Consider the following 71313-nt stretch of genomic DNA (forward strand, 5'->3'; position numbering starts at 1 on the left):
CCTGTCTAGGATCACTCTGTTATGTTCCTGATTAGGATCACTCTGTCATGTTCCTGTTTAGGATCACTCTGTTATGTTCCTAATTAGGATAACTCTGTTATGTTCCTGTTTAGGATCACTCTATTATGTTCCTAATTAGGATCACTCTGTTATGTTCCTGCTTAGGATCACTCTGTTATGTTCCTAATTAGGACAACTCTGTTATGTTTCTGCGTAGGATCACTCTGTCATGTACCTGATTCGGATCACTCTGTTATGTTACTGATTAGGATCAGTCCGTTATGTTCCTGTTTAGGATCACTCTGTTATGTTCCTGCTTAGGATCACTCTGTCATGTTCCTGATTAGGATCACTCTATTATCTTCCTGTTTAGGATCACTCTTATATTCCTGTTTAGCATCACTCTGTCATGTTCCTGATTAGCCTCTTTCTCTTCAGTTTAGATCACTTCTATCCTGTTTCATCACTCTGTCATGTTCCTGATTATATCACTCTGTTATGTTCCTGTTTCCTCTGTCATGTTCCTGCTTAATCCCCTCTGTCTCTCTCTCTCTGTCTGCTTCTCTGTCTGTTTCTCTGTCTGCTTCTCTGTCTCTCTCTCTCTGTCTGCTTCTCTGTCTGTTTCTCTGTCTCTGTCTGTTTCTCTGTCAGGTTCCTCTGGGGTTAGCTGGCTCCTTTTCTTGGTATTTCTGTCCGCATCTCTCTTTATTCTAATATTGTATTATTATTTTCATTATTTGATGAATCTGTGCTCCACCTTCCTCTCTAAACTCTCCTCCCTCCAGGTATGAGGTCCAGTTTGCCCCCCAGCCCCCCCTTGCATCGTGCCAGTTCCTGTCCAGTGTTGAGCTGGCCTTGCAGCACCAGGCGTCAGAGACCAACACGCGTGTTCTGCGCCAGGCGGAGCGCGTCAAGGCCGAGGGCGCCACGGTACATGCGTGTGAAGAACAGCTTCAGGAGATAGAGCGTTGCATCAATGTGTTCCTCCTGGAGAATCCAGAGCAGGGCTCTCTCAGCCTGGCCACCATCATCTCATCAGCCCTCTGCGCCCTCACCAGGTCTGTCTATCTGTCTGTGTGCTGGGGATAGACCTGTATATGTGTGTATAACGAGAGTAACCTGATGGTTGAGGGAGCAACTAGTATTCCTGACGTCTTGTGACAGGGTGAGAGTGTGTGGTGGGGGGGATAGAGGGGTGTATGTGTGTCTGGTCCCCCCCCTCTCTAAACCTAACGTTCTCTCTCTGGTCCAGGCGTAACCTGGTGATGGAAGGAGCGGCGGCAGCGGCGGGGGGGCAGCTGGTAGAGTTGACGTCTCGTGACGGGGCCTGGTTCCTGGAGGAGCTGTGTTCTATGAGCGGTAACATCACCTCATTGGTTCAGCTGCTGGGGCAGTGTCAGCTCCTCCCACACGATCTGGACCTGCCCTCGCCGCAGGAGACCGCCCAGACCGTCTACCTGGCCAATGCCGTCTACACCTGTCTACAGGTACGGGTGGAAGGGGGGTGGAAGCCTGTGTGTGGTGGGGGATAGAGGTGTGTAGTGGGGGATAGAGAGGTGGGTGGTGGGGGATAGAGAGGTGTGTGGTGGGGGATAGAGAGGTGTGTGGTGGGGGATAGAGAGGTGTGTGGTGGGGGATAGAGAGGTGTGTGGTGGGGGATAGAGAGGTGTGTGGTGGGGGATGGAGAGGTGTGTGTGGTGGGGGATAGAGAGGTGTGTGGTGGGGGATAGAGAGGTGTGTGGTGGGGGATAGAGAGGTGTGTAGTGGGGGATAGAGAGGTGTGTAGTGGGGGATAGAGAGGTGTGTAGTGGGGGATAGAGAGGTGTGTAGTGGGGGATAGAGAGGTGTGTAGTGGGGGATAGAGAGGTGTGTAGTGGGGGATAGAGAGGTGTGTGGTGGGGGATAGAGAGGTGTGTGGTGGGGGATAGAGAGGTGTGTGGTGGGGGATAGAGAGGTGTGTGTGGTGGGGGATAGAGAGGTGTGTGTGGTGGGGGATAGAGAGGTGTGTGGTGGGGGATAGAGAGGTGGGTGGTGGGGATAGAGAGGTGGGTGGTGGGGGATAGAGAGGTGTGTGGTGGGGGATAGAGAGGTGTGTGTGGTGGGGGATAGAGAGGTGTGTGTGGTGGGGGATAGAGAGGTGTGTGGTGGGGGATAGAGAGGTGTGTAGTGGGGGATAGAGAGGTGTGTAGTGGGGGATAGAGAGGTGTGTAGTGGGGGATAGAGAGGTGTGTAGTGGGGGATAGAGAGGTGTGTAGTGGGGGATAGAGAGGTGTGTAGTGGGGGATAGAGAGGTGTGTAGTGGGGGATAGAGAGGTGTGTGGTGGGGATAGAGAGGTGTGTGGTGGGGGATAGAGAGGTGTGTGGTGGGGGATAGAGAGGTGTGTGGTGGGGGATAGAGAGGTGTGTGGTGGGGGATAGAGAGGTGTGTGGTGGGGGATAGAGAGGTGTGTGGTGGGGGATAGAGAGGTGTGTGGTGGGGGATAGAGGGGTGTGTGTGTGGGTGGGGGATAGAGGGGTGTGTGTGGTGGGGGATAGAGGGGTGTGTGTGGTGGGGATAGAGGGGTGTGTGTGGTGGGGGATAGAGGGGTGTGTGTGGTGGGGGATAGAGAGGTGTGTGGTGGGGGATAGAGAGGTGGGTGGTGGGGGATAGAGAGGTGTGTGGTGGGGGATAGAGAGGTGTGTGGTGGGGGATAGAGAGGTGTGTGTGGTGGGGGATAGAGAGGTGTGTGGTGGGGGATAGAGAGGTGTGTAGTGGGGGATAGAGAGGTGTGTAGTGGGGGATAGAGAGGTGTGTAGTGGGGGATAGAGAGGTGTGTAGTGGGGGATAGAGAGGTGTGTAGTGGGGGATAGAGAGGTGTGTAGTGGGGGATAGAGAGGTGTGTGGTGGGGGATAGAGAGGTGTGTGGTGGGGGATAGAGAGGTGTGTGGTGGGGGATAGAGAGGTGTGTGGTGGGGGATAGAGAGGTGTGTGGTGGGGGATAGAGAGGTGTGTGGTGGGGGATAGAGAGGTGTGTGGTGGGGGGATAGAGAGGTGTGTGTGTGGTGGGGGATAGAGGGGTGTGTGTGGTGGGGGATAGAGGGGTGTGTGTGGTGGGGGATAGAGGGGTGTGTGTGGTGGGGGATAGAGAGGTGTGTGGTGGGGGATAGAGAGGTGTGTGGTGGGGGATAGAGAGGTGTGTGTGTGGTGGGGGATAGAGGGGTGTGTGTGGTGGGGATAGAGGGGTGTGTGTGGTGGGGGATAGAGGGGTGTGTGTGGTGGGGGATAGAGGGGTGTGTGTGGTGGGGGATAGAGGGGTGTGTGTGGTGGGGGATAGAGGGGTGTGTGTGGTGGGGGATAGAGGGGTGTGTGTGGTGGGGGATGGAGAGGTGTGTAGTGGGGGATAGAGAGGTGTGTGTGGTGGGGGATAGAGGGGTGTGTGTGGTGGGGGATAGAGGGGTGTGTGTGGTGGGGGATAGAGGGGTGTGTGTGGTGGGGGATAGAGGGGTGTGTGTGGTGGGGGATAGAGGGGTGTGTGTGGTGGGGGATAGAGGGGTGTGTGTGGTGGGGGATAGAGGGGTGTGTGTGGTGGGGGATGGAGAGGTGTGTGGTGGGGGATAGAGAGGTGTGTAGTGGGGGATAGAGAGGTGTGTAGTGGGGGATAGAGAGGTGTGTAGTGGGGGATAGAGAGGTGTGTAGTGGGGGATAGAGGTGTGTGTGGTGGGGGATAGAGGTGTGTGTGGTGGGGGATAGAGGTGTGTGGTGGGGGATAGAGAGGTGTGTGGTGGGGGATAGAGGGGTGTGTGTGTGGTGGGGGGTAGAGGTGTGTGGTGGGGGATAGAGGTGTGTGTGGTGGGGGATAGAGGGGTGTGTGGTGGGGGATAGAGGGGTGTGTGTGTGGTGGGGGATAGAGGGGTGTGTGTGTGGTGGGGGATAGAGAGGTGTGTGTGTGGTGGGGGATAGAGAGGTGTGTGTGGTGGGGGATAGAGAGGTGTGTGTGGTGGGGGATAGAGAGGTGGGTGGTGGGGGATAGAGAGGTGGGTGGTGATTTCTGCTATATCATCAAAATAAATCAATCACAGCACGTCTTTGGACTCATTCAGCAGTTTTTACCTGATTTAAGTACAATACCATTGGAAATTAATGTTGAAAGTTCCATTTTATAGTCCTGAAACTTAAGTTAAATGATGCTGTCACTGCTTCCTGTTGACAAGACATATTGATAAATAGCCCAATGTCAAAACACTGTTTTAAAGTGCAGAACCAGTTTGTGATATGTTGAAAACCTAAACATAAATGAAATGTACTATCTCTACATACAGGACCAATGGTAATCATATTACCTGGATTATTTTAAACGAGCACCTTATAAACTGCACACGCACTTTTGACAAGTGGCAATAAATCACTCATCGATTTAGAGGGGATATGTACTGTTGATACACCACAACTCAGAAACCACATGGAAACTGGAGATAGTGTTACATCACTGGTTAGAGGACAACCTGCAGAACATGGCTGATATCTCTCTCTCTCCCCCCACCACCACCACTAATGTATCAGAATGTCGTTGCCCACCTTTACTTGTCCATTTGTCTTTATGGCTGATCTCTCTCTCCTCCCTCCCTCCAGGAGTTGAACACTAACTTCCGTCAGATCATCTTCCCGGAGGCTCTGCGCTGCATGTTGAAGGGAGAGGCGACCCTAGAGACCATGCTGTCTGAGCTGGACCTCTTAGTGGAGCAGTGTGCAGACGGGGTCTCCCTGCAGGGGCTGGCCGACGCCCTGCACACACACCTCCGCAGCGCCGCCATGGGCCTGGAGCACGAGGCAGACACACACTGTCTCCACATCACCAGGTTAGGACAGGGGAACACACTGTCTCCACATCACCAGGTTAGGACAGGGAACACACTGTCTCCACATCACCAGGTTAGGACAGGGGAACACACACTGTCTCCACATCACCAGGTTAGGACAGGGGAACACACACTGTCTCCACATCACCAGGTTAGGACAGGGGAACACACACTGTCTCCACATCACCAGGTTAGGACAGGGGAACACACACTGTCTCCACATCACCAGGTTAGGACAGGGAACACACACTGTCTCCACATCACCAGGGGAACACACTGTCTCCACATCACCAGGGGAACACACTGTCTCCACATCACCAGGTTAGGACAGGGAACACACACTGTCTCCACATCACCAGGTTAGGACAGGGGAACACACACTGTCTCCACATCACCAGGTTAGGACAGGGGGAACACACACTGTCTCCACATCACCAGGTTAGGACAGGGAACACACACTGTCTCCACATCACCAGGTTAGGACAGGGAACACACACTGTCTCCACATCACCAGGTTAGGACAGGGGAACACACACTGTCTCCACATCACCAGGTTAGGACAGGGGAACACACACTGTCTCCACATCACCAGGTTAGGACAGGGGAACACACACTGTCTCCACATCACCAGGTTAGGACAGGGAACACACACTGTCTCCACATCACCAGGGGAACACACTGTCTCCACATCACCAGGTTAGGACAGGGAACACACACTGTCTCCACATCACCAGGTTAGGACAGGGAACACACACTGTCTCCACATCACCAGGTTAGGACAGGGGAACACACTGTCTCCACATCACCAGGTTAGGACAGGGGAACACACACTGTCTCCACATCACCAGGTTAGGACAGAGGGGAACACACTGTCTCCACATCACCAGGTTAGGACAGGGAACACACTGTCTCCACATCACCAGGTTAGGACAGGGAACACACTGTCTCCACATCACCAGGTTAGGACAGGGAACACACACTGTCTCCACATCACCAGGTTAGGACAGGGAACACACTGTCTCCACATCACCAGGTTAGGACAGGGAACACACTGTCTCCACATCACCAGGTTAGGACAGGAACACACTGTCTCCACATCACCAGGTTAGGACAGGGGGGAACACACTGTCTCCACATCACCAGGTTAGGACAGGGGGACACACTGTCTCCACATCACCAGGTTAGGACAGGGGGGAACACACTGTCTCCACATCACCAGGTTAGGACAGGGGAACACTGTCTCCACATCACCAGGTTAGGACAGGGGGGAACACTGTCTCCACATCACCAGGTTAGGACGGGGAACACACTGTCTCCACATCACCAGGTTAGGACAGGGGGGAACACACTGTCTCCACATCACCAGGTTAGGACAGGGGGGAACACAGGTAGTAGGGTTAGTGGTAACTGGTTATGTTATATGTGATGTTATTGTAGGATGTTGCGGGCCCAGTACTCTCAGCTGATGCAGCCTCCAGGGGGCGGTGTGGACTCAGCAGGACAGGACTCTCCTAAGATGTCTGCCGGTCAGATGCTGCTGGTGGCCTTCGATGGCATGTTTGCTCAGCTCGAGACCGCCTTCGGGCAGCTCACAGAGAAGGTAACACGCACTTCCTCAATCTCTTTCCTCTGTCTCACCCTCTCTTCCTCAATCTCTTTCCTCTGTCTCACCCTCTCTTCCTCAATCTCTTTCCCCTGTCTCACCCTCTCTCTTCCTCAATCTCTTTCCTCTCTGTCTCACCCTCTTTCTTGCTCTTACTCTTACGCTCAATCTCTTTCATCTTAAACTCTCATCTTTGTGTCTCTGGTCCCATCTTGTTATTCCTCTTCACTCCACATTCCATGTGTTTGTCATGTCTATATGTCACTTAACTCTCGTCTTTCCTCTCTTCTCACTCCCCTGTCTTCCACTTCTATTATCTGTTATTTACTCTCCCTCCCCTCCCCTCCCCTCCCCTCCCCTCCCCTCCCCTCCCCTCCCCTCCCCTCTCTCCCCTCCCCTCCCCTCCCCTCTCTGCCCTCCCCTCCCCTCCCTCCCCTCCCCTCCCCTCCCCTCCCCTCTCTCCCCTCCCCTCTCTCTCCTCCCCTCTCTCTCCTCCCCTCTCTCTCCTCCCCTCTCTCCCCTCCCTCTCCTCCCCTCTCTCCCCTCCCTCTTCTCCCCTCCCCTCCCCTCCCCTCCCCTCCCCTCCCCTCCCCTCCCCTCCCCTCCCCTCTCTCTCCTCCCCTCTCTCCCCTCTCTCCCCTCTCTCCCCTCCCTCTCCTCCCCTCCCTCTCCTCCCCTCCCTCTCCTCCCCTCCCTCTCCTCCCCTCCCTCTCCTCCCCTCTCTCCCCTCCCTCTCTCCTCCCTCTCCTCCCCTCTCCTCCCCTCCCTCTCCTCCCCTCCCTCCCCTCTCTCTCCTCCCTCCCCTCTCTCCTCCCCTCTCTCCTCCCCTCTCTCCTCCCCTCTCTCCCCTCTCTCCCCTCCCTCTCCTCCCCTCTCCTCCCCTCTCTCCCCTCCCTCTCCTCCCCTCTCTCCCTCCCTCTCCTCCCCTCTCCCCTCCCCCCTCCCTCTCCTCTCCTCTCCCCTCCCCTCCCCTCTCCTCCCCTCCCCTCTCCTCTCCTCTCCTCCCTCTCCTCCCCTCCCCTCTCCTCTCCTCTCCTCCCCTCCCTCTCCTCCCCTCTCTTCTCTCTCCTCCCCTCTCTTCTTTTTCCTCCCCTCCCCTCTCTTCTTTCTCCTCCCCTCCCCTCTCTCTCTCCTCCCCTCTCTCTCCTCCCCTCCCCTCTCTCCTCCTCTCCCCTCCCTCTCCCCTCCCCTCTCCCCTCCCCTCTCCCCTCCCCTCCCCTCCCCTCCCCTCCCCTCCCCTCCCCTCCCCTCTCCTCCCCTCTCCTCCCCTCCCCTCTCCTCCCCTCTCTTCTCTCTCCTCCCTCTCTCTCTCTCCTCCCCTCTCTCTCTCCTCCCCTCCCTCTCTCCTCCTCCCTCTCCCCTCCCTCTCCCCTCCCCTCTCTCTTCCCTCTCTTCCCCCTCTCTCTCCTCCCCTCTCTCTCCTCTCTCTTCTCCTCCCCCCTCTCTCTCTCCCCCCCCCCCCTCTCTCTTCCCCCCCCCCTCTCTCTCCCCTCTCTCTCTAGATGATTTCTATGGAGGTGCCACCGGCGTGGCGGAAGGTAGATGTGATGCGTGAGGCGCGGGCTGCCCAGGTGCATTTCTTCCACAGCGGTCCTCACAGACATGTTCTGGAAGAGATCTTCTTCCTCAAGAGGCTCCAGACCATCAGGGAGTTCTTCAGGCTCTGTGGATCCTTCGCTCAGACACTCTCTGGTGAGAACACTGATGGGTTTCTAGTCTCTGTGTCTCTCTCTGTGTGTCTCTCTCTCTCTCTCTGAGTTCAATTTCAATTTAAGGGCTTTATTGGCATGGGAAACATATCCATACAGTTACATATCAGGATATTATTTTTGACAATATATGCTACAGTTTTGACTATCGCAATATTATGTTTTGCTGTAGTTGGCTGTACCTGCACCAGAACTCCATTATGTTTCCTTCATAGCTTGTTCTCCATCTTTTTAAATAGAGCCTATTGGTTTTCAGCACTTCTGTGTCCCATGACTGATCAAAACCTGTTTTCTCATGGCTCTCTCTTGTCCCTCTGCAGCAGATACATACTGAGCAGTATGTTTGGAACATCGAATCGCAATAAAATCACTATCGGATAGCAATCCATATAGAATCGTGAAAATCGCAACACATATCGTATCACAAAAATGTATGCACGCATGACTAAGTCGCTTTGGATAAAAGCGTCTGCTAAATGGCATATTATTATTATTATTATTATGATAATATCGTATCGTGAGGTCCCTGACAATTCACTGCCCTATGAAATGGTATCTCAAACATTGTATACAGTGAGTTTGACCCTCTCCTTCTCCCCCCTCCCTCCCCAGGTACGTGCCCCCCAGCGGCTGAGGACCCGCCTCCCTCCAACGGCCCTGTAGCGTTAGGGGTTCCGGCGGGTGTAGGTCTACCGGGGAAGTTCCGGGGGTCGTCGGGCGCGGCGGTGGTAGTGAGCGAAGAGCAGATGACCCGGCCCATCAAGGCGTTCACAGCAGAGTTTGTCCGTCAGATGCTGATGGGTCTTCCCACCCAGACCCTCGGTCTGGCTCTCTGTAGCACCCTGTCTGCCCTGGGTCTGGACCTTACGGCACAGGTGGAGGCCAAGGACTTTGGAGCCGACGGCAAGGTAGGAAGGAGGCCGTGTGCTGTTGCCTATATACTTGATTGATCAAATGTTATATTGTCTTCATACATGTTTGTTCTGTCCTGATTTTTAAACTAAAATGTGAAATTGTTAATTGTCCAGGTGTCGTTAGATGAGTTGTGTAAGCAGACGGTGGTGCAGGGTCTGGGTGCAGGCCGCCTGTCTCAGCTGCTACTGAACAGAGGTACGGTGCTGGCGTCATCCTACGACACGGCCTGGAAGAAACTGGACCTACTCAGACGCTTGGAGGCCAGCCTCGACGCTGCCAAGGTCTCCCTGCAACGCACCCAGCTACACATCACCATGTTCCAGGTGAGAGGAGTGTGTGTGTTAACCCTGTCCTATCTCCTGTGTATTCCAGTGGCAGCATGAGGACGTGATAGGTCCTAGGACCCAGCGCGTTGTATGTGGGGATAATCCACTCCCAGAAATAAAAATCATGAAACTCCTGTCAATTTGGTAAAAGCCTATGTTCTATCAGTGGGTAAAATAACAGATTTTCCCATTATTTAACTTCTAAGTGTTCCGTCTGAGAAATCAGGAAATTGTGTAGGAACGTGTCATAGCTACACTATATATACAAAAGTATGTGGACACCCCTTCAACCCGTTGCTGGCAGGTGTATAAACCGAGCACACAGCCATGCAATCTCCATAGACAAACATTGGCAGTAGAACGGCCCGTACTGAAGAGCTCAGTGATTTTCAACGTGGCACCGTCATAGTATGCCACCTTTCCAACAAGTCAGTTCATCTAATTTCTGCCCTGCTAGAGCTGCCCCGGTCAACAGTAAGTGCTGTTATTGTGAAGTGGAAACGTCTAGGAGCAACAACAGCTCAGCCACAAAGTGGTAGGCCACACAAGCTCACAGAACGGGACCGCCGAGTGCTGAAGCGCGTAAAAATCGTCTGTCCTCGGTTGCAACACTCACTGCCGAGTTCCAAACTGCCTCTGGAAGCAACGTCAGCACAATAACTGTTAGTCGGGAGCTTCATGAAATGGGTTTCCATGGCCGAGGAGCCACACACAAGCTAAAGAACACCATGCGCAATGCCAAGTGTCGGCTGGAGTGGTTGGAAGCTCGCCGCCATTGGACTCTGGAGCAGTGGAAACGTGTTCTCTGGGGTGATGAATCACGCTTCACCATCTGGAAATCCGACGGACGAATCTGGGTTTGGCGGATGCCAGGGGAATGCTACCTGCCCCAATGCATAGTGCCAACTGTAAAGTTTGGTGGAGGAGGAATAATGGTCTGGGGCTGTTTTTCATGGTTCGGGCTAGGCCCCTTTAATTCCAGTGAAGGGAAATCTTAACACTACAGCATACAATGACATTCTAGACGATTCTGTTCTTCCAACTTTGTGGCAACAGTTTGGGGAAGGCCTTTTCCGGTTTCAGCATGACAATGCCCCTGTGCACAAAGCGAGGTCCATACAGAAATGGTTTGTCGAGATCAGTGTGGAAGAACTTGACTGGCCTGCACAGAGCTCTGACCTCAACCCCATCGAACACCTTTGGGATGAATTGGAACGCCGACTGCGAGCCAGGCCTAATCGCCCAACATCAGTGCCTGACCTCACTAATGCTCTTGTGGCTGAATGGAAGCAAGTCCCCGCAGCAATGTTTCATCATCTAGTGGAAAGCCTTCCCAGAAGAGTGGAGGCTGTTTATAGCAGCAAAGGGGGGGACCAACTCCATATGAATGCCCGTGATTTTGGAATGAGATGTTTTGGTCGTGTAGTGTACATGGTCACTGGAGATGGGGATAACACTATCACATTTCATAACGCTTTTAAAACCATTACCTTCACACCAGATTGCTATATCAGCCTATAGATAGAATGGGCATGCTGGTCTAGAACACATTCCTCTGTTTATATCCTCATGACGAAGTAGCTATTTATTTGTGTGTCTGTGAGAAAGGGCCCTTGCTGCCATGGCAACATACTCTGCACTCACTCTGGGTAGCAGAGTTGCACATTTGTTTTTACAGCTAGCTAGCTACTTCACATGCTGATATTGACTCTGGTATTATCATTGTGTGGAGCTGTGTTTGCTAGCTAGCCAGCCCAGAGAGAGCATTGCATTGTGGGTTTCGTAGTTGACTTAAGCTTCGACAGATTTCCGCAACGATTTTCACTTGCTACCAACCTTGTTATAACGACAAAATTAAATATTCGTTAACAAAAAATATTTTCACACATTAGTGTTATTTAACACTGTTTAACATGGTTAGTGGTTTGGGGTGGATTTATCCCTGTAACCCTGTCCTACCTCTGTGTATTCCAGTGGCAGCATGAGGACGTGATAGGTCCTAGGACCCAGCCAATGAGTGTGAGCCCTCCGCCTCGCGCCATCATCCTCAGTAGTATGAAGAAGAAGCTTTACAAACTCAGCCAGGACGAGGCGGCCATTGCTGCTCTACAGGTCAGTACACAGTCATGGTGGTTTGATTACTCATCACCAATCTGTTAACCTTGATAGCTAACTAGACCATTACTCTTAACTACTCCAGTATAAATAAAATGCTCTCTTTCTCTGTCTAGTCCTTTTAATGAATGTGTAGCTGTTTCTTTAATGAATCTCTCCTCTCCCCGCCTGCAGGAGAAGCTGGCATCACTAGAGGGCAGTATAGAGCAGCGTCTGAAGTGGGCCGGCGGGGCCAACCCTGCCCTGGCCCCGGTTCTCCAGGACTTTGATCAGACCATCGCAGAGCGCCGCGCCCTAGTGGCCCGGGAGAGCCAGCGCACCAGCCAGGTACACCACCCCCACACCGTGCTGCGTTTACGTCCCCCAATGGCACCCTATTCTCTGTATAGTCAGGGTTTTCTGGAAGTACATGGAGTAGCCCACCAAATAGATTAAATAGCCAACAAGGGAATTATGGGCAGGATTTTTTTTTGCTCACCGAGCTCTATTTTGTTGGCTTCTTGTACATTCTAATGCCTGGATTACTGAAAATGGATGAATTCAGTGTGTTTAGTTGTTTTGGATATCGTCTAGGCCTATATGATCAGGACTATCTTCTAAGTAGTAACTTTTTTAACATTAAACCTGTCTTGAGATTAAAGTCATATTTACAGTTTTACTGCAAGATATGAATTGCCACAATGATCATCAAATGATGTATTTTATTGGCTATGCTGCTGTGGACACTTAGGGTAAGGAAACCAATGTGCCTTTTTGTAATTTGGTTGAACTATCCCTTTAACAGTTTGGCCTGTCAATCATTTACTGTGGCTGGGATTGTCAGGGGATGGGGCAGGATGTTTGAGTCACAGAGTTGGTAGAGTTTCAGACCTGTCAATCAAACCACTGTGGGTGGGACTTTGAGGGAAGGCGGTAGATTAGTAATCTAGTCAGAAAAACTAGTCGACTCTTTCAATTTAGTCCGTATATAGCCTTGTGTTCTGTCAAGTAAACTTAGATTCCCTATTGAGAAACAATATACACTGAACAAAAATATCAATGCAACATGTAAAGTGATGGTCCCATGTTTCATGAGCTGAAGTAAAAGATCTCAGACATTTTCCATACGCACAAAAAGCTTATTTCTCATATTTTGTGCACAAATTAGTTTACATCCCTGTTGGTAAACGTTTATCCTTTGCCAAAATATTCCATCCACCTGACAGGTGTGGCATATCAAGAAGCTGATTAAACAGCATGATCATTACACAGGTGCACCTTGTGCTGGGGACAATAAAGGCCACTCTAAAATGTGCAGTTTTGTCTCACAACACAATGCCACATGTCTCAAGTTTTGAGGGAGCAGTGCAATTGGCATACTGACTGCAGGAATGTCCACCAGAGCTATTGCCAGATAATTGAATTTTCATTTCTCTACTACAACGTCGTTTCAGAGAATTTGGCAGTATGTCCAACCGGCCTCACAACCGCAGACCACGTGTATGGCGGCGTGGGGCAAGCGGTTTGCTGATGTCAACGTTGAGACCAGAGTGCCCAATGGTGGCGGTTGGGTTATGGTATGTGCAGGCATAAGCTACGGACAACAAACACAATTGCATTTTATCAATGGCAATTTGAATGCACAGAGAGACCGTGACGAGAGTGAGGCCCATTGTCGTGCCATTCATCTGGCGCCATCACCTCATGTTTCAGCATGATAATGCACGGCCCCATGTCGCAAGGATCTGTACAAAATTCCTGGAAGCTGAAAATGTCCCAGTTCTTCCATGGCCTGCATACTCACCAGACGTGTCACCCATTTGAGCAGAATTGCAGGAAAAATACATTTAAAATGCAAAAGATTCAGGGGGAGGACCCCCCCAGACCCCCCGCCATATCATGCACTCTTACTTTTATGCAGAGTCAGGCCCCATGACTAGACCTACAGGTATGACTGAAGAATGAAGAGGGTGTTAAGCATGGGCTTTGCTTCATGAAGCAGGTGTTAAACATGGGCTTTGCTTCATGAAGCAGGTGTTAAACATGGGCTTTGCTTCACAGAAAGCAGCAGTTGACTACTCTCTTGTCAACACTTTAATCAAATCAGTAGGCCAATATCAATATCCTTAATATTACCATATACAGTGGGGGGAAAAAAGTATTTAGTCAGCCACCATTTGTGCAAGTTCTCCCACTTAAAAAGATGAGAGGCCTGTAATTTTCATCATAGGTACACGTCAATTATGACAGACAAAATGAGAAGAAAAAAATCCAGAAAATCACATTGTAGGATTTTTAATGTATTTATTTGCAAATTATGGTGGAAAATAAGTATTTGGTCAATAACAAAAGTTTCTCAATACTTTGTTATATACCCTTTGTTGGCAATGACACAGGTCAAACGTTTTCTGTAAGTCTTCAAGGTTTTCACACACTGTTGCTGGTATTTTGGCCCATTCCTCCATGCAGATCTCCTCTAGAGCAGTGATGTTTTGGGGCTGTCGCTGGGCAACACAGACTTTCAACTCCCTCAAAAGATTGTCTATGGGGTTGAGATCTGGAGACTGGCTAGGCCACTCCAGGACCTTGAAATGCTTCTTACGAAGCCACTCCTTCGTTGCCCGGGCGGTGTGTTTGGGATCATTGTCATGCTGAAAGACCCAGCCACGTTTCATCTTCAATGCCCTTGCTGATGGAAGGAGGTTTCCACTCAAAATCTCACGATACATGGCCCCATTCATTCTTTCCTTTACACGGATCAGTCGTCCTGGTCCCTTAGCAGAAAAACAGCCCCAAAGCATGATGTTTCCACCCCCATGCTTCACAGTAGGTATGGTGTCACTGCAGGATTTGAGTCCCTGGCGGCGTAGTGTGTTACTGATGGTAGGCTTTGTTACTTTGGTCCCAGCTCTCTGCAGGTCATTCACTAGGTCCCCCCGTGTGGTTCTGGGATTTCTGCTCACCGTTCTTGTGATCATTTTGACCCCACGGGGTGAGATCTTGCGTGGAGCCCCAGATCGAGGGAGATTATCAGTGGTCTTGTATGTCTTCCATTTCCTAATAATTGCTCCCACAGTTGATTTCTTCAAACCAAGCTGCTTACCTATTGCAGATTCAGTCTTCCCAGCCTGGTGCAGGTCTACAATTTTGTTTCTGGTGTCCTTTGACAGCTCTTTGGTCTTGGCCATAGTGGAGTTTGGAGTGTGACTGTTTGAGGTTGTGGACAGGTGTCTTTTATACTGATAACAAGTTCAAACCGGTGCCTTTAATACAGGTAACGAGTGGAGGACAGAGGAGCCTCTTAAAGAAGTTACAGGTCTGTGAGAGACAGAAATCTTGTTGTTTGTAGGTGACCAAATACTTATTTTCCACCATAATTTGCAAATAAATGCATAAAAAATCCTACAATGTGATTTTCTGGATTTTTTTTTTCTCAATTTGTCTGTCATAGTTGACGTGTACGTATGAGAAAATTACAGGCCTCTCATCTTTTTAAGTGGGAGAACTTGCACAATTGGTGGTTGACTAAATACTTTTTTCCCCCACTGTAAGTATCATGACATTAGCTTTTTCTAACCTTCAGTGTGTTTTCTTTGATCATATCTTGGACCACAATAAGGCTCTACTATCTATTGTTTCTGCAGTGATGATTCAACGTCTTCATCGAGTGTTTTCATAATATTATCTGCAGAGAATCGCCAAGAAGCAGTAGTAACCTACCAGTATGCAAATTAGGGAGCCAAATGAACGGCTCTCTCACCGATTCGGTTCTGTTCACCTAAAATATCAGTTCAAAATGAGCCGTTCAAAAATAACCGTTTGTTTGAACAACCCATCACTAGGCTTCACTGGCAAGTCTCGACATGGGCTTCGAATCCTAGTTAAATACAAACAAGATATTTAGTTTACGTGTCCCGACGCGATACCATGGACATATAACTACATATGATTTATGAATAGCAAAGGGATATAGGAGATTTGAATTATTCAGTCAGTTTGGCACCTTTTTATGAACTAGTCAACGCTTGCTGTTTGGTCGTCAATCAAAGCACAGTAAATAGCCTGTTACCCGACACCCTGGTTGTGTAGGCTTTATGAAACACTCAAAATGAATGTGCCACGATGAAATAAAGCCTGTGTGTCCATGAATGCTGACGATTCAACCATATACATGTCAGCCACCACAGCTGATGAAGTCACTGAAACCCTTAACAAGGAGTTGCAGTCAGTTTTTGAATAGGTGGCCAGTAATAAACGGGTCCTGAACATCTCGAAAACTAAGAGCATTGTATTTGGTACAAATCATTCCCTAAGTTCTAGACCTCAGCTGAATCTGGTAATTAATGGTGTGGCTGTTGAACAAGTTGAGGAGACTAAATTACTTGGTGTCACCTTAGATTGTGTGTGTGGTCCTCTGTAGCTCAGCTGGTAGAGCACGGCGCTTGTAACGCCAAGGTAGTGGGTTCGATCCCCGGGACCACCCATACACAAAAATGTATGCACGCATGACTGTAAGTCGCTTTGGATAAAAGCGTCTGCTAAATGGCATATTATTATTATTATATTATATTGTAAACTGTCATGGTCAAAACATATAAATTCAATGGTTGAAAAGATGGGGAGAGGTCTGGCCGTAATAAAGAGAGATACTCTTGACACCACACTCCACAAAGCAAGTCCTGCAGGCTCTAGTTTTGTCTTGATTATTGTCCAGTCGTGTGGTCGAGTGCTGCAAGGAAAGACCTAGTTAAGCTGCAGCTGGCCCAGAACAGAGCAGGACCTAGTTAAGCTGCAGCTGGCCCAGAACAGAGCAGGACCTAGTTAAGCTGCAGCTGGCCCAGAACAGAGCAGGACCTAGTTAAGCTGCAGCTGGCCCAGAACAGAGCAGGACCTAGTTAAGCTGCAGCTGGCCCAGAACAGAGCAGGACCTTGTTAAGCTGCAGCTGGCCCAGAACAGAGCGGCACGTCTTGCTCTTCATTGTAATCAGAGGGCTGATATTAATACTATGCATGCCAGTCTCTATTGGCTAAGAGTTGAGGAGAGACTGACTGCATCACTTCTCCTTTTTATAAGAAACATTAACGTGTTGAAAATTCCAAATTGTTTGCGTAGTCAATTTACACACAGCTCTGACACTTACCCCACCAGACATGCCACCAGGGGTCTTTTCACAGTCCCCAAATCCAGAACAAATTCAAGAAAGCGTACAATATTATATAGCGGCATTATTAAATGGAATTCCCTTCCATCTCATATTGCTCAAAAGAACAGCAAACCTGGTTTAAAGCAACACCTTACGGCACAAAGCCTCTCCCCTATTTGACCTAGATATTTTGTGTGGATGTATTGATATGTTGGATACGTGTGCAATCTTTTAAAATTGATGTAGTTTTCTGCTTGAGCGGTTGTCTATTAATGTTCTGTATTATGTCATGTTTCGTGTGGACCCCCGGGAAGAGTAGCTGCTGCTTTCACAACAGCTAATGGGGATCCTAATGAAATACCAAATACCACAAAACAATACGTGGATTTCAACTCATCGTTACCACGTACGTGGGACGTGTAAATTCTCTCACATGAGACGATGAAGCCACATCATGCTCTCCCTCCTCAGTGAAAATGTATTTGACCGCAGCCAACCACAGCGTACAAAAATAACACTGGTACGGAGAGGCGGGACAGAGAGCAGACTGACTAACCAGCAGTGTTTCCCTGCCATCGCTCGCTCTGTGACTGACAGGCGCCTGTCCTATCAATACAACACTAGAAGGTGCATAGCGTTCATTCTAGCGGGAGAAGGATATACGGACATTTCTGACTAGCGAATTTAAACTTTGAAATGAAAAGAAGCCTAGTTAATTTATACAGTGGAAAAAGTAGCCGGATTACAGTGAATCTGTTATCGGCTATTTAGCCGAAGGAAGGCGCTTATGGAAAACATTTGTATAGTGCACATATATTGACCAGGGCCCTGCGACGGGCCGTATGTTCAAGCTAGTAACCACGTGTTCTTCAAGCCTGGCCCCGGAGAGCTATTTCCGCTGATTTAACTTTTTTTTTTAGAATTTAAAATGATATCTAAACTTTATTCCAACTATCAATTGACGTTCCTCAACTTTGTCGTTCCTGTTACAGGTGTTGTCCTCAACTTTATCATTCCCGTTACTAGGTGTCATCCTCAACTTTATCATTCCCGTTACTAGGTGTCGTCCTCAACGTTATTATTCCCGTTACCAGGTGTCGTCCTCAACGTTATTATTCCCGTTACCAGGTGTCGTCCTCAACGTTATTATTCCCATTACCAGGTGTCGTCCTCAACGTTATCATTCCCGTTACCAGGTGTCGTCCTCAACGTTATCATTCCCGTTACCAGGTGTCGTTCTCAATTTTGTTATTCCCTTTACCAGGTGTCGTCCTAAACTGTGTTATTCCCGTTACCAGGTGTTGTCCTAAACAGTGTTATTCCCATTACCAGGTGTTGTCCTAAACTGTGTTATTCCCATTACCAGGTGTTGTCCTAAACTGTGTTATTCCCATTACCAGGTGTCCTAAACGTTGTTATTCCTGTTACCAGGTGTTGTCCTAAACGTTATTATTCCTGTTCCCAGGTGACGTTCCTGTGCAGTACCATACTGAACTTTGAGGGTCTGCGGACGCGGACCTCCGAGGCCCTGAGCATGGACTCCACTCTGTTTGAGCTGCTGAAGAGGTGCCAGCAGACCTGCTCCTACGCTGCCCAGTTCAACACCTCCATCTCCCCCATAGAGCTACAGCTGCTCCACAGACTGGTGAGTACTGACCCCTAACCCCTAGCTACAGCTCCACAGACTGGTGAGTACTGACCCCTAACCCATAGCTACAGCTCCACAGACTGGTGAGTACTGACCCCTAACCCATAGCTACAGCTGCTCCACAGACTGGTGAGTACTGACCCCTAACCCATAGCTACAGCTGCTCCACAGACTGGTGAGTACTGACCCCTAACCCATAGCTACAGCTCCACAGACTGGTGAGTACTGACCCCTAACCCATAGCTACAGCTGCTCCACAGACTGGTGAGTACTGACCCCTAACTCCTAGCTACAGCTCCACAGACTGGTGAGTACTGACCCCTAACCCCTAGCTACAGCTCCACAGACTGGTGAGTACTGACCCCTAACCCCTAGCTACAGCTCCACAGACTGGTGAGTACTGACCCCTAACCCATAGCTACAGCTGCTCCACAGACTGGTGAGTACTGACCCCTAACCCATAGCTACAGCTCCACAGACTGGTGAGTACTGACCCCTAACCCATAGCTACAGATCCACAGACTGGTGAGTACTGACCCCTAACCTATAGCTACAGCTCCACAGACTGGTGAGTACTGACCCCTAACCCCTAGCTACAGCTCCACAGACTGGTGAGTACTGACCCCTAACCCCTAGCTACAGCTCCACAGACTGGTGAGTACTGACCCCTAACCCATAGCTACAGCTCCACAGACTGGTGAGTACTGACCCCTAACCCATAGCTACAGCTGCTCCACAGACTGGTGAGTATTTAGGTGTTAATTGGACACATTGAAAGGAAATGCAAGAAACCAGCAGACCGACACTAGGTTTTCGCTCCAACCCTAATCTAGTACAACTGGGGTTGGAGCAAAATCCTACAGGAGAGGAGCTCTCCAGGAACCGTGTTGGGCAGTGCTGATAAAGGGGATAGGGGTACCATTTGGGACTCGCATCACTCTCCCATCTTTCCTCCCCCCTCAACCTCAGAGCCCGGCGTTGGAGCTGCCCATCGGCAGCCCTGATTGGCTGGCCTGTGCCCAGAAGCAGCTGGGTCAGGAGCTGGCTACCCAGGGGGCTGTGCAAGAGGAGCGCGAGCAGCAGCTGGACGTCGCCACGGAAACACTGCAGCTATTGGTGGACAGCATCAAGGGCATCCTGTCCAATCACAACCGCCACCTGGCTGACGTCAAACACCTGCTGAAGGCCATGGCCAAGGTACGGGAGACACAGATACACAGACACACACCACCTGCTGTGGGCCATGGCCAAGGTACGGACAGTGACACACAAACAGGGAGACCGAGAGATACATGATACTCTCAGCAATCCACTATGCAACTTTCATAATGATTTATTTGTTTAAAAAAATATTTATATGAAAATACTTTTGATAAACACCCTTTGCCTTTTCACACCAACTCCTTCCTAACTGACCTGACCTCGGCCCGCTCTGTTTGTCCATGTGTGGGCCCCTTACCTCCGCCCTGTTTGTCCCTCCCAGGCCCCCGTACCGTAGCAAAGATGGTGGATAAATGAAGATGTCTTACTCGGGCCGTTTACCATAGGAAAGAATTGTCACAGTCCCGGTCTGGTCCGCTTAGTCCATTGACTGTAGATGAGCCAGTGAAACGTCTTCTGTCTCTCCCGTAGGACGAGGAGAACGCGCTGGCAGAGGGGGAGGAAGTGACCTACGAGGGCAGCGTGCGCCAGTTCCTGTCGGAGTACAAGGCGTGGCAGGACAACGTGCAGATCGTGCTGTTCACTGTCGTCCAGGCAACGGGCCAGCCTCGAGGAGGAGGATCCAGTCAGGAGGGGGTGGAGCTACTGCAGGAGATACCTGCTACCCTGAAGGAACTACTCACACAGAGTACCAGGTACACACACACACACACACACACACCGTGAAGGAGCGACACACAGAGCACCAGGTACACACACACACCGTGTGTCGTAGAAATATTTGACTAAAAAATAGTAAACTCAAAAATATCTCTCAAGAGACCGGAGCTTGTGAATCCAAGAATGAGACTTTATTGCATAATAAAGCCGAGCTTGTTCCATGGAGCAACTGTCTCTCTTTGGCTTAGAGATCTCTTATAGACACACACAAATGCTCAGTCATGTATACATAGCTTACAAAGCTACTCCCCTTAAGATCACTGATTAACATCTTTAACTGCCACGCCACTATTATCTTTCAAAGTCCAACAACACATGTTGTTTACTCCAAAAGACCATGGGCGCTTTTCCATATGGCCTCTTCCCCTTATCTCATTATATTGGTGGCGTGGCTCAGACACTTTAAAAAATAAAATGCATACATTCATTAAAGCATGTTTGCACATTGTATTGACTATATTCCTTTTTTAGACATGCATCTGGACTTATAAAATGTCAATCATGTTTACTATATTTTATCTTTGACATTTCCCAACATTTTCCTTAATGATACATAAATTATTACCATACGTGAAGGAGCGACACAGAGTACCAGGTACACACACACACCGTGAAGGAGCGACACACACCAGAGTTACACAAACCCCTACCCGTACTGACACCCTCTCTCTCTCTCTGTCTCTCTCTCTCTCTCTCTCTGTCTCTCTCTGTCTGTCTCTCTCTGTCTGTCTCTCTCTGTCTGTCTCTCTCTCTCTGTCTCTCTCTCTCTCTGTCTCTCTCTCTCTCTGTCTCTCTCTCTCTGTCTCTCTCTCTCTGTCTCTCTCTCTCTGTCTCTCTCTCTCTGTCTCTCTCTCTGACTGACTCTCTCTGTCTGTCTCTCTCTGTCTCTCTCTGTCTGTCTCTCTGTCTCCAGTGTGTATAACGGCCTGGTTGGCTTTGCGTCTCCGTTGGTGACAGAGAGGGGCGGAGACTGTTCCAGCCCCACCTCTACAGCTCAGACCAGCTTCGCTGCAGGTAACTACACCCCCCTCATGGTGCACTACCCTGGCTGAAGGCACCCTACTCCCAATGTAGTGCACTACTATGGTCCCTGGTCAAAAGTAGCGCACTACATAGTGAATAGGGTGCCCTTTGTTTAATGTGATAACCTGTGTTAATAAATACCAGAATGAGGAAAAATTGCATCTCGCTTCAGAGCTCACAGGCAATGATTACGCTCTCCTGTTCTCTTTCCTCTCTCTCTCTCCCCCTCTCCTGCTCTCTCTCCCCCTCTCCTGCTCTCTCTCCCCCTCTCCTGCTCTCTCTCCCCCTCTCCTGCTCTCTCTCCCCCTCTCCTGCTCTCTGCCCCCCTCTTCTGCTCTCTGCCCCCCTCCCCCCAGCGGTGAAGTGCAGCGGTGTGAAGACTCAGACGGACTCAATGTCCCAGAATTCACGCAAGCTCCTCCCCCGTAACCTTGGCACCCCGGCGGACACCCCCCCTTGCGCTCAGACGATGACCAGCAAGGGTCTGAATCCCAGCCCCAAGCGGTCTGTACGTGACCCCAAGACGGGACGAGGTACGACCCCTAACCTCTATCTAACCCCTGACCTCCAATTCAATGAGTGCATTATTTGAAGAAGTGGCAGAAAAAAATATCACGTTTACATAAGTATTCAGACCCTTTACTCAATACTTTGTTGAAGCACCTTTGGCAGCGATTACAGCCTCAAGTCTTCTTGGGTATGACGCTACAAGCTTGGCACACCTGTATTTGGGGAGTTTCTCCCATTCTTCTCTGTAGATCCTCACAAGCTCTGTCAGGTTTGATGGGGAGCGTCGCTGCACAGCTATTTTCAGGTCTCTCCAGAGATGTTCGATCAGGTTCAAGTCCGGGCTCTGGCTGGGCCACTCAAGGATGTTCAGAGACTTGTCCCAAAGCCACTCCTGTGTTGTCTTTGCTGTGTGCTTAGGGTCGTTTCCTGTTAAAGGTGAATCTTCGCCCCAGTCTGAGGTCCTGAGCGCTCTGGAGCAGGTTTTCATCAAGGATCTCACTGTACTTTGCGCCGTTCATCTTTGCCTCGATCCTGACTAGTCTCCCAGTCCCTGCCGCTGAAAAACATCCCCACAGCATGATGCTGCCACCACCATGCTTCACCGTAGGGATGGTGCCAGGTTTCCTCCAGACGTGACGCTTGGCATTCAGGCCAAAGAGTTCAATCTTGGTTTCATCAGACCAGAGAATCTTGTTTCTCATGGTCTGAGAGTCTTTAGGTGCCTTTTGGCAAACTCCAAGTGGGCTGTCATGCGTTTCACTGAGGAGTGGCTTCTGTCTGGCCACTCTACCATAAAGGCCTGATTGGTGGAGTGCTGCAGAGATGGTTGTCCTTCTGGAAGGTTCTCCCATCTCCACAGAGTAACTCTAGAGCTCTGTCAGAGTGACCATCGGGTTCTTGGTCACCTCCCTGACCAAGGCCCTTCTCCCCCGATTGCTCAGTTTGGCCGGGCGGCCAGCTCTAGGAAGAGTCTTAGTTTCAAACTTCTTCCTTTACAGAATGATGGAGGCCACTGTGTTCTTGGGGACCTTCAATGCTGCAGTAATGTTTTGGTACCCTTTCCCAGACCTGTGCCCCTGTCTCGGAGCTCTACGGACAATTCCTTCGACCTCATGGCTTGGATTTTGCTCTGACATGCACTGTCAACTGTGTGACCTTATATAGACAGGTGTGTGCCTTTCCAAATCATGTCCAATCAATTGAATTTACCACAGGTGGACTCCAATGAAGTTGTAGAAACATCTCAAGGATGATCAATGGAAATAGGATGCACCTGAGCTCAATTTCGAGTCTCGTAGCAAAGGGTCTGAATACTTACGTAAATAAGGCCTTTATATTTTTTGTTTTTAATAAATGTGGTAACATTTCAAAATGCCTGTTTTCGCTTTGTCATTATGGGGGTATTGTGTGTAGATTGCTGAGGAAATTGTTTTATTTAATCAATTTTAAAATAAGGCTGTAATGTAACACAGTGTGTAAAAAGTCAAGGGGTCTGAATACTTTCCGAAGGCGCTGTATAAGGAATAGGGTGCCATTTGGTACGCAACCTGTGGGGCTCTGAGGCTTGCTGTCTCGGACGTCTATCTGTCCGTGTGTGTGTTGACTATGACGTGGTGTGTGTGCTGACTATGACGTGGTGTGTGTGCTGACTATGACGTGGTGTGTGTGTTGACTATGACGTGGTGTTTGTGTTGACTATGACGTGGTGTGTGTGTTGACTATGACGTGGTGTTTGTGTTGACTATGACGTGGTGTGTGTGTTGACTATGACGTGGTGTGTGTGCTGACTATGACGTGGTGTGTGTGCTGACTATGACGTGGTGTGTGTGCTGACTATGACGTGGTGTGTGTGCTGACTATGACGTGGTGTGTGTGCTGCAGCTGTCCAGGAGAGGAACTCGTACGCGGTGAGCGTGTGGAAGAGGGTGAAAGCCAAGCTGGAGGGGAGAGACGTGGACCCCAACAGGAGGATGAGTGTCTCTGAGCAGGTAGCGACACACTGCTTTACACACTGAGCAGCTAGCTACACACTGCTTTACACACTGAGCAGCTAGCTACACACTGCTTTACACACTGAGCAGCTAGCTACACACTGGGCAGCTAGCTACACACTGCTTTACACACTGGGCAGCTAGCGACACACTGCTTTACACACTGGGCAGCTAGCGACACACTGCTTTACACACCTGGCAGCTAGCGACACACTGCTTTACACACCGGGCAGCTAGCTACACACTGCTTTACACACTGGGCAGCTAGCGACACACTGCTTTACACACCTGGCAGCTAGCTACACACTGCTTTACACACTTGGCAGCTAGCTACACACTGCTTTACACACTGGGCAGCTAGCTACACACTGCTTTACACACTGGGCAGCTAGCTACACACTGCTTTACACACTGGGCAGCTAGCTACACACTACTTTACACACTGGGCAGCTAGCTACACACTGCTTTACACACTGGGCAGCTAGCTACACACTGCTTTACACACTGGGCAGCTAGCTACACACTGCTTTACACACTGGGCAGCTAGCTACACACTGCTTTACACACTGGGCAGCTAGCTACACACTGCTTTACACACTGGGCAGCTAGCTACACACTGCTTTACACACTGGGCAGCTAGCTACACACTGCTTTACACACTTTGTTGACAACTGCTCTTTCCTCCTCCTTTGCCTAATCCCGGTCTCCTCTCTCTCCCCTTTCCTCCTCTCCCTCTCCTCTTCTATCCCTCTCTCTCTTCTCCGTCTCCTCACCTCCCCTCTCTCCCTCACCTCTCCAGGTGGACTGTGTGATAAAGGAGGCCACCAACATGGACAATCTGTCCCAGCTCTACGAGGGTTGGACAGCCTGGGTGTGAACGGTGTCTCCCTGTGGTGCATCTCTTTGGTTCCAGCACACAACCGAGCCTCGCAGTGGGAGGGTTAGACATCCAACCAAACCTCCAGACCAGACACCCAGATACCCTGTTACCCACCTGCCCTGTTCTGGCAGGGTTAGGGTTAGGCGTGTCTGTCTGGGCCTGGGGGGGGGGGCGAAGGAAGGAGGGGAGGAGCCGCTGGAGCAGCAGCACTCAACCGTGCCACACGCTGATGGGGAAGGAGGGGGAGGGGGGGGTCAAGATACCCCCCCCCCCATATAACCTCCTAGGGGCCTACCATGGAACCTGTACCCCGTACCGTAGCAGCACTAAAGCTGTCTGCCTGCCTGCCTGCCTGCCTGGCTGATTGGCTGGCTTCACCCAGTCCCACCCAACCCTGCCACCTGGCAATGGACCCAGCTAACACAACCAGCTAAAGGGTCACTCTGCAGTCTGTCTGCAGCCCGATCCGACCACCCTGCTTGTCTGTTCAGGTGGGGGGGTCTGTCTGGGACAGGAAGGGGAGCAGAGAAATTGGGAGGGAAGGTGTGATAATAAGTCCCTCCCCCTCTACCCTATGTTTTGAATAACCTTTACCCTCCCCAAATGAAAACCACCACCCTCCACTCACTGTTACCACCGATGACCCCCCCCCCCCCCGCCCTTTAACAGCTGAGCTGGTTTACCCAGCATGCCGTTGGGTTTGGACCTCATTCAGAGGGGTGGAGAAAGGGGCAGATTTGCCAGGGTCTGAAGAGCAGGTTGCTCCTGTTTTTAAACCAATCGCCTCCCTGATGGTACAGTGATTCTGATTGGCCAGCGACTAAGCTGCGTGAGTTGTGATTGGGCAGGTGTGGCATGGGGGGGGGGGGGGAGAGAGAGAATCTGTCGGCTCAATGGACTCCATCCGAAGCCTGAGGGCAAAATGATTTCAGGAAATAAAATTGTCATCAGACTTTTCTTTTTTCTTCTCTGAAACATTTATTGTAAAACGGAAGAAAAAAAATACATATTTTACAAAGCTCTTTAGAAATTGTGTATCACACAAGTTTCACATTAAAAATTGATTATCAAGTGGAGATGGGTTTTTGGCGAGAAGATTCACTGTCGTGTGGTGTTTTTTGTTGTTTTTTTTAAATGTTTCGGCACTGCGTAAAAATGTGCCTCAAGTTAACTAATCCTATTGTCTGAAGTTATGATTTTCTGTTAGGGGAGTTGAGATTTGGGGATTGACTGAGAAAGGACGACAAAGTGGTCAAAGTTCTAGCTAGTTATTATCTGAACCTTGGTTTTCATCCCGAATGGCACCATATCCCCTATACAGTGCACTACTTTTGACCAGAGACGTTTGGGTCGAAGGTAGTGCCCTAAATCGGGAATAGGGTGTCACTTGGGACGTAAACCTTGACCTGAGAGAAATCCATGTAAAATCAATTTTTCTTCAATGTGCATCTTTATTCATATCTGTTGTATTGTAGGCTTCTCCTCCCTCCCCCCTTGTTTATAAAAGAGAAAACCTTTAGACTAGATTGCTTTTTCCTTTTTTGACTCTCTGCCTGTGTGTGAGTAAGTAGTATCCTTCCTTCCTAATATGGTATGTATACTCTCCAGCCCTATAGCTTGTGTTTTACTGATCCTTACTAACTGTCCTTCTAGTTTTACCTTTTTTAGTGGGAGAAATAAGTAGAATAGACAAGTAAAGGAATAGTGGATGTTTATTTTTTGGGTGATAGTACAAAACTGTTATTTCTTAAAAGATTTTATTGGATTTTGTTTGAAATAAACGTGGATTTAAAATTGTCGTCGGTTTTTCGGTCTCTGTTTTGTATTTGCAGAACATATGCATCGTTAATTACATTTAAATTTTAGTCATTTAGCAGACGCTCTTATCCAGAGCGACTTACAGTTAGTGAGTGCATACATTTTTTAAAAATATATATATATTTTTTTATACTGGCCCCCCGTGGGAATCGAACCCACAACCCTGGCGTTGCAAAAGCCATGCTCTACCAACTGAGCTACATCCCAGCCGGCCATTCCCTCGGCCAATTGTGCGCCGTCGCATGGGTCTCCCGGGTCGCGGCCGGCTACGACAGAGCCTGGATTCGAACCAGGATCTCTAGTGGCACAGCTAGCACTGCGATGCAGTGCCTTAGAGTATTTTTAATGTCTACGATGCGATGGCTGATCTTTACAGTGAAGTTATTTTATTCTATAATTATTTCTCCAGGTGGAAAGATTGATACTGTAAACTGAACATATGAACTGTGTGTACATAGAAAATGGAAGAACATGCAGATTTTTAGGACCCTCTCCATACACTTTTCCATTGTTTTTCTAGGTCCCATACTCTCATAACTAAAAAAGACTGAAATGTGCATGCACTTCCGCTGCTTTGGATGAGAAGCCACACTGTTGAAAACACTTTTATTTACACTGATGTGGAAATAGGATGGGTGGAGAAAGCTGGCTAACTGTTTTCAGTGGTTTTCAGACTAGGCTGTGTCTCAGACGGGACTGTGCCCTAAGGGGAATATGGTACAATTTGGGACTTTGCCAAGGAAAGGAATTCACTTCAGACTATCCAGTAATGGTTATAAACTGGTGAATGAGCTCACTGGTCAATCAGCCAATAAACGAATCAAGATCCAGTCAGTGAGGGGGAAATGTAACACAGAGGACCTTGAGGACTTCAGCTGTGGTCGGTGGCCCAAACGCCTGACTGACATTAAATTAATCTTCCAATTCCATTCAAGCTAAACCTAATCAAGTGATTTGTGAAATTGGTCAGAGTTTCGCCAATTAAATGATTGCTCTTTCTACTAATTTCCTTGTGGTAGGAGTTTCCTCCTGCGAAACAAACGGTTTATTGATTTTAAATGAATTGGGTCATAAATGTCAGCTGAGGGGTTTTATTTTGGGCGAGGCCGAGAAAAGTGGCGTGAACTATATTACCCATAAAGCCTTTAGCCATGACGCGTTTTTTTTGTACGTGTTAAAAAAAACATCCTGCCAGGCAGCTAGCGGTTGGTTTGTGAAACCTGCAAGAGCCACAAAGACGAGAGGGAGGCGTCTGCTGCGTCCCTGGGTCGTTTCAAATTTGCCTTTAAAACATCGTAAGATTAAACAACCGCTAGTTATGGCAGAGGGAGACAACAAAAGCGCGAACGTACTCGTAAGTAACGTTATCCCACCTTCGACTTGACAAGCCTTTGTTCCTAAGCTAGTTAACGTCGTAGTGTTGCTTGACTCTTGCTGTCAACGGCCTTAATGCTAACAATTAGCCAGCTATGCTAGCATTAGTTGGACGTAGCTTGCTAGCGAAGAAGGATCAGTGAAAATGAAAACCGTGCCCAACAACACATTCAATCTTTAATCTGCCCGTCTGAGTGAATTAACCAAGTCATGGTTTGTTAGACGGCCTATATCATTTTACATAGGCCGATAACGTTAGCTACGCCAACAACATTAGTTATGTAGTCTAATATTGGCCTTTTAGCTAACATTATTGCTTATTATTTAGTTAACTAGCTGTTAACGCATGAGATCGCTAATTGATGAAAGGCGGTCTTTTAACTAGCATACAGCTAGCTGTGTTTATTTGACTGGCTACCCAACAGAGCAGCTGGCAGTAAGGTTATTTTAAATGTGACAGACGTTCAGCTGGCAATCCGAGCGAGCCTAATGTCTGGCTAATTTGTATCGTGTGGAATTCCCAACATTGCGCTACCTTAACTATTTGATCAGCCACAGAAAGATAACTAAGATATAGTTCAAAAGTTAGACGATTTACTCAGAGAATGTAGCATGATTAGAGTGAATAGTGTAATGAAGACCATGGTCAGAAGTGGTCACTGCTCCGACCGTTGGCAGAACGGTGCTAAATTCCAACGTCAACTGACAAGCTAGCTATTGGCTGCAGGTTCGTGTGTGATAAACGCGGAATAGAAAACCAAATGGATCATATTAATTAACAACGCTAAAACAGAATTGCAATATCTACCCTCCCCGGAAAACGGTTCATGTTTTCATAGTGAATGTCTTAGTCTAACCTTTTAGATTGCCATAGAAACGGCCCCTCTCAACATTTGATTGACCAGGGTTAGAGGAATAGAAAGCCACGGATCTGGGGGATGAATATGACGAGGGTATCAAGTTGATTTTGATTGGTCCAAAGCGCAGACGTTACCGTCTCCCAATGGCGAAAAATGGAAGAGAACTAGCGAAGGTCACTACATACTAACGTTATCATTTAATCAACACTTAAGTACAAGCATATTAGGTAGTAATATTGTAGAGAACAATCTAATTATTAATTGTATGTGATTCATAGTGACATGGGCTAAACTAGGTTTAGACATTAATTTAGTTGCACCCTCTTGAATTTATCTGTATTTCACTACATTCTCGAGCAGTGGTTCCCAAACTGTTGGGGGAGCCCCCCCCCCCCCCTCCCCCCCTATGTTTTTATTTGTATTTTAAGGAACTCAGTCCTGCTTTCAACTTACTGCTGAAAGTTGTAATAGTAGAACACAAGGTGCAATTTCTAAATTGGGTATTGCATCATCAGTTTCCCACTTGTCATGTCAGTCATTGCATTTCTTAGAGCTATTTATAACTTGTAAGTAATGTCCAGACTATCCCATGTCAACTAACGTTTTTTTAGCTAGGTATTTTTAGCCCATAGATTTTGTAATGTTCGAGTCATTCAAATCACATGAATACACATTAGACATGACAAAATGTATAGAATTGCAAGAAAATTAGCTTTAAAACTGCAAAAACAGTGTGACCATAGAAAGACGTGCTGTGCGTGGGGAAAAAGTTTGAACTGCTGTTCTAGAGCAGTGAGTGAACGCCCTAGAATCTGGTTGAAATTGTTTTCAGTCAAATTGTGCTTTGACAGCTTAATGATACCTCTCAGATGCGGCAGTCGGGCCTCGTCTGTCATTGATTACATTTAACCACTAAACAAATCTACCACAGAGGATCAACTGACAACTAGGATGGACCACGATGATGATCTGTCTCGAAAACAAGTCTGTAACGTTAATAGCTATGCCTTTTCCTGGCTGGCTGTGCGTCATGAGACGGCATGGTGTTTAGTGCCCTTGGAATGAGATGGCTGTATGAAGACAATGTGGGATTATTTCACTTCCCCGACCATTCACAAGGACACCTCTGTTTTCCTCAACCCCGTAGCTCTGCTCAGCTGCCAATTTTTTTTATTTCTTTTTTTGATTAATTTAACCTTTATTTAACCAGGCAGGTCAGTTAAGAACAAATTCTTATTTAAAATGCCGGCCTAACCCGGCCGACGCTGGGCCAGTTGTGCACCACCCTATGGGACTCCCAATCACGGCCAGATTGTGATACAGCCTGGAATCAAACCAGGGTCTAGTGAGGCCTCTAGCACTGAGAGATGCGGTGCCTTAGACTGCTGCGCCACTTGGGAGGGAACTGATAGTGGTAGATGGATGTTTGGAAGTCAGCAGGGCTTAAGGTATTAGCTAGCCTTGAGGAATTAAACAGTGGTATTTCTGTGGTGCAGTCTGAACCCTAGTCCCTATATAGTGCACTACGTTTGACCAGAGCCTATAAGGAATATGGTACCATTTGGTGCTCAGCCTTAGATTAGAGCTCTTTAGATTAATAGGCTAAACTGTCAACTATATGTGAATTGGAGTTCAGAGTTGTCTGGCTGAGAGTTGGCTGGCTTTTCTTCAGAGTCCACCAGTGAATCTGGAGTCCTTTTTCAACCCGTCCTGTTATCAGGCTACGTTTTCACTCACCTTGGGGGACTATTAATCAGACTGGTCAAATTGCTACTTTCTATGTCGGGAGCTGGGGATTTGTGTATCATTTAAACTGACCTTAACCCCATGGCTCTGCAATAGACTAGCGTCCTGTCCAGTGGGTGTACTTGTACATCAAGCTGCCTCACTCTACAAAAAACAGGAGATAAGCTCCTGTCTTATCGGCCGTTCTGGCTCGTACAAGGCTACTCCCTAACCTCTGTCTCTGTGTGTCTCCCTGTGTGTGTGGCTCTGGCGTGCTCCCTGCCCCAGGCCCAGGAGACGGCCCAGCTGGAGGAGCAGCTGCAGGGCTGGGGAGAGGTGATCCTGGCTGGGGACCAGGTGCTGCGCTGGAAGAAACCATGGTTCCCTGGAGCCCTGATGGCAGCCACCACACTGCTCTTCATGTGAGTAGAACTCACACATACACGCAATCAACATGATCACCTTTACCTGTAGCAGCATGGTGGCTCCAGCAGGATGTTGCAGTCAGCATGATCACCTTTACCTGTAGCAGCATGGTGGCTCCAGCAGGATGTTGCAGTCAGCATGATCACCTTTACCTGTAGCAGCATGGTGGCTCCAGCAGGGTGTTGCAGTCAGCATGATCACCTTTACCTGTAGCAGCATGGTGGCTCCAGCAGGGTGTTGCAGTCATTATAATTATTTGCTACATTAACACTGCACACCACACAGAGAAGGGACACACACACACACCACACAGAGAAGGGACACACACACACACACACACACACACACGGGACACACACACACACACACACAGAGAAGGGACACACACACACACACACCACACAGAGAAGGGACACACACACCACACAGAGAAGGGACACACACCACACAGAGAAGGGACACACACACACACCCACCACACAGAGAAGGGACACACACACACACACACACACCACACAGAGAAGGGACATTTTGAAGTGAGTGTAGGCCTACCGTTTATGCATTCGAATGGCCGATGTGCTTCCGGCGGTTACTCTATTGTCATGCTAGACACTCGTATTGTGAAACACTGCCAATTGGAGAAATAAAATCATACAGCCCTGGATAGCTGGGATCCACCTCTTTTCAGTAATTACCATCAAAACTGTTTTCCCAAGATTGCGTTTAGGAATTCTGCCCGGTGACTAGGCTTATTACAACACATTTCTTTCCACACAGCAATCAGCGGTGTGAGGAGTTGCGTGCTCTCGCCACCCGACAGTTGATATTCAGCTGATAAAAGTCGCTCTGGATAAGAGCGTCTGCTAAATGATGTAAATAAATAAACGACATGGCTACTTAACAGCTTCGGGAATTAATATAGACTACAAAATGTAATTATTACAACATTCTTTTTTATTTCTTCCTTTTATTTAACCAACAAGTGATGTCTGTAAATAATGTTCATGTCTTGACAAGCAAGCAGCTCCAGGTCCCCCAGAATTTAAAACGCATTTCCTGCAATTCTACACAGTTTAACATGATTTATTATGCCTCTCTTGGGGGCTATATGGAGGGGGCTAAATGGAGGGGGCTATATGGAGGGGTATTTTGAAAACGCAGTGTAAGTGGAAGGCTCCCCAACCCCCAAATAAATGATGAAAATGAACCTATAGACTGATGAGCATGACTGTCAAATATATTTTCGGCAGCTAACTGATTAGCGGTTAACATCACTACTTTATATGTACCCTCTCCCCATGTCGATAGGGGAAATGAATGTCCGAACAGTATAATTACTTTTAGCACAATGGCCATAACAAAAAAGTTTAACCGATTTTTATAAACCGTGTTGTCACTTGACTTGTGTGTTAAGGTGGAAGTTTTTTTTCTTGGTCAATACACATTACAAAAATAATTTGGCGTATGAAAATGTGGGCAGGGAACAAGCTACAACTGCTACTGACTGGTACTTAAAGAACTTGAATGAATGGATAAACCCAATTTGACTTTATAGCTCTTATTATAAAATGTCATGCATGTACATCACTCTTTAAGACATTATGCCTAGTGTGGCCCCCTGTAGCTCAGTTGGTAGAGCATGGCGCTTGCAACGCCAGAGTTGTGGGTTCGTTTCCCACGGGGGGCCAGTATGAAAATGAATGCACTCACTAACTGTAAGTCGCTCTGGATAAGAGCGTCTGCTAAATGACTAAAATGTAATATAAAGTACCGTCTTTCCTGTTACATCAGCTACTGTACCTGTATTTTGTCAAACCCAAACCTCAATATTTAGTGTGTGTACCATGTAAACATGTCTAACTGCACTCTGCATTCATTGTGTAGGTGTGAAACGCTTAAAGGCTCTTCCCAAAACAACAGTCCAAGCAGTGGGTGGCAACAAAAAATAATCTATAAACCAAAACGGTTCCAGTTCAGGTAGAAAGTGGTTGAGCAGGTGCCGGAGCGGTGACAGGATCTAACGGTGGATAACTGTCCATTTGGTTCAGCTGAAACGGGGTTGTGTCTCCAGTTTTCTTTTCGGGATCCGGACAAATGTTTCCAGGACACCGGAGTTGATGTGGGCAGCAAGATCCCTGTGGTCGCGAAAGCAAACGAACTGCTCCTCATCAATCAAATTCTCTGCAGCATAAGCATTCTTTAATGAGTTGGCATTGGAGCACAGTTGCCACAACTGCACCATCCATCTGCGTTCATCCTGGGGATGGGGTGGGGCTGTGGTCCCGCTGTAGCCTCGGTGGCTAGAGCGGTGGCGGCCGTACGAAGCTCAATTAGCCTCTTCTTCATCGTCGTACTCGGGCTCATAGCCGCGGGATGTAGGGGTGCTGCTGCACCCCCCCCAAAAAAATACTGGTCAGCGGTGCGGGGAGAAAAATACCCCCACCCCAAAACATCTTCCCACGGCCATGCTCGGGCTCAAATAATGACGACCCCATCAGCGCCCTTACAGTGGTTTTCTTAATCTCTCGTGAGTATTTCGTTGTCAGACATGTTTGTAACGCTAAGCTACTGTCTTCACTTCTCCCTGTATAACTCATCTGTAACGCTAGGCCACTGTCTTCTCCCTGTATAACTCATCTGTAACGCTAGGCCACTGTCTTCTCCCTGTATAACTCATCTGTAACGCTAGGCCACTGTCTTCTCCCTGTATAACTCATCTGTAACGCTAGGCCACTGTCTTCTCCCTGTATAACTCATCTGTAACGCTAGGTTACTGTCTTCACTTCTCCCTGTATAACTCATCTGTAACGCTAGGCCACTGTCTTCTCCCTGTATAACTCATCTGTAACGCTAGGCCACTGTCTTCTCCCTGTATAACTCATCTGTAACGCTAGGCTACTGTCTTCTCCCTGTATAACTCATCTGTAACGCTAAGCTACTGTCTTCTCTTCTCCCTGTATAACTCATCTGTAACGCTAGGCTACTATCTTCACTTCTCCCTGTATAACTCATCTGTAACGCTAGGCTACTATCTTCTCCCTGTATAACTCATCTGTAACGCTAGGCCACTGTCTTCACTTCTCCCTGTATAACTCATCTGTAACGCTAGGCTACTGTCTTCTCCCTGTATAACTCATCTGTAACGCTAGGCCACTGTCTTCTCCCTGTATAACTCATCTGTAACGCTAGGCCACTGTCTTCTCCCTGTATAACTCATCTGTAACGCTAGGTTACTGTCTTCTCTTCTCCCTGTATAACTCATCTGTAACGCTAGGCCACTGTCTTCACTTCTCCCTGTATAACTCATCTGTAACGCTAGGCTACTGTCTTCACTTCTCCCTGTATAACTCATCTGTAACGCTAGGCCACTGTCTTCACTTCTCCCTGTATAACTCATCTGTAACGCTAGGCCACTGTCTTCACTTCTCCCTGTATAACTCATCTGTAACGCTAGGCCACTGTCTTCTCCCTGTATAACTCATCTGTAACGCTAGGTTACTGTCTTCACTTCTCCCTGTATAACTCATCTGTAACGCTAGGCCACTGTCTTCACTTCTCCCTGTATAACTCATCTGTAACGCTAGGTTACTGTCTTCACTTCTCCCTGTATAACTCATCTGTAACGCTAGGCCACTGTCTTCACTTCTCCCTGTATAACTCATCTGTAACGCTAGGTTACTGTCTTCACTTCTCCCTGTATAACTCATCTGTAACGCTAGGCCACTGTCTTCACTTCTCCCTGTATAACTCATCTGTAACGCTAGGCCACTGTCTTCACTTCTCCCTGTATAACTCATCTGTAACGCTAGGCCACTGTCTTCTCCCTGTATAACTCATCTGTAACGCTAGGTTACTGTCTTCACTTCTCCCTGTATAACTCATCTGTAACGCTAGGCCACTGTCTTCACTTCTCCCTGTATAACTCATCTGTAACGCTAGGCTACTGTCTTCTCCCTGTATAACTCATCTGTAACGCTAGGTTACTGTCTTCTCTTCTCCCTGTATAACTCATCTGTAACGCTAGGCCACTGTCTTCTCTTCTCCCTGTATAACCCATCTGTAACGCTAGGCCACTGTCTTCTCTTCTCCCTGTATAACTCATCTGTAACGCTAGGCTACTGTCTTCTCTTCTCCCTGTATAACCCATCTGTAACGCTAGGCCACTGTCTTCTCTTCTCCCTGTATAACTCATCTGTAACGCTAGGCCACTGTCTTCACTTCTCCCTGTATAACCCATCTGTAACGCTAGGCCACTGTCTTCACTTCTCCCTGTATAACTCATCTGTAACGCTAGGTTACTGTCTTCTCCCTGTATAACTCATCTGTAACGCTAGGCCACTGTCTTCACTTCTCCCTGTATAACTCATCTGTAACGCTAGGCCACTGTCTTCACTTCTCCCTGTATAACTCATCTGTAACGCTAGGCCACTGTCTTCACTTCTCCCTGTATAACTCATCTGTAACGCTAGGCCACTGTCTTCACTTCTCCCTGTATAACTCATCTGTAACGCTAGGCCACTATCTTCACTTCTCCCTGTATAACTCATCTGTAACGCTAGGCTACTGTCTTCTCTTCTCCCTGTATAACTCATCTGTAACGCTAGGTTACTGTCTTCACTTCTCCCTGTATAACTCATCTGTAACGCTAGGCTACTGTCTTCTCTTCTCCCTGTATAACTCATCTGTAACGCTAGGCCACTGTCTTCACTTCTCCCTGTATAACTCATCTGTAACGCTAGGCCACTGTCTTCACTTCTCCCTGTATAACTCATCTGTAACGCTAGGCCACTATCTTCACTTCTCCCTGTATAACTCATCTGTAACGCTAGGCTACTGTCTTCTCTTCTCCCTGTATAACTCATCTGTAACGCTAGGCCACTGTCTTCACTTCTCCCTGTATAACTCATCTGTAACGCTAGGCCACTGTCTTCACTTCTCCCTGTATAACTCATCTGTAACGCTAGGTTACTGTCTTCTCCCTGTATAACTCATCTGTAACGCTAGGCTACTGTCTTCTCCCTGTATAACTCATCTGTAACGCTAGGCCACTGTCTTCACTTCTCCCTGTATAACTCATCTGTAACGCTAGGCCACTGTCTTCACTTCTCCCTGTATAACTCATCTGTAACGCTAGGTTACTGTCTTCACTTCTCCCTGTATAACTCATCTGTAACGCTAGGCCACTGTCTTCACTTCTCCCTGTATAACTCATCTGTAACGCTAGGCCACTGTCTTCACTTCTCCCTGTATAACCCATCTGTAACGCTAGGCCACTGTCTTCACTTCTCCCTGTATAACTCATCTGTAACGCTAGGCCACTATCTTCACTTCTCCCTGTATAACTCATCTGTAACGCTAGGCTACTGTCTTCTCTTCTCCCTGTATAACTCATCTGTAACGCTAGGTTACTGTCTTCACTTCTCCCTGTATAACTCATCTGTAACGCTAGGCTACTGTCTTCTCTTCTCCCTGTATAACTCATCTGTAACGCTAGGCCACTGTCTTCACTTCTCCCTGTATAACTCATCTGTAACGCTAGGCCACTGTCTTCACTTCTCCCTGTATAACTCATCTGTAACGCTAGGCTACTGTCTTCACTTCTGCCCTGAACAAAACTTGCATCTGTGATTGTGAATAAGGGCCATGCATGCAGTTTTTACGTCAAAGTCCACTCTAAAATGTGCAGTTTTGTCACACAACACAATGCCACAGATTTTGAGGGAGCGTGCAATTGGCATGCTGACTGCAGGAATGTCCACCAGAGCTTTTGCCAGAGAATTGAATGTTCATTTCTCTACCATAAACCGCTTCCAAAGTCGTTTTAGAGAATTTGGCGGTACGTCCAACCGGCCTTACAAATGGCGTCGTGTGGGTGAGCGGTTTGCTGACGTCACCATGGTGAACAGAGTGCCCCGCGGTGGGGTTATGGTATGGGCAGGCTACGGACGACGAACACCATTGCATTTTATCGATGGCCATTTGAATGCACAGAGATCCTGAGGCCCATTGTTGTGCCATTCATAGGGCCTAATGAGTTTATTTCAATTGACTGATTTCCTTTATATGAACTGTAACTCAGTAAAATCTTTGAAATTGTAGCATTTATAATTTTAGTTCGGTATAGTAAATGTAGCTTTTCAGACGTAACCCTTGATAGAAGACCTAATTTCTCTGGTCGCCGCTTGACTTTGTTTTGACCTGCAGTGGAATTGAGACGTCTGACCCTCTCTCCTTTTTTTTTTTTCTTCCCCGTCTTTCTCTACCTCTCCTTCCCTCCCTCCCTCTCTCCAGGATGATCTACTACCTGGACCCGTCGGTGCTGACCGGCCTGTCCTGCTCTATCATGCTGCTGTGTCTGTCTGACTACCTGGTGCCCACCCTCGCCCCCCGCGTCTTCGGATCCAACAAGTGGTGAGGGGAGGGGGGGTATATCTGGGGTACAGGGTGGGTGGGGTATATCAGGATTATAGGGTGGTATATTTGGGATACAGGGTATATCTGAGGTACACGGTGGTGGGTATATCTGGGGTACAGGGTGGGGGGTTATATCTAGGGCAGAGGAGTTTGGTATCATCTGTGGGTGAAACGGTGGGGGTGTCTGCTTAGGGGGGAGGGTGGCAGGACTTTAGGGGTTGTTGGCAGGAGGTAGGGGGTGTTTGTAGAGGTTCTGGGGGGGTGGTGTGTCGTTTGGGGACATAGTGTGATATTAGTGGAACATGACACCGGTGTACATCTAAAGGATCCAGGCGGTGGTGGTGTGATAAATAGCTTTTAATTACAGTTATAAAGCAGTGCTGCTGTGTGTGTGTGTGCACCAGTCTGTAGTTAGTGTTGTATCAGTACTGTCTCTAGCACCAGTCTGTAGTTAGTGGTGTATCAGGACTGTCTCCTGTCTCTAGCACCAGTCTGTAGTTAGTGGTGTATCAGGACTGTCTTTAGCACCAGTCTGTAGTTAGTGGTGTATCAGGACTGTCTCTAGCACCAGTCTGTAGTTAGTGGTGTATCAGGACTGTCTCCTTTCTCTAACACCAGTCTGTAGTTAGTGGTGTATCAGGACTGTCTCTAGCACCAGTCTGTAGTTAGTGGTGTATCAGGACTGTCCCCTGTCTCTAGCACCAGTCTGTAGTTAGTGGTGTATCAGTACTGTCTCTAGCACCAGTCTGTAGTTAGTGGTGTATCAGGACTGTCTCTAGCACCAGTCTGTAGTTAGTGGTGTATCAGGACTGTCTCTAGCACCAGTCTGTAGTTAGTGTTGTATCAGGACTGTCTCTAGCACCAGTCTGTAGTTAGTGTTGTATCAGGACTGTCTCCTGTCTCTAGCACCAGTCTGTAGTTAGTGGTGTATCAGGACTGTCTCTAGCACCAGTCTGTAGTTAGTGGTGTATCAGTACTGTCTCTAGCACCAGTCTGTAGTTAGTGGTGTATCAGTACTGTCTCTAGCACCAGTCTGTAGTTAGTGTTGTATCAGTACTGTCTCTAGCACCAGTCTGTAGTTAGTGGTGTATCAGTACTGTCTCTAGCACCAGTCTGTAGTTAGTGGTGTATCAGGACTGTCTCTAGCACCAGTCTGTAGTTAGTGGTGTATCAGTACTGTCTCTAGCACCAGTCTGTAGTTAGTGGTGTATCAGGACTGTCTCTAGCACCAGTCTGTAGTTAGTGGGGTATCAGTACTGTCTCTAGCACCAGTCTGTAGTTAGTGGTGTATCAGGACTGTCTCTAGCACCAGTCTGTAGTTAGTGGTGTATCAGTACTGTCTATAGCACCAGTCTGTAGTTAGTGGTGTATCAGTACTGTCTCTAGCACCAGTCTGTAGTTAGTGGTGTATCAGGACTGTCTCTAGCACCAGTCTGTAGTTAGTGGTGTGTCAGTACTGTCTCTAACACCAGTCTGTAGTTAGTGGTGTATCAGTACTGTCTCTAGCACCAGTCTGTAGTTAGTGGTGTATCAGTACTGTCCCCTGTCTCTAGCACCAGTCTGTAGTTAGTGGTGTATCAGGACTGTCTCTAGCACCAGTCTGTAGTTAGTGGTGTATCAGTACTGTCTCTAACACCACTCTGTAGTTAGTGGTGTATCAGTACTGTCTCTAGCACCAGTCTGTAGTTGGTGGTGTATCAGTACTGTCTCTAACACCAGTCTGTAGTTAGTGGTGTATCAGGACTGTCCCCTGTCTCTAGCACCAGTCTGTAGTTAGTGGTGTATCAGGACTGTCTCTAGCACCAGTCTGTAGTTAGTGGTGTATCAGGACTGTCCCCTGTCTCTAGCACCAGTCTGTAGTTAGTGGTGTATCAGGACTGTCTCTAGCACCAGTCTGTAGTTGGTGGAGTATCAGGACTGTCTCCAGCACCAGTCTGTAGTTGGTGGTGTATCAGGACTGTCTCTAGCACCAGTCTGTAGTTGGTGGTGTATCAGGACTGTCTCTAGCACCAGTCTGTAGTTAGTGGTGTATCAGGACTGTCCCCTGTCTCTAGCACCAGTCTGTAGTTAGTGTTGTATCAGTACTGTCTCTAACACCAGTCTGTAGTTAGTGGTGTATCAGTACTGTCCCCTGTCTCTAGCACCAGTCTGTAGTTAGTGGTGTATCAGGACTGTCTCTAGCACCAGTCTGTAGTTGGTGGTGTATCAGGACTGTCCCCTGTCTCTAGCACCAGTCTGTAGTTAGTGGTGTATCAGGACTGTCTCTAGCACCAGTCTGTAGTTAGTGGTGTATCAGTACTTTCCCCTGTCTCTAGCACCAGTCTGTAGTTAGTGGTGTATCAGGACTGTCTCTAGCACCAGTCTGTAGTTGGTGGTGTATCAGGACTGTCCCCTGTCTCTAGCACCAGTCTGTAGTTAGTGGTGTATCAGGACTGTCTCTAGCACCAGTCTGTAGTTAGTGGTGTATCAGTACTGTCTCTAGCACCAGTCTGTAGTAAGTGGTGTATCAGTACTGTCCCCTGTCTCTAGCACCAGTCTGTAGTTAGTGGTGTATCAGGACTGTCTCTAGCACCAGTCTGTAGTTAGTGGTGTATCAGGACTGTCTCTAGCACCAGTCTGTAGTTAGTGGTGTATCAGTACTGTCTCTAACACCACTCTGTAGTTGGTGGTGTATCAGTACTGTCTCTAGCACCAGTCTGTAGTTAGTGGTGTATCAGGACCGTCTCCTTTCTCTAACACCAGTCTGTAGTTAGTGGTGTATCAGGACTGTCTCCTGTCTCTAACACCAGTCTGTAGTTAGTGGTGTATCAGGACTGTCTCCTGTCTCTAGCACCAGTCTGTAGTTAGTGGTGTATCAGGACTGTCTCTACCACCAGTCTGTAATTAGTGGTGTATCAGGACTGTCCCCTGTCTCTAGCACCAGTCTGTAGTTAGTGGTGTATCAGGACTGTCTCTAGCACCAGTCTGTAGTTAGTTGTGTATCAGTACTGTCTCTAACACCAGTCTGTAGTTAGTGGTGTATCAGTACTGTCTCTAGCACCAGTCTGTAGTTAGTGGTGTATCAGTACTGTCTCCTGGCTCTAGCACCAGTCTGTAGTTAGTGGTGTATCAGTACTGTCTCTAGCACCAGTCTGTAGTTGGTGGTGTATCAGTACTGTCTCTAACACCAGTCTGTAGTTAGTGGTGTATCAGTACTGTCCCCTGTCTCTAACACCAGTCTGTAGTTAGTGTTGTATCAGGACCGTCTCCTTTCTCTAACACCAGTCTGTAGTTAGTGGTGTATCAAGACTGTCTCTAGCACCAGTCTGTAGTTAGTGGTGTATCAGGACTGTCTCCTGTCTCTAACACCAGTCTGTAGTTAGTGGTGTATCAGGACTGTCTCTAGCACCAGTCTGTAGTTAGTGGTGTATCAGTACTGTCTCCTTTCTCTAACACCAGTCTGTAGTTAGTGGTGTATCAGTACTGTCTCTAACACCAGTCTGTAGTTAGTGGTGTATCAGTACTGTCTCCTGTTCTAACACCAGTCTGTAGTTAGTGGTGTATCAGGACTGTCTCTAGCACCAGTCTGTAGTTAGTGGTGTATCAGTACTGTCTCCTGGCTTTAGCACCAGTCTGTAGTTAGTGGTGTATCAGGACTGTCTCTAGCACCAGTCTGTAGTTAGTGGTGTATCAGGACTGTCCCCTGTCTCTAGCACCAGTCTGTAGTTAGTTGTGTATCAGTACTGTCTCTAACACCAGTCTGTAGTTAGTGGTGTATCAGGACTGTCTCTAGCACCAGTCTGTAGTTAGTGGTGTATCAGTACTGTCTCTAGCACCAGTCTGTAGTTAGTGGTGTATCAGTACTGTCTCTAGCACCAGTCTGTAGTTAGTGGTGTATCAGGACTGTCTCTAGCACCAGTCTGTAGTTAGTGGTGTATCAGGACTGTCTCCTGTCTCTAACACCAGTCTGTAGTTAGTGGTGTATCAGTACTGTCCCCTGTCTCTAGCACCAGTCTGTAGTTAGTGGTGTATCAGTACTGTCTCCTGTCTCTAGCACCAGTCTGTAGTTAGTGGTGTATCAAGACTGTCTCTAACACTAGTCTGTAGTTAGTGGTGTATCAGGACTGTCTCTAGCACCAGTCTGTAGTTTGTGGTGTATCAGTACTGTCTCTAGCACCAGTCTGTAGTTAGTGGTGTATCAGTACTGTCTCTAGCACCAGTCTGTAGTTAGTGGTGTATCAGTACTGTCTCTAGCACCAGTCTGTAGTTAGTGGTGTATCAGTACTGTCCCCTGTCTCTAGCACCAGTCTGTAGTTAGTGGTGTATCAGTACTGTCTCCTGTCTCTAGCACCAGTCTGTAGTTAGTGGTGTATCAAGACTGTCTCTAACACTAGTCTGTAGTTAGTGGTGTATCAGGACTGTCTCTAGCACCAGTCTGTAGTTTGTGGTGTATCAGTACTGTCTCTAGCACCAGTCTGTAGTTAGTGGTGTATCAGTACTGTCTCCTGTCTCTAGCACCAGTCTGTAGTTTGTGGTGTATCAGTACTGTCTCTAGCACCAGTCTGTAGTTAGTGTTGTATCAGTACTGTCTCTAGCACCAGTCTGTAGTTTGTGGTGTATCAGGACTGTCTCCTGTCTCTAGCACCAGTCTGTAGTTAGTGGTGTATCAGTACTGTCTCTAGCACCAGTCTGTAGTTGGTGTCGGATGTCTAGTGACCCAGCCCCATTCCCTGTCCTAGACCCTGACCACCGCTCTAGACCCAGACTTAGACACAGCCGCTGTCCCCAGTCTCAGTCCCAGCCATAGACCCTGACCACCGCTCTAGACCCAGACTTAGACACAGCCGCTGTCCCCAGTCTCAGTCCCAGCCATAGCCTGACTTGGCTGTTTGTTAGCAGTCCCAGCCTAGGGTTGGGCGGTATCCAGATTTACATACCTTCATACAGTTCCTGTACCATACCGGGTACACGGTATTTCCAGCAGTGCACACACGGGGCGCTATTTCTTTCCAAATGATAAAATAATGTATGCTAACAAAGTACTAGCGAATTTCCATCACAGATGCGAGCTAAATGCTAACAAGCAAACATAAACGAAATGCAAGGACTGACAAACCAGCTCATTAATGTGTACAGCTATCTCAAAAAGCTACTCACACTTGATCCAGAAGAGGATTTATTCTCTGCTGTAACCAAGAATAATATATAATAATATGCCATTTAGCAGACGCTTTTATCCAAAGCGACTTAGTCATGTGCGCATACATTTTTACGTATGGGTGGTCCCGGGGATCGAACCCACTACCCTGGCGTTACAAGCGCCATGCTCTACCAATTGAGCTACAGAGGACCACAATAACCTTGATATTGCAAACTAGCCTTCTAATGTTATAGCTAGCAAGTTAGCAAACCAAATGCATAGCTGGAACCCTGAGCTGGAGAAAATGTATTTGGTACATCTTTTAGTTATAAGATATTTATCTAACTATAAGCGACTGGTGTTAGAGTGCTGCTCAACAATGGATTGTCACGTTTGCTCCATGTGCTCATTGTAAACAAACTGGCTCAAATTTTAAAAATCATACCGGCGGTACTTCAAAATACCCCCGGTATACCGCCCAAGTCTACCCCCAGTCTGAAGTTGATGGGGTGTATCAGATGCCGGTAGTGGTTCTGCCCTAGGCCAAGCCCCTGACCTGAGTCCCAGTCTTAGACACTGTCTCCAGCCCTTGTCCTATGCACAGACTGACTGTCTGTCCCTTAGGGAAAAGATATAGGATCGCTCTTATCCAAAGCTACTTACAGGAGTAATTAGGGATAAGTGCCTTGCTTAAGGGCACATCGACAGATTTTCACCTAGTCTGCTCGGGGACTCAAACAGCGACCTTTCGGTTACTGGCCCAACGCTCTTAACCTCTAGGCTACCTGCCGCCCTCTGACCTTTGGAAGGAAAGGAGATCAGTGGGGGAGGATTTAGAGGTATCTCTCTGTAGCCCATTAGAGGATTTAGAGGTATCTCTCTGTAGCCCTTTAGAGGATTTAGAGGCATATCTCTGTAGCCCTTTAGAGGATTTAGAGGTATCTCTCTGTAGCCCATTAGAGGATTTAGAGGTATCTCTCTGTAGCCCATTAGAGGATTTAGAGGTATCTCTCTGTAGCCCTTTAGAGGATTTAGAGGCATATCTCTGTAGCCCTTTAGAGGATTTAGAGGTATCTCTCTGTAGCCCATTAGAGGATTTAGAGGTATCTCTCTGTAGCCCTTTAGAGGATTTAGAGGCATATCTCTGTAGACCTTTAGAGGATTTAGAGGTATCTCTCTGTAGCCCATTAGAGGATTTAGAGGTATCTCTCTGTAGCCCTTTAGAGGAATCTCTCTGTAGCCCTTTAGAGGATTTAGAGGTATCTCTCTGTAGCCCATTAGAGGATTTAGAGGTATCTCTCTGTAGCCCTTTAGAGGATTTAGAGGTATCTCTCTGTAGCCCATTAGAGGATTTAGAGGCATCTCTCTGTAGCCCTTTAGAGGATTTAGAGGCATCTCTCTGTAGCCCTTTAGAGGATTTAGAGGCATATCTCTGTAGCCCATTAGAGGATTTAGAGGTATCTCTCTGTAGCCCTTTAGAGGATTTAGAGGCATATCTCTGTAGCCCATTAGAGGATTTAGAGGTATCTCTCTGTAGCCCTTTAGAGGATTTAGAGGCATATCTCTGTAGCCCTTTAGAGGATTTAGAGGCATATCTCTGTAGCCCTTTAGAGGATTTAGAGGCATATCTCTGTAGCCCATTAGAGCTGTGAAGGGAGATGGCTTTAGAGCAGGGTTTGCAGACACATCCATGCACACGCATACACTCACTCAGAGGACCTGCATACATACAAGCCCTACACACACACACACACACACACACACACACACACACACACTGGGTCTATGTTAGTGTCTGTCAGTGTGAGTCCTGCTGGTTCATAAGGCCATGTTCTGACCTGAGCCTGAAATAGGTAGTTGTGGCTCAGCAGAAATGAAGGGCACTTCCCCAACTGCCTTGTCAATGGGACCATATGATATCTGATAGGCTCAACTCATTCTACTGAACCGGTTCTGATCAAGTGTTCCTGTTCAGATGGATGGAGGGATAGCTGTTGACTGAATAAAAGGACTGGTCTTGGATATAATAATACTATCTCTTTCTTTCCTCCCCCTTCCTCCTCCCTCACTCTCCTCCTCTCCTCTCCCCCTCCTCCCTCCCTCTCCTCTCCTCCTCTCCTCTCCCCCTCCTCCCTCCCTCCAGGTCTTCAGAGCAGCAGCAGCGTTTCCATGAGATCTGTGGTAACCTGGTGAAGACTCAGCGTCGTGTCCTGGGCTGGTGGAAAAGACTCTTCGCCCTCAAGGAGGAGAAACCCAAGATGGTAAACACACAGTCCCACTTTAGCTCTGCTGTGTGTTTTAGAACAGGGTCTCCATCTTTCCATCTGCCGTCTGTTTTAGAACAGGGTCTCTCTGTATCTGTCTGTTTTAGAACAGGGTCTCTCTGTATCTGTCTTGTTTTAGAACAGGGTCTCTCTGTATCTGTCTTGTTTTAGAACAGGGTCTCTCTGTATCTGTCTTGTTTTAGAACAGGGTCTCTCTGTATCTGTCTGTTTTAGAACAGGGTCTCTCTGTATCTGTCTTGTTTTAGAACAGGGTCTCTCTGTATCTGTCTTGTTTTAGAACAGGGTCTCTCTGTATCTGTCTTGTTTTAGAACAGGGTCTCTCTGTATCTGTCTTGTTTTAGAACAGGGTCTCTCTGTATCTGTCTTGTTTTAGAACAGGGTCTCTCTGTATCTGTCTTGTTTTAGAACAGGGTCTCTCTGTATCTGTCTTGTTTTAGAACAGGCTCTCTCTGTATCTGTCGCATGTTAGCTGATTCAGCCTGCTGCTCCATTTAGCTTGCTGTAAATTAGGCTGCTGTGAAGCACAGGTTAAATCAAATCAAATCAAATGTTATTGGTCACATGCGCCGAATACAACAGGTGCAGACATTACAGTGAAATGCTTACTTACAGCCCTTAACCAACAGTGCATTTATTTTTAACAAAAACAGTAAAAATAAAACGACAACAAAAAAAGTGTTGAGAAAAAAAGAGCAGAAGTAAAATAAAATAACAGTAGGGAGGCTATATATACAGGGGGGTACCGTTGCAGAGTCAATGTGCGGGGGCACCGGCTAGTTGAGGTAGTTGAAGTAATATGTACATGTGGGTAGAGTTAAAGTGACTATGCATAAATTATTAACAGAGTAGCAGCAGCGTAAAAAGGATGGGGTGGGGGGGCAGTGCAAATAGTCCGGGTAGCCATGATTAGCTGTTCAGGAGTCTTATGGCTTGGGGGTAGAAGCTGTTGAGAAGTCTTTTGGACCTAGACTTGGCACTCCGGTACCGCTTGCCGTGCGGTAGCAGAGAGAACAGTCTATGACAATTTTGAGGGACTTCCTCTGACACCACCTGGTATAGAGGTCCTGGATGGCAGGAAGCTTGGCCCCAGTGATGTACTGGGCCGTACGCACTACCCTCTGTAGTGCCTTGCGGTCGGAGGCCAAGCAGTTGCCATACCAGGCGGTGATGCAACCAGTCAGGATGCTCTCGATGGTGCAGCTGTATAATTTTTTGAGGATCTGAGGACCCATGCCAAATCTTTTCAGTCTCCTGAGGGGGAATAGGCTTTGTCGTGCCCTCTTCACGACTGTCTTGGTGTGTTTGGACCATGATAGTTCGTTGGTGATGTGGACACCAAGGAACTTGAAGCTCTCAACCTGTTCCACTACAGCCCCGTCGATGAGAATGGGGGCGTGCTCAGTCCTCTTTTTTTTCCTGTAGTCCACAATCATCTCCTTTGTCTTGGTCACGTTGAGGGAGAGGTTGTTGTCCTGGCACCACACGGCCAGGTCTCTGACCTCCTCCCTATAGGCTGTCTCATCGTTGTCGGTGATCAGGCCTACCACTGTTGTGTCGTCGGCAAACTTAATGATGGTGTTGGAGTCGTGCCTGGCCATGCAGTCATGGGTGAACAGAGAGTACAGGAGGGGACTGAGCACGCACCCCTGGGGGGCTCCCGTGTTGAGGATCAGTGTGGCAGATGTGTTGTTACCTACCCTTACCACCTGGGGGCGGCCCGTCAGGAAGTCCAGGATCCAGTTGCAGAGGGAGGTGTTTAGTCCCAGGATCCTTAGCTTAGTGATGAGCTTAGAGGGCACTATGGTGTTGAATGCTGAGCTGTAGTCAATGAATAGCATTCTCACGTAGGTGTTCCTCTTGTCCAGGTGGGAAAGGGCAGTGTGGAGTGCAATAGAGATTGCATCATCTGTGGATCTGTTGGGGCGGTATGCAAATTGGAGTGGGTCTAGGGTTTCTGGGATAATGCTGTTGATGTGAGCCATGACCAGCCTTTCAAAGCACTTCATGGCTACAGACGTCAGTGTAGCACAGCTCAGATGGATGTTTCTTCTGTTCTCATGTAATCTTCCTCTTCACCTCCTGCCTGTGTCCCAACGGGGGGAAAACAAAGGGGGCGGGGCATTATGACGTGGTTAGTTAAAATGTTAACTACCTATCCAGGCGTTCTGAGATCTGGCATGTGTCTGCAACGTAGTCGGGCAGGAAGTCAACCAATGGGTTGGTCTCTCCCGTCAACGCCAAGCTGCATCTGTTTCTGGTTTAACCTGTAGTGATGTCACTTCTGGTTGTCTTCCCACAGTACTTTGCGTCGGTGATCAGCAGTCTGGTGACGGTGGCCTGGATGGGACAGCAGGTCCACAACCTTTTCCTCACCTACCTGATTGGTACGTACCAACACCTGCCTGTCCCCTCCCAACCTGTACCCTACCTCCCAACCTGTACCACCCTACCTCCCTACCTGTACCACCTCCCAACCTGTACCTCCCTACCTCCCTACCTGTACCTCCCTACCTGTACCACCCTACCTCCCTACCTGTACCACCCTACCTCCCTACCTGTACCACCCTACCTCCCTACCTGTACCACCCTACCTCCCTACCTGTACCTCCCTACCTGTACCACCCTACCTGTACCACCCTACCTCCCTACCTGTACCTCCCTACCTGTACCTCCCTACCTGTACCACCCTACCTCCCTACCTGCCTGTCCCCTCCCAACCTGTACCCTACCTCCCTACCTGTACCACCTCCCTACCTGTACCACCCTACCTCCCTGCCTGTCCCCTCCCAACCTGTACCCTACCTCCCTACCTGTACCCTACCTCCCTACCTGTACCACCCTACCTCCCTACCTGTACCACCCTACCTCCCTACCTGTACCACCCTACCTCCCTACCTGTACCACCCTACCTCCCTACCTGTACCTCCCTACCTGTACCACCCTACCTCCCTACCTGTACCACCCTACCTCCCTACCTGTACCACCCTACCTCCCTACCTGTACCACCCTACCTCCCTACCTGTACCACCCTACCTCCCTACCTGTACCACCCTACCTCCCTACCTGTACCACCCCACCTCCCTACCTGTCCCCTCCCAACCTGTCCCCTACCTCCCTACCTGTACCACCCCACCTCCCTACCTGTACCCTACCTCCCTACCTGTACCACCCCACCTCCCTACCTGTACCACCCTACCTCCCTACCTGTACCCTACCTGTACCACCCCACCTCCCTACCTGTACCACCCCACCTCCCTACCTGTACCACCCCACCTCCCTACCTGTACCACCCCACCTCCCTACCTGTACCACCCCACCTCCCTACCTGTACCACCCCACCTCCCTACCTGTACCACCCCACCTCCCTACCTGTACCACCCCACCTCCCTACCTGTACCACCCCACCTCCCTACCTGTACCACCCCACCTCCCTACCTGTACCACCCTACCTCCCTAACTGTACCACCCTACCTCCCTACCTGTACCACCCTACCTCCCTACCTGTACCTCCCTACCTGTACCTCCCTACCTCCCTACCTGCCTGTCCCCTCCCAACCTGTACCCTACCTCCCTACCTGTACCACCTCCCTACCTGTACCACCCTACCTCCCTGCCTGTCCCCTCCCAACCTGTACCCTACCTCCCTACCTGTACCACCCTACCTGTACCACCCTACCTCCCTACCTGTACCACCCTACCTCCCTACCTGTACCACCCTACCTCCCTACCTGTACCACCCTACCTCCCTACCTGTACCACCCTACCTCCCTACCTGTACCACCCCACCTCCCTACCTGTCCCCTCCCAACCTGTCCCCTACCTCCCTACCTGTACCACCCCACCTCCCTACCTGTACCCTACCTCCCTACCTGTACCACCCCACCTCCCTACCTCTACCTCCCTACCTGTACCCTACCTGTACCACCCTACCTGTACCCTACCTGTACCCTACCTGTACCACCCCACCTCCCTACCTGTACCACCCCACCTCCCTACCTGTACCACCCCACCTCCCTACCTGTACCACCCCACCTCCCTACCTGTACCACCCTACCTCCCTACCTGTACCACCCCACCTCCCTACCTGTACCACCCCACCTCCCTACCTGTACCACCCTACCTCCCTGCCTGTCCCCTCCCAACCTGTCCCCTACCTCCCTACCTGTACCTCCCTACCTGTACCACCCCACCTCCCTACCTGTACCCTACCTCCCTACCTGTACCACCCTACCTCCCTACCTGTACCACCCCACCTCCCTACCTGTACCTCCCTACCTGTACCTCCCTACCTGTACCACCCCACCTCCCTACCTGTACCCTACCTCCCTACCTGTACCACCCCACCTCCCAACCTGTACCCTACCGTCCTACCTGTATCCTACCTGTACCCTACTTACAGTGCCTTCAGAAAGTATTCACACACCTTGACTGGATTAAATTGAGATTTTGTGTCACTGATCTACACACAGTACCCCATAATGTCAAAGTGGAATTATGTAGTTTTTTTTGGGGGGCACATTTATTAAAATGAAAAGCGGAAATGTCTTTAGTCAATAGGTATTCAACCCCTTTGTTATGGCAAGCCTAAAGTTTAGGAGTAAAAATGTGCTTCACAAGTTGCATGGACTCACTCGGTGTGCAATAATAGTGTTTAATGGGATTTTTGAATGACTACCTCATCTATTACATACAATTATCTGCAAGGTCCCTCAGTCGAGCAGTGAATTTCAAACACAGATTCAAACACAAAGACAAGGGAGGTTTTCCAATGCCTCATAAAGAAGGGCACCTATTGGTAGATGGGTTTTAAAAAAAGCTGACATTGAATGTCCCTTTTTGAGCATGATGAAGTTATTAATTACACTTTGGATGGTGTATCAATACACCCAGTCACTACAAAGATACAGGCGTCCTTCCTAACTCAGTTGCAGGAGAGGAAGGAAACCGCTCAGGGATTTCACCATGCCAATGGTGACTTTAAAACAGTTAGTTTAATGGCTGTGATATGAGTAAACTGAGGATGGATCAACAACATTGTAGTTACTCCACAATACTAACCTAAGTGAAAAGAAGGTAGCCTGTACAGAGTAAAAAAGATTCCAAAACATGCATCCTGTTCGCAACAAGCCACTAAAGTAATACTGCAAAAAATGTGGCAAAGCAATTCACTTTTTTTCCTGAATACAAACTGTTATGTTTGGGGCAAATCCAATACAACACATTACTGAGTACCATTCTCCATATTTTCAAGCATAGTGGTGGCTGCATCATGTTATGGGTATGCTTGTAATCGTTAAGGACTGGGGAGTTTTTCTGGATTAAAAAATAAACTGAATGGAGCTAAGCACAGGCAAAATCCTAGAGGGAAACCTGGTTCAGTCTGCTTTCCACCAGACACTGAGATTAATTAACCTTTCAGCAGGACAATAACCTAAAACACAAGGCCAAATCTACACTGGAGTTTCTTACTAAGAATACGGTGAATGTTCCTGAGTGGCAGTTAGTTTTGACTTAAATCTGCTTGAAAATCTATAGCAAGACTTGAAATGGTTGTCTAGCAATGATAAACAACCAATTTGACAGAGCTTGAAGAATTTTGAAAATAATAATGGGTCCAGGTTTACAAAGCTCTTAGACTTGCCCAGAAAGACTCACAGCTGTCATCTCTGCCAAAGGTGATTCTAACGTCTATTGACTCAGGGGTGTGAATACTTATGTAAATGAGATTTCTGTATTTCATTTTTATACATTTGTAAACATGACTAAAAACATGTTTTCATTTTCTCATTATGGGGTATTGTGTGTAGACACAACAAAATGTGGAATAAGTCAAGGGGTATGAATACTTTCTGAAGACACTACCTACCTGTACTCGGCCAACCTGTACTAAACCCACCTGGGCTAATGGCTAACTCGGCCAACCTGTACTAAACCCACCTGGGCTAATGGCTAACTCGGCCAACCTGTACTAAACCCACCTGGGCTAATGGCTAACTCGGCCAACCTGTACTAAACCCACCTGGGCTAATGGCTAACTCGGCCAAAGGGTTCCAGTACTGTAGCTTACTCATTGCTGCATTATTTCACAAAGTCCTGATGTTCTTCTGGTATTCTGGTCCAATCAGGTTAATACAAGCAGTAGCTGCTCTCTCTTCTGGTTTCTCCTGCTGGTATAGTACAGATTATGACAGTTAAACCACCTGACCCCACTAGAGAAGTGACTACATAGGAAGGATGTACAAAGGTTGGCAATAAGGGAAGGGAAGTGGAGTGTATCTCCTTGGCCGTGTCCCAAACGGCATCCTGTTCTCTATAGGTCCTGGTCTAAAGTAGTGCACTACATAGGGAATAGGGCACCATTTTGGATACACAGCCTGTCAGTTTATGGATGTTTCCCAACATGAGTCAAATCTGACGCAAATGTTACTTGGTTTATACATTTGTTTGTTAAATGTCTTTGCATACCAGGCCAGCACAACAAGTATTGATTGGCACCCTATTCACTATATAGTGTTCTACTTTTTGACCAGGGCCTATAGGGATAGTGCACTATATAGGGAATAGGGTGCGATTTCAAACTGAGACCCAGCATTAGCTATATATATTCCAAACATCATCGGAGACTTTGGCTAATTATTGGTCTGACTGAGTAGCTATAACAGACAAGCACAAGGGCCCCATACTGCTTAGAGAAAGGGTTATATATCATAACATGAGTCCCAAATGGCACCCTATTAGGGGAACCCCATAGGGCTCTGGTCAAAAGTAGTGCACTACATAGGGAATAGTGTGCCGTTTGGGAGGCAAACCTAGTCTATTTTAATTTTTTTTCCCCCAGTTTGCCAGACAGAGTAACTCTCCTCCAGAATCCTGACTTGTTTAAATGTGGTGAGACATTGTTCCGGTAAACGTGGAGTAGGTGGATTGTTTTATAGATGTGCATTCAGAAAGTATTCAGACCCCTCGACTTTTTCCACACTGTTACGTTACAGCATTATTCTAAAATTGATTACATTATTTGGTTTCCTCGTCAATCTCTATACACAATACCCCATAATGACAAAGTGAAAAGTTTTTAATACATTTTTGCTAATTTATTTAAAAAACATACCTTATTTACATGAGTATTCAGACCCTTTATGAGTTCAGGTGCATCCTGTTTCCATTGATCTTCCTTGATGTTTCTACAACTTGATTGGAGGCCACCTGTGGTAAATTCAATTGATTGGAAATTATTTAGAAAGGCACACACCTGTCTAATGTCTAAGGTCCCACAGTTGACAGTGCATGTCAGAGCAAAAACCACGCCATGAGGTCGAAGGAATTGTCCGTAGTGCTCCGAGACAGGATTGTGTCGAGGCACAGATCTGGGGAAGGGTACTAAAACATTTCTGCAGCATTGAAGGTCCCCAAGAATACAGTGGCCTCCATCATTCTTAAATGGAAGAAGTTTGGAATCACCAGGACTCTTCCTAGAGCTGGTCGCCCAGCCAAACTGAGCAATCGGGGGAGAAGGGCCTTGGTCAGGGAGGTGACCAAGAACCCGATGGTCACTCTGACAGAGCTCAAGAGTTCCTCTGTGGAGATGGGAGAACCTTCCAGAAGGACAACCATCTCTGCAGCACTCCACCAATTAGGCCTTTTATGGTAGAGTGGCCAGACGGAAGACACTCCTCAGTAAAAGGCACATGACAGCCCGTTTGGGGTTTGCCAAAAGGCACCTAAGGACTCTCAGACCATGAGAAACAAAATTCTCTGGTCTGATGAAACCAAGATTGAACTCTTTGGCCTGAATGCCAAGCGTCACATCTGGAGGAAACCTGGCACCATCCCTACGGTGAAGCATGGTGGTGGCAGCATCATGCTGTGGGGATGTTTTTCAGCGGCAGGGACTGGAAGACTAGTCAGGATCGAGGGAAATATTAACAGAGCAAAGTACAGAGAAATCTTTGATGAAAACCTGCTCCAGACCTCAGACTGGGGTGAAGGTTCATCTTCCAACAGCTCAACGACCCTAAGCACACAGCCAAGACAATGCGGGAGTGGCTTCGGGACTAGTCTTTGAATGTCCTTGAGTGGTCGCGCCAGAGCCCGGACTTGAATCTGATCGAACATCTCTGGAGACCTGAAAATAGCTGTGCAGCGACGCTCCCCATCCAACCTGACCGAGCTTGAGAGGATCTGCAGAGAAGAATGGGAGAAACTCCCCAAATACAGGTGTGCCAAGCTTGTAGTGTCATACCCAAGAAGACCCGAGGCTGTAATCGCTGCCAAAGGTTCTTCAACAAAGTACTGAGTAAAGGGTCTGAATACTTATGTAAATGTGATATTTCCTTTTTTTTATACATTTGCAAATGTTTCTAAAAACCTGTTTTAGCTTTGTCATTATGGGGTATTGTGTGTAGATTGAGGGGGGGGGGGGACAATTTTAAACCATTTTAGAATAAGGCTGTAATGTAACAGAAGTGAAGGGGTCTGAATACTTTCCGAATGCACTGTATAGTTTAATAGACCCGTTAGGAAGCGAACGGCTCAGTGGTGGAGGGACTAACCTGAGCTTGTCCAATAAGAGAGGCTGGTTTTGCTATGGTTTGATACATTATGCACTAATGAAAACAGCCCTTCTTTAAGCAGTATCCTGTGTTTGGTCCTCCTTGCTCAGGGAATATGACAGTTGGTCAATCGGACTGACCGTTAAACCGGTCTGATTGGTCAGCTGCTCCCACCAAAATAGATATTATTGGTACACTCATGGCTACACTACATGAGGACATGTAGTGACTCTTTGTGTTTCCTGTGTCCCCAGTGAGTTTCCTGCTCCTGCTTCCTGGTCTGAACCAGCATGGCGTCATCAGCAAGTACGCTGGCATGGCCAAGAGAGAGATCAACAAACTGCTGAAACAGAAGGAGAAGAAGAATGAATAGAAAGAAAGGGAAGAAGAGGGGATCTGTGAGACGAGACGAACGAGAGAAAAGAGGAAGAAGAAACCAGTAGATGGAACGTAAAAGAAAACAAGCTTCAACTAAGTACTTGTGTACTTCCTCAGTCTGCTCAGACCAACTCTACACACGCTCTCTCCCCCCCCCCTTGACCTCTGACCCCTGTCACCTAACCAACCAATCACCTGGTGGGATTTGTGTTTCAACAGGAAGTGTTTTCCCACATATCCTCCCATGCATGCAGTCAGTCGCCACGTCGGTCAGGGCTTTAGTTCACCAGTAGACCACACTGAAACGTTACAACGCACACACACACACACACACGTGTGTCTGTCTGTAGAGCCTGTATGAACGTGTTTAAGATGCCAGTCACTGTCAGTAATACTCTAGTGAAAGACTACTGAACAGAAACCTCTAGCAATATTGCGTATGATTATTATCAAACACCCCACACATGTAATACCATCACAAAACAATATATAATACAAGTCAGTCTCCCAGTGAGGATGGTTGGTGTAATGGACATACTGATGAGGGGTAGGTAGTGTCAGTATTGTTTCAGAAGGCTGCTGTTGCCGCTGCTCCTTGACCTTTTTTAGGTTCCTGCTTCTGTCTCATTTTAAGATTGCACTGAAACTGTAGAAGAAACTGGAGTTTAGAGTAGAGAAGCAGACCTAGGTTGATGTCCCAAATGGCACCCTATTCCCTACACAGTGCACTACTTTAGACGCTCTCGTCAAAAGTAGTGCACTATCTAGGGAATAGGGTAGCGTGCCATTTGGACTCGAGGGCCTAGTCTCTGGTGATGTTTGGAATATATATATATATAATATGCTGGTCTGCGTCTGAAATGGCACCCTATTCCCTCTGTAGTGCACTACGTAGGGATTAGGGTGCCATTGGAAGACTCAACCCTGGTGTGAGCTGAGACTGGTTTCAGACCCGTACTTAGAGACAGGTCTAGGATCAGCGAAACCTGCCCCCTACCCCATGACCTTACTGATTTAGGGGGAGGAACACCAATCTGGCCTTGGATCAGTGTCTAGTCCAGGTGGACTTGATCCTACTATAGAACCACTGCTGTAACGCTGCTAGCTGGTCCTGCTAGAGCCCTTTATCTGTCCCTCCGGCCCTCTGTCTCTCTGGTCGGGGGGGGGGTGATTGTAAATAAGCCAATCCTCTCTTTCTCTCTCTCTGGTCTGTCTGTTTTTGTCCTTTACCTATCTCACTGTTCCTCGCCTCCATTTCATCAGTTTTTTTTTTTTTGACTTCTCTACGAAGAATGAATAAAGTCAGATTTTAAATTGACATTGATGGCGGCTAGCTCGTTGATCCTGCTTTGTAGTATTACCCCTCAGGTGTTGAATGTTCTTGAAGTGAGGGAGGGATGTTCATACCGTACATAGCACTCTTGTTTCCCCCAGGGCCAAACCTCCATTTTAAATGTCCTGTCAGACAGATGTGGTTAGATAATAGATGTACTGTTCTACTCCTGGCAGTTGAAGAAGCGCACACTTTTTTCACTCCCCACACACACACTGTTTTTCTCTCTTGCTACACACACTTTTTTTTTTTTCTCACCACACTTTTTTTTTTCTCACGCTACACACACCCTTTCACTCTCATATGCACTCATTCTTTCTCACACAGAGTTCCCAGTAATTAGTTAGTTTATTAACCTCTTAAGGATCTAACCCTTTTTTCAATTTTCGCCTGAAATGACATACCCAAATCTAACTGCCAGTAGCTCAGGACCTGAAATGACATACCCAAATCTAACTGCCAGTAGCTCAGGACCTGAAATGACATACCCAAATCTAACTGCCAGTAGCTCAGGACCTGAAGCAAGGATATGCATATTCTTGGTATTATTTGAAAGGAAACACTTTGAAGTTTGTGGAAATGTGAAATTAATGTAGGAGAATATAACACATTAGATCTGGTAAAAGATAACAAAAAAAGAAATAAAACATGTTATGTTTGTATTATGTCTTTGAAATGCAAGAGAGAGGCCACAATATTATATTGCAGTTTAGGCGCAATTTACATTATGGCCACTAGATGACAGCAGTGTGTTCAAGGTTTCAGATTGCAATACTGGACTATTTTGTATCAAGTCTGCCCAAATGTGCCGAATTGATACATTTTCAAGTACATAACTATAGAGAACATACAAAAATGATATGGTAATACAAAATGTATGTTTACACACTCCCAGGAATGTCATACATGATGGATCATTAGCTTATACACCAACTTTCACACATCTAGATGACCGGGCGGGGTGGATTTGGAGCCAGAGACAGCAGGGGTTCAAACTGTAGAACCCAGTTCCCACATTTGAATATAAAAAATGAATTGTATCAAACAAAACTATGCTACATTTGATCTCTGGGACCCTCAGGATGACAAATCAGAGCAAGATTACTGAATGTAAGTACATTATTTACCTTCAGAGGTGAATGTATCAAGCCAGTTGCCGTGATACGTTTTTTGTTGTGCACTCTCAAACAATAGCATGGTATTTTTTCACTAATAGCTACTGTAAATTATTGTTAATCTAAGCTTTCTGCCCATATAAGACATGTCTATGTCCTGGAAAGTTTGCTGTTACTTACAACAGTCATGCTAATCACATTAGCGCACGTTAGCTCAACCGTCCCGTATCCGGGACACCGATCCCGTAGAGGTTAAGTGAAAAGGTAACCTCCAGGACAGTTTAACACTCAGCCCAGATCTGCCAGGACAGTGAGCTTCAGGGAGCAGGTTTATTAGTCTGAAGTATTGTTATGCCAGTGAGTTGTTCTGACTTGAGATGGAGTGTTAGTTGAGTGGTTTTGCTAGTATTTAAGTGTCTTGTCTTTGAGTGTTGGACTGAACTGCACTCAGGGAGGGAAGAGAGGAGAGGGGAGGGAGGGAGAGGAGAGGGGGGGGGGGAGAGAAAGATGGAGAGGTGTGGGGAAGAGAGAGATGAATAGAGGTGTTCTATTCTATTCAGTGGTTTCCTTCCTCTAAATGTGAGCCTACAGCACCCTCTACTGGTGAAATTGAGTACTGACGACACCCCTGTATGACCATGTAGTCACTATATTTAACTGACGTGTTTCACTGAGACAACACGGAATGAAATAAAGCTCAACTGACGATCATTCATTCATTGAGACTGACAGTTGGTCGTACCGGGATGATGTCTTTGGGGCCATGGATGTCTCTGCTGTGTGTCTGTGATTGGCTGGTGGATGTGTGACTCAGGTCCAGCTGACCGGCGTGCTGGGAGGGGTAGGCGGTATCACAGGGAAAGAAGACCAGCGGTTGGCCGTCGGCTGCCCACCCACAGTAACTCTGGAGAGAACCAGGAAGAGGATCTCACGACATCACTCACGTCATACAAAAGACAGACACACACACACCGATATATTAGTTCCTTTATTCAAACAGTAAAAGTGCTCATACTGCTCGTGTGTGTGGTACTGGTACAGTTCTATAATACCATCTATTGGTACTAACCTGAGTGTGTGTGGTTGTGTAGCTGGTCCCAGATGCCTGTGGGTGCCCTAGTGACAGGGTGCTCTGGTGCATCAGGCGCCCATTCCTCGGGCCTAAAGACTGGGGCTTGCCTGGACCCCGCTGCCCAGCCGGGGCCCCTCGGATGTGGGTCATCTGACTGCCCATGAGCACACTGCCGACCTTACTACCCTGGCCGAAGCCTACTGTCACATGCCGGTTCTCAGACATACTGCTGGCCAATCCCCTGGAACACAACATATCATTGTATCTATCAAGGCTGAGTCCAAATGGTACATCCCCTATTCCTTGTATAGTGCACTATTTTTAAAGAAAGAATGTGATTTTTAAAATGTATTTTCTATTTGTAGCCTACACACACACCACTCCCCACCATTGTTGACAAAAATAAATCGATTAGTTACCGGAGTGTAACTCCAGTTCTATGAGTGGAGCGGAGCCCCATAGGGGAGCTCTGCTCCTAGTGGTTTACCCTCTGCCCTAAGGCAGCAACAGCCTGAAGCAAAATTATGCACACACCTGCAGCCAATGGGAGCACAGGTGTCCCTATAAGAGGGGACGCCTCCCCTCAATCAGCCTCCCGAGATATTATCTTCAGCGAGACTAGAGAGGGTCGGCAGGGCCTTAAGTCCTATGGGGCTCCGCTCCACTCATAGAACTGGAGTTACACTCCGGTAACTAATCGTTCCATATCGTGGAGCTCCGCCCCATAGGGGAGCTCTGCTCCTAGTGGTTTAAGGCGGAGCGTAGCGCTCCAAAATGTACTCCCTGCCGAGCCTAACACTTCCCATTAAAAAATGAAAAGGTCAAGCCTAGCAATGGCCGCAACCAATTCCCGCAGTACTGCAACTAAAAACCCCTACAGGCGTCACAATATACCGCGTCATCGGTTAAAGACCCGCCCCACCTAGTTCAATGGCAATGCCAATGACTAGTGGGCAGATCACCAGAATAGAAGCTACACTAATCTGTACTAGCAGATAGATGTGCCTCAATATCCTGTGAAAACACCACCGACCACTAATGGAATGACACCAAGTGTCACTCTACATTATGTGCACAGTAGACCACCTCACTCACTCAATGGAATCCCAGAGATTAGTAGGCAGGAACAAAATATAAGTCATACTAAACTGAACAATCAGATAGATGACCTCACATTCTGTCAATTCAATACATGTCTCTACTATACTGACCCTGTCAGTCAAGAGTCATGCCACAAGATATGCTTTCCATCCAAAGCGGACCTGATAGAAACCTGTGTCCATCGTCCTGCTCTTCTCTCTTCTAGCTCAAGATTCCCCTTCAGCTATGCTGAGTACAATCGAGCCCGAGATAGAAAGCCTATCTATCAAAAAACATGTTTTCCTAACCAAAGCGGACCTGATGGGAACCTGTCCATAGTCCTGCTTTATCCTCTCTTCCTGGCTCAACATCTCCTTTCAGCTTTGCTGAGTATAGACCGAGCCAAAGAGTTAGAAAACATATCTGTCAAAAATATGTCTTCCTAACCAAAGCGGACCTGATGGACACCCATGTCCACAGTCCTGCTTTTTTCCCTCTCTTTCTTGCTCAAGATCTCCCTTCAGCCACGCTGAGTACCGATCGAGCCAAAGAGTTAGAAGACATATCTAATAGATAGAGCAGAATATGTCTTCTTAACCAAAGCGAGCCTGATGGACACCCATGTCCACAGTCCTGCTTTTTTCCTCTCTTTGTTGCTCAAGATCTCCCTTCAGCCACGCTGAGTACAGATCGAGCCAAAGAGTTAGAAGACATATCTAATAGATAGAAACGGATAAATGGAGACGGTGTCGACCATGACGCTGCTCTACAAATATCCTCTACCCCTGTTCTTCTGAAGAGGGCAGTAGAAGCTGCTACTCCACGAGTGGAGTGAGCTCTGATACCCTGAGGCAGTTGTCGCCCCGCTGCCTCGTAAGCTGTCTCAATACCTTCACAAAGCCAATGAGACAATCGCTGTTTTGAAAGTGGTCTACCTAATGCAGCCGCACCGTGACACACAAACAGCTGAGGCGATGACCTAATCGCTGCTGTGCGCTCAACGTAACACGCCAAAGCGCGCACTGGGCACAGACAATGAAGCTTTTCCTCACTCCTCTCCCCATGAGGAGGGGGAGAAAAAGCCCACAACTCCACGGTCTGTGATCTATATGCACTGCTAATAACCTTCGGCACAAACGCCGGGTTAGGACGTAACATCGCTCTGCTCAGATCGCCATTAATGGCAAGGCAGTCGGGTCTCGTCGACAGGGCACACAAATCACTGACACGCTTAGCGGTAGTCAAGGCGAGCAACAGTGCCGTCTTGATAGACAGCATCTTGAGGGGTATTTGATTCAATGGCTCGAACGGCGACTTACCTAGCGCTTCGAGTACCAAAGCCAAATCCCACTGGGGCAGCGTGGCTCTAGGCATTGGCCTAAGCCGCCGCGTTCCCAATAAGAAACGTTTCACTAAAGGGTGGCTGAACACGTTCGTTCCGCCAAACCCCTCATGACCAGCTGAAATTGCCGCTGCAAACACTCTAATGGTGGAGGGCGATTTCTGCTTATCAAACATAAACTGCAGAAAAAAGAGCACACTCTCAACCTGACAGTTCATGGGGTCCACACCTTGTGTGTCACACCATCGTGAAAAAACGTTCCATCTGCTGGTATACATCCTAGAAGTGGAACCGGCTCGTGCACCTTGTATGGTTCTGATCACTGCATCAGATAACCCACGGCGCCTCAACCTGTCCCATTCAGGAACCAAGCCTTCAGTGGTTGGCCGATTATGGGCCACTGCCCTATCGAGCCTCCCGCCTGAGTCAACGCGTCCCGTCGATGTGGAATTGGCCAAGGTGGCGCAATCAACATCTGACTCATCTCCGCAAACCACGGAGCCCCCGGGCGATCGGGCGCTATCAGTATCACTGACAGCCCCTCTGACCTCACCCTGGCTAGCAGTGGGAGAATGCAAGACAGCGGAGGGAATGCATACAGGAGAACTTTCGGCCACGGGTAGTGCGCGAATGCGTCTCTTCCCAGTGGTGGCTCGTCCTGTTCCCTCAAAGAGAACCATAGGGGACATTGCGCGTTCACGCGTGACGCGAACAGATCCACCTCAGCTCTCCCGAACTGTTCCCAAATTCGGAGAACAATGTCCGGATGCAGACACCACTCGTCGTCTCGAGGACCCCCTCTTGACATGAGGTCTGCTCCTACGTTCAAGTAGCCCGGAATGTGTGCTGCTCTCAATGAGCGAAGGTGCTCGTGAGCCCACAGCCACAATTCCTCTGCCGCCCGGTGGAGGGCAGGTGACCTGACCCCTCCCTGGCGATTTATGTGAGCTACTGTGGTCCGGTTGTCTGACCAGACCAGCACATCGCGACCCCGAAGGGTAGGCGCGAAGTGGGTCAGAACCAGTCCAACCGTTTCCAACTCCAAGAGGTTTATGTGACGACCTGATTGAGGCCATACACCTCCTATCGCTTGAGTCTGACATGTCCCTCCCCATCCAGTCAGAGAAGCATCTGTAAATACTGGAATGTAGGATGACACCTTGCCCATCGGGACTCCGTGCGTGAGAACGCTCGGATTCCTCCAATAGTCCAGGTCTGCTCTTAGCGAGAGAGGAACCACCACCAACCGATGACGTTGACGCACTGGGTCTAGTCTTAGTTGGGCGAACCATCGCTGTATTCTGCGCATGTGCAGGAGTCCCAGCGGGACCACAGAGTGGGCTGACGACATGAGACCCAAAAGTGACATGATCGACAGCGCCGTCACTGTGTGATTCGGACGACACTTCCTCAGGGCTAGCAACAATGCTACCCTTCGAGGGTCCGAAATTCGAGCCCTCATCATTACAGTGTCTAGCTGTAGCCCCAGGTAGACAATCTGATGACTGGGCCAGGGTGCGCTCTTTTTCCAATTCACAGCGAACCCCAGACGCGTGAGATGAATCACTGTCTGTGTTGTGTGAGTGAACGCCAGCTCTGCTGACGGGGCGAGAACCAGTAGGTCGTCTAGGTAGGCTAATAGCCTTATCCCTTGACGACGCAGCGGTTCCAATGCCGCCTCCACACATTTGGAAAACGTTCGAGGTGCCAGGGCGTACCCGAATGGCATCCTCGTGAACTCGTACGCCACCCCTTGAAAGGCGAACCGCAGAAACTTCCTGTGACGCGATTGTATCGGCACATGGAAGTACGCGTCCTTTAGGTCTATGCTTGTACAAAAGTCTCCTTTCTGGACACATTCCAGTAGACGTTTTGTCGTCAGCATTCGGAAGGGTCGTTTGGTTATGCTCTCGTTGAGAGTGCGTAAATCCAAAATCGGCCTCACTCCCCCCGTCTTTTTGGGCACTAGGAAATAAGGCGAATATAGCCCTTTGTTCCTTTGCTCCCGGGGAACTACTGTGACCGCCTCCTTCGCCAAAAGTTCCGTAATCTCTGACATCAGAGCGGCCACTTTGTCCGGCGTTTTCATCACCGTCTCCACCACTCCCCTGAACGGGGGTGGGGTTCGATGGAATTGGAGGGCATAACCCTTCTGCAACGTCTGTTCTAGCCAGCGTGAGAGGGTACAGCTTCGTTGCCACTGCCAGCAATGCAGAGAAAGCGGGCGCGCACGAAGCTGTGGTGCATCCAGTAGGAAGGACCTGTATTCCTCTATGGCCCTCGCCGCCGCTATTCCCCAGCACTGGGTTGGTGGAATAGCCCAAGGCGGGCCCCCCTCGAAAGGGAGAGGAAACATCAGCTCGTTCTGAGAGAATCGGAGGCCTTGATACGTCAGTTACGTCTGTAACTCTAGTATTCCGGCCCTCCGTGAACGCAGCACGGTTTTGAGCTGCACTGACTGAGGTATTAACCTGAGACAGAGCGCCCTCCCCGGATAGCAATTGCGTCATCATGTCATTGTCTGACTGAGACTGCTGCTTGTCATGAGATCCGTCCACTGCAGTACTCAACAGTCTGGAAAGTGTGGTCTCTAACTGGTACCACAAGGTGGCGCCACAATACCTATTTTTCACTGGTCTCATGAGGCTGCTCAACAGCACACTCTAGGTGTGGTGAGCTGCACTCAGAGTAGTGGGCATTGTTACGTTCTGAATTAACCGGGGACGCCCATACATTGGTTACACCTGTAACTCTAGTATTCCGGCCCTCCGTGAACGTCGCACGGGTCTGAACTGCGCTGGCTGAGGCGTTAGCCTGAAGCAAGGCATCATTCCCAGCTAGCGGCTGCGTCTTCATGTCATATTTAGACTGAGACAGCTGCCTGCTATGTGAGACCTTTACTACAGAGCTCCTAGGAGTCTGTAGTAAAATATCTTTATTAGGTGAGCAAAGGCTACGCCTTGCTACCTTTTTCTCTTTCCTCTCCTGAGTGTGTTCAACTACGCACCCTTGGTGGGTTGAGCTGCACTCAGGATGGTGAGAGAAATTCATAGGACGTGATGTACTCTGCAATGTGTCATGGAAAAAGGGCTCTTTTGTGACAATGTCAGTGGGAGCCAACTCTTTATTCACATAACAACAATAAACATTTCCCTCCATGCCCTGAACAGTAGGGTGGGGGGGGAACAGTGGGCTATGTCGCGTCCAGCGCCGAGCCGTCATCCGTCCTCTCCCCCTCGTCCCGTCATTGACGCCGTCGTTTCTGGCTGACCTTCTGGTGTTGCCAGGACGGTTTTGTGACGACCTCTCTCGCCGGCGGAATCGTCGCCACCACCGTCGTCGCTGGAGGGGCCGAGCCCGCTCGCCTGCTGTCGGTGGTAGGCGCCTGTCGCCTGGCCCGTCGCCTCCCTGTAGTTCTACTGGGGGCGTTAGAGGTTGACGGGTTAGTTGAGGCCCTGCTAAACTTGCCTGCCAATGGCAGGTGTTTAGCCAGGTGCTTCCTCTCTTCGTCTAGCTTGCCAAAACGTTCCGTCGCCTCCTTAACGGCGACCCCAAAGAGGCCCTCGCTAGAGACGGGAGCGTTTAGCAGCGAGGCTCTGTCCGTCTCCTTCATGGCTGTCATTGACAGCCAGAGATGACGTCCCATGACCACCGAGGTGGCCATGGACCGGCCTGCGCATATCGCTGACGCCTGTGTCAAATGAAGAATAGCGCCAGAAATCCTGGACGCCTCTTCAATCTCCTCGCTGGTCAACTCAGACCTACCCGTTGTTAGATGGGATAGGGAGGCCGCGAGGAGGGCAATGTTGTTAGCCGCTGACACAGCCTGGGCTCCCAGCGTAAAGGACTTCTCAGCCAGCTGTGCTGTGAGTCTGTCCTTTTGTGCTGGCAAGGTGGCTTTCTTGGAGGCCGCCCAGGGACTCGAACACGGCACTAGATACGCCGCCATGGCGCTCTCGAGCCTAGGGATTCCCTTGGCAGCCCACTCACGTCCAGCCACTCTCGTGAATGGGGTGTACACTTTGGCCGGCGAACGCGCCGCCAGGGGTGTATCCCACGAGCCCTCGACATATTTTCCGAGGGAAGGCATAGCAGGAGCCATCGGCTCAGCTGCCTTTCTCGGTCTAGAGTAGGGGCCGCCCTCCATCATGTCGACCTCCACAGGGGGGGGAGCAGGGGGCAGCGCTATCTCAAGTCGGTTGGCGGCTCTCTCAATGAGTTCGGGAAAGTCCGAACGCAGAGAGGCCGCTGCGAAGGACAGGGCTGCTGACGTAACAGAGCCCGTGTCGTCATCGCACAAGGAGCCTTCAGATCTCACACTCCCCAAAGGGAAGGGGGTCTTGAAGGTTGGCGCCAGAGGGTCGGATTGTTCCATTGGAACATCCATCTCTGCGTCTCTCTCCTTGTCATCCCCTGAGTCAGCACTGTCCGTCGACGCCTCTGAAGCAGAGGCGAGAAGGGACAGTACATCCTCTAGGGGGATATCCTCCCTAAAGAACGCCCAACGCTGCTTCCTCACCTTCATAGGAAGGAGGGCGCAGGAGGCGCAATTAGGGGGATTGCCGGTCCCTTCCTTGGCATGCTGCGGCCCCAAACACACGAAACAAAGGTCGTGGGGGTCCGCAGATGCCATGGAGGAGCATCGGCACTGAGCCCTGAAAAGGGCTTTTGGGGGTGGAAAATCTCCTGGCGTTCTCATTTTAGAAGACGTCGATGAGCCAGCCATCGACGTCTTCTAAAATGAGAACGCCAGGAGATTTTCCACCCCCGATTTCTTCCTGAGTCTTCTCTTCTCTTCTTGGCTTCTTCAGTCTAGTCGTCCAGTCGCTGAAGATAATGGGAGGCTGATTGAGGGGAGGCGTCCCCTCTTATAGGGACACCTGTGCTCCCATTGGCTGCAGGTGTTTGCATAATTTTGCTTCAGGCTGTTGCTGCCTTAGGGCAGAGGGTAAACCACTAGGAGCAGAGCTCCCCTATGGGGCGGAGCTCCACGATATAGAACCTTTATTTTAAGATACACTATTATAAAGAAATTATTTATTAAGCCAAATGTTATCGTGTGAAATTTTTTATGGCATAGCTTCATACAGTAACTAATAAAGACCTTCTCAGTTATGTTATGTACTTACCAAAACTCCCGCCAAGAAGCACAATAGCTGCGGTTCTAAACCATTGTTGACTTTTGTTGTTATTGATACAAACAAACAAGTCCAGCAACAACATACCTAGAAATAGAATTACAAGACAGGAGAGACCACTTTTAGCATTAAGCCATTTTAGCACCCAAGTGGCCCTGAATGTATTTTTTTACTGGGAATCAGTCATATTGAGACGCAGGTGCCTTATTTAGAAACGTTTGATATGCGCGAAATATTTCCCAAAACATAAGTGCTCCAGTTTTCACGCAAAGGGCATTTATAAAAACTGAACTTAATGTGCTCATCCTCCAGCAAACGTTAGACCATGCTTGTGCACAGTTTCTAGTGGTTGAAGTAGGTATTTTGCTTTGCAAGAAGGCAAAAGTAGCCTAATAGGAGTAGCCTTGTGCAAATGGAGAATATATGATGAAACTTATAACAAAAAAAACTGGTAGCTAAGTATAATAACAAGATGCAATAATTTGCCCTCACTACAGATGACTAGTAAAGGACTAGTAAAGGCCCAGCGCATTATATATTTTTTTATATAGGATATATACAGTACCAGTCAAAAGTTTGGACATACCTACTCATTCAAGGGTGTTTCTTTATTTTTACTATTTTCTACATTGTAGAATAATAGTGAAGATATCAAAACTATGAAATAATACATATGGAATCATGTAGTAACCAAAAAAAGTGTTAAACAAATTTAAATATATTTTATATTTGAGAATCTTCAAAGTAGCCACCCTTTGCCTTGATGACAGCTTTGCACACTCTTGGCATTCTCTCAACCAGCTTCATGAGGTAGTCACCTGGAATGCATTTCAATTAACAGGTGTGCCTTATTAAAAGTTACTTTGTGGAATATCTTTCCTTCTTAATGCGTTTGAGCCAATCAGTTGTGTTGTGACAAGGTAGGGGTGGTATACAGAAGATAGCCCTACAGTGGCTTCCGAAAGTATTCACCCCCATTGGCATTTTTCCTATTTTGTTGCCTTACAACCTGGAAATAAAATAGATTTTTGGGGGGTTTGTATCATTTGATTTACACAACATGCCTACCACTTTGAAGATGCAAAATATTTTGTTTTTGTGAAACAAACAACAAATAAGACAAAAAAACTGATTCAGCGTGCATAACTATTCACCCCCCCCCCCCCCGCAAAATCAATACTTTGTAGAGCCACCTTTTGCAGCAATTACAGTTGCAAGTCTCTTGGGGTATGTCTCTATAAGCTTGGCACATCTAGCCACTGGGATTTTTGCCCATTCTTCAAGGCAAAACTGCTCCAGCTCCTTCAAGTTGGATGGGTTCCGCTGGTGTACAGCAATCTTTAAGTCATACCACAGATTCTCAATTGGATTGGAGGTCTGGGCTTTGACTAGGCCATTCCAAGACATTTAAATATTTCCCCTTAAACCACTCGAGTGTTGCTTTAGCAGTATGCTTAGGGTCACTGTCCTGCTGGAAGGTGAACCGCCATCCCAGTCTCAAATCTCTGGAAGACTGAAACAGGTTTCCCTCAATAATTTCCCTGTATTTAGCGGCATCCATCATTCCATCAATTCTGACCAGTTTCCCAGTCCCTGCCGATGAATAACATCCCCACAGCATGATGCTGCCACCACCATGCTTCACTGGATGGTGTTCTCGGGGTGATGAGAGGTGTTGGGTTTGCGCCAGACATAGCGTTTTCCTTGATGGCCAAAAAGCTCAATTTTAGTCTCATCTGACCAGAGTACCTTCTTCCATATGTTTGGGGAGTCTCCCACATGCCTTTTGGCGAACACCAAACGTGTTTGCTTATTTTTTTCTTTAATCAATGGCTTTTTTCTGGCCACTCTTCCGTAAAGCTCAGCTCTGTGGAGTGTACGCCTTAAAGTGGTCCTATGGACAGATACTCCAATCTCTACTGTGAAGCTTTGCAGCTCCTTCAGGGTTATCTTTGGTCTCTTTGTTGCCTCTCTGATTAATGCCCTCCTTGCCTGGTCCGTGAGTTTTGGTGGGCGGCCCTCTCTTGGCAGGTTTGTTGTGGTGCCATATTGTTTCCATTTTTTTATAATGGATTTAATGGTGCTCCGTGGGATGTTCAAAGTTCCTGATATTTTTTTATAACCCAACCCTGATCTGTACTTCTCCACAACTTTGTCCCTGACCTGTTTGGAGAGCTCCTTGGTCTTCATGGTGTCGCTTGCTTGGTGGTGCCCCTTGCTTAGTGGTGTTGCAGACTCTGGGGCCTTTCAGAACAGGTGTATATATACTGAGATCATGTGACAGATCATGTGACACTTAGATTGCACACAGGTGGACTTTATTTAACTAATTATGTGACTTCTTAAGGTAATTGGTTGCACCAGATCTTATTTAGGGGCTTCATAGCAAAGGGGGTGAATACATATGCACACACCACTTTTCCGTTAATTATTTTATATCAAAAAATGTAACAAGTTATTTTTTTCATTTCACTATTTTGTGTATGTCCATTACATGAAATCCAAATAAAAATCAATTTAAATTACAAAATAGGAAAAACGCCAAGGGGGATTAATACTTTTGCAAGGCACTGTATTTGGTAAAAGACCAAGTCCATATTATGTCAAGAACAGCTCAAATAAGCAAAGAGAAATGACAGTCCATCATTACTTTAAGACATGAAGGTCAGTCAATCTGGAACATTTCAAGAACTTTGAAAGTTTCTTCAAGTGCAGTCGCAAAAACCATAAAGCGCTATGATGAAACTGGCTCTCATGAGGACCGCCACAGGAAAGGAAGACCCAGAGTTACCTCTGCTGCAGAGGATAAGTTCATTAGAGTTACCAGCCTCAGAAATTGCAGCCCAAAAAAATGAGTTCAAGTAACAGACACATCTCAACATCAACTGTTCAGGGGAGACTACGTGAATCAGGCTTTCATGGTCGAATTGCTGCAAAGAAACCACTACTAAAGGACACCAATAAGAAGAAGAGACCTGCTTGGGCCAAGAAACACGAGCAGTGGACATCAGACAGGTGGAAATCTGTCCTTTGGTCTGATGAGTCCAAATTTGAGATTTTTGGTTCCAACCGCTGTGTCTTTGTGAGACGCAGAGTAGGTGAACGGATGATCTCTGCATGTGTAGTTCCCACCGTGAAGCATGGAGGAGGAGGTGTGATGGTGCTTTGCTGGTGACACTCAGTGATCTATTTAGAATTCAAGGCACACTTAACCAGCATGGCTACCACAGCATTCTGCAGCGATACGCCATCCCATCTGGTTTGCACTTAGTGGGACTATCATTTGTTTTTCAACAGGACAATGACCCAACACACCTCCAAGCTGTATAAGGGCTATTTGACCAAGAAGGAGAGTGATGGAGTGCTGCATCAGATGACCTGGCCTCCACAATCACCCGACCTCAACCTAATTGAAATGGTTTGGGATGAGTTGGACCGCAGAGTGAAGGAAAAGCAGCCAACAAGTGCTCAGCATATGTGGGAACTCCTTCAAGTCTAATGGAAAAGCATTCCAGGTGAAGCTGGTTGAGAGAATACCAAGAGTGTGCAAAGCTATCATTAAGGCAAAGGATGGCTACTTTGAAGAATCTCAAAAATAAAATATATTTTGATTTGTGTAACACTTTTTTGGTTACTACATGATTCCATTTGTGTTATGTCATAGTTTTGATGTCTTCACTATTATTCAACAATGTAGAAAATAGTAAAAATAAAGAAAAACCCTTTTAATGAGTAGGTATGTCCAAACCTTTGACTGGTACTGTATATATATATATAATTATTGTATTTTTTGTTAAAGTATCAGTGTTTACCCCACCCAATAGGTGGCGGCAATACACCTTTTTGGATGTAGTCTGTACCTTAACGAAGAAGAAACGCATGGACGATAATCTCAAGTTATATCTCTCTTCAAAATGTCGAAACCACGGATGTTGAATGTGTTTATAGCTAAGCGATTAATATCTGCAGCCGTTAACATATTTGGGATAGAGGAAAAGTGGATAGCCCAGTACCAGCAGCAACTAGCAGCAGTGACTGTTGAGATAATGGCAGCGGTGGAAAAGACGATAGAACAAGAGCTCTCCCGTTCAAAGGAGGAGAATGAACGTCTACGGAGGCTTCTTCTGGAGTTGGGAGCAGGTTCGTAGTTAGGTCTTGAAAGAGAGAGGGGGGGTTTACACCGGTAACAAATAACCACCAGAGAGGGGCAGCTAGCTTAGCCCATAGCATGGCTAGAATTATCTGCTTTTAGCAACGCTGGTGTATTTCAGGGGAGAACGACTGCCCCTTCTCATTGAAGCCACTGCACGAACTTCAAGGCCGCCCGCGGTACTGCCGGCATTGTTTGCAGAAAACAGGATCACCCATTATAGTGAATAGGAAAATGCCAATCTTCGTGTAAATAAATACACATTTCGAAAACAATCACGGTACCAATAAATGCTTATATTACTCCAGATGTACACAAGTTATAAGGATAATTTAGTAGCTAATGGCAGCCTGCAGTACCCCGGTTGGCCTACAGCTTGACATACTCAATGAGAGGGCGCTAGCCTGTAACGTCACTTCCTGGAGGAGCTAAAACAGCGCATGTTATTGGCCCGTTTAAAACAACTCGGAAAAATACGAGTTCAAATCATGACGTCAGTGATCTTCAGGTCGGAAAAGCGGAGCTCTAGAAATAGCCGGAGTTGGATGACGGTAAAAAACGCGCTTTTGCCCAGTCTGAGCTCGGTTTTTCCCGAGTTCCCAGTTGTTTTGAACGCTCGGAAGTCGGGAGATTTCCGAGTTCCTAGTTTTAAACGTGGCATTAGTCTACACACATGTCCCACATGAGAAGCCATCATAACCGATTCCTTGGCTTCAAATAGGAATGAATGGTGTCACGCGATCGATGGCTTTGTCTATTCAAATTGTAATTGGTGTATTTACACTAGTATTGCTTTAAATTGCCTTGCAAAAAAACAAAACAGGAAGAGTCCGCAGGAAGCCAGACGTTAAATACAATTCCATTTCAACTTACTGTGGTGGTGGGCTGGACTGTTGGTCTTTATAACGGGGGAATTTCAAACAAAATATCTAAAGGAACGTATTATTAAGCAGACTTAACTAGAATAGATTCCCACCTACTGTGACGTATTATTAAGCAGACTTAACTAGAATAGATTCCCACCTACTGTTGGAAATGTTCTGTTCTGATTAGTCAAACGGCAGTGCTGGCTCAAAATGTGGCTCGGAAAACATACCTCAATGGTCCATGGCACTCTACCTCAAATTTTCCAATGATCCAAAATGCTAAATCGAGAATATTGAAATACTAAACTGCCTTTTTTTGTCCTCATGCTAGGTAGCAGAAGCCACAGCAGCCATTTTGGAATGCACATTTCATTGAACAACAAGGGGCCTGATTGGCTGACTATCCTTTGTTTTTCAACCCAACAGGCATTCCAAAATAACTACTGTGGCTTCTGCTACCTAGCATGAGGACAGAAAAGGCAGTTCGATTAAAAAATAGTAGTACTTCAATGTTCTCGAAGTAGCATTTTGGATAATGGGATAATCAGGAGTACAGTGCCATATCCCATTCCTAGATTGAGGTACGTTTTCCAAGCAATATCTTGCGCCAGCTTCGCCATGTGATTAATCAAAACAGAAGGCATTTCCAACCTTACAGGAGAGCAGAGCTTTAATGTTGGAATCTATTCTAGCAACCCATAGCTTAGCCACATTATCTGACTATCCGTTCATGTTATAGTGAAGGAGGCCTGTTTTCTCTTTCTGCGAAACTTTTACCAGGTAAGTTGTCTGAGAACACATTCTCATTTACAGCAACAACCTGGGGAATCAAATCAAATCAAATCAAATTTTATTGGTCACATGCGCCGAATACAACAGGTGCAGACATTACAGTGAAATGCTTACTTACAGCCCTTAACCAACAGTGCATTTATTTTAAACAAAAAAAGTAAGAATAAAACAACAACAAAAAAAGTGTTGAGAAAAAAAGAGCAGAAGTAAAATAAAGTGACAGTAGGGAGGCTATATATACAGGGGGGTACCGTTGCAGAGTCAATGTGCGGGGGCACCGGCTAGTTGAGGTAGTTGAGGTAATATGTACATGTGGGTAGAGTTAAAGTGACTATGCATAAATACTTAACAGAGTAGCAGCAGCGTAAAAAGGATGGGGTGGGGGGGCAGTGCAAATAGTCCGGGTAGCCATGATTAGCTGTTCAGGAGTCTTATGGCTTGGGGGTAGAAGCTGTTGAGAAGTCTTTTGGACCTAGACTTGGCACTCCGGTACCGCTTGCCGTGCGGTAGCAGAGAGAACAGTCTATGACTAGGGTGGCTGGAGTCTTTGACAATTTTGAGGGCCTTCCTCTGACACCGCCTGGTATAGAGGTCCTGGATGGCAGGGAGCTTTGCCCCAGTGATGTACTGGGCCGTACGCACTACCCTCTGTAGTGCCTTGCGGTCGGAGGCCAAGCAGTTGCCATACCAGGCGGTGATGCAACCAGTCAGGATGCTCTCGATGGTGCAGCTGTATAATTTTTTGAGGATCTGAGGACCCATGCCAAATCTTTTTAGTCTCCTGAGGGGGAATAGGCTTTGTCGTGCCCTCTTCACGACTGTCTTGGTGTGTTTGGACCATGATAGTTTGTTGGTGATGTGGACACCAAGGAACTTGAAGCTCTCAACCTGTTCCACTACAGCCCCGTCGATGA

At 47.9% G+C, this 71313-nt stretch overlaps 3 protein-coding genes across 3 annotated transcripts; all 3 read left to right on the top strand.

Moving 5' to 3' along the window:
- Nucleotides 1–752: 752 nt before the first annotated feature.
- LOC311125039 (serine/threonine-protein kinase SMG1-like) lies at nt 753–6132 on the top strand (the record flags this gene model as incomplete). Its single annotated transcript, XM_084199121.1, has 4 exons — nt 753–1058; nt 1253–1487; nt 4610–4948; nt 6091–6132. Exons 2-4 carry the CDS (start codon nt 1266–1268, stop codon nt 6130–6132), a joined length of 603 nt encoding a protein of 200 aa, XP_084055247.1. The 5' UTR covers nt 753–1058; nt 1253–1265.
- Nucleotides 6133–6185: 53 nt separating this feature from the next.
- LOC311125045 (serine/threonine-protein kinase SMG1-like) lies at nt 6186–26359 on the top strand. The gene is made up of 14 exons (XM_084199126.1): nt 6186–6202; nt 6274–6436; nt 7942–8131; nt 8761–9056; nt 9177–9386; nt 11364–11501; nt 11679–11831; nt 18093–18272; nt 19245–19472; nt 19908–20131; nt 21070–21170; nt 21536–21712; nt 23571–23677; nt 24480–26359. The coding sequence occupies exons 2-14, from the start codon at nt 6275–6277 to the stop codon at nt 24555–24557; spliced, it is 2244 nt and encodes a 747-aa protein (XP_084055252.1). The 5' UTR covers nt 6186–6202; nt 6274; the 3' UTR covers nt 24558–26359.
- Nucleotides 26360–27582: 1223 nt separating this feature from the next.
- Nucleotides 27583–54829, top strand: LOC311125044 (ADP-ribosylation factor-like protein 6-interacting protein 1). The gene is made up of 6 exons (XM_084199125.1): nt 27583–27732; nt 30626–30759; nt 37055–37174; nt 44440–44557; nt 46881–46965; nt 53388–54829. The coding sequence occupies exons 1-6, from the start codon at nt 27697–27699 to the stop codon at nt 53504–53506; spliced, it is 612 nt and encodes a 203-aa protein (XP_084055251.1). The 5' UTR covers nt 27583–27696; the 3' UTR covers nt 53507–54829.
- Nucleotides 54830–71313: the final 16484 nt, after the last annotated feature.

The sequence above is a fragment of the Coregonus lavaretus genome (assembly GCF_964263955.1).
Source record: "Coregonus lavaretus genome assembly, contig: HAP1_SCAFFOLD_343, whole genome shotgun sequence".
In the NCBI taxonomy this organism is placed as follows: Eukaryota; Metazoa; Chordata; class Actinopteri; order Salmoniformes; family Salmonidae; genus Coregonus; species Coregonus lavaretus.

Coding starts and splice junctions, on each gene's coding strand:
- LOC311125045 (XM_084199126.1), top strand. CDS start 6,275: ATGTTGCGGGCCCAGTACTCTCAGCTGATGCAGCCTCCAGGGGGCGGT. Junction 8,132..8,760: donor CTTCGCTCAGACACTCTCTG/GTGAGAACACTG, acceptor CTCCCTCCCCAG/GTACGTGCCCCCCAGCGGCT. Junction 23,678..24,479: donor GGATGAGTGTCTCTGAGCAG/GTAGCGACACAC, acceptor TCACCTCTCCAG/GTGGACTGTGTGATAAAGGA.
- LOC311125044 (XM_084199125.1), top strand. CDS start 27,697: ATGGCAGAGGGAGACAACAAAAGCGCGAACGTACTC. Junction 44,558..46,880: donor AGGAGGAGAAACCCAAGATG/GTAAACACACAG, acceptor GTCTTCCCACAG/TACTTTGCGTCGGTGATCAG. Junction 46,966..53,387: donor TTTCCTCACCTACCTGATTG/GTACGTACCAAC, acceptor CTGTGTCCCCAG/TGAGTTTCCTGCTCCTGCTT.